The 72,089-nt window shown below is 42.7% G+C and overlaps 1 non-coding gene across 1 annotated transcript; it reads left to right on the forward strand.

Annotated features, from left to right (window-relative positions):
* Positions 1–45,131: 45,131 nt before the first annotated feature.
* LOC111765681 (U6 spliceosomal RNA) lies at positions 45,132–45,238 on the forward strand. Its single transcript, XR_002797961.1, has one exon. It is a non-coding gene; the product is annotated as a U6 spliceosomal RNA (small nuclear RNA).
* Positions 45,239–72,089: the final 26,851 nt, after the last annotated feature.

Genomic DNA, 72,089 nt, shown 5'->3' on the forward strand with positions numbered 1-72,089 from the left:
AATTACCAAAATCAAACAACCATTCCTGATAAAAATTTTCAGCAAACTAGGAACAGAAAACAGGAGCATCCTCAACCTGATAAAGGGTATATTACAAACATTATTCTTAATAGTGTTATATCAAACAAGGAAGTATGGCTTTACCACTTCTGGTGTTACCCAGGGCGTTAAGTCAATAAAAAAATAAAAGGCATTGGATTTGGAAAGGAAGAAGTAGCCTATTCATAGAAAAAATAATTATTTATATACAAAACTTTATGGAATCTTTATTTTAAAAATTAAGCTGCCAGATCTAGTCAGTGCAATTAGAAAGATCACCAGATATGAAGCCAATATAAGAAACAGCAAAGAATTGGAAAATGAAACTTAAAACATTTTATATACAATAACATCAAGAAATATAAAATATGTAAGAATAAACAACAAAAAATGCAAGATTTCTACTCTGAAAACATAAAATATTGCTGATGAAAAGAGAGATTTACCCTTTCCTTAAATCAGAAAACTCAATACTGTTCAGATACCAGTTCTCCCAAAAATGATTTTTAGATTAAACACAATTCCAATCGTAATACTCAAGGGCTTTTATACAGAAATGGATAAGCTGATTCTAAAATCTATACGGAAATACAAAGACAAATAACAAAAAAATCTTGAAAGAAAAACTAACCAAAGTTCAATTCTCACCCCTTATTTCAGTATCTACTCTAAAGTTTCAGTCATTCAAAGGATGTGGTATGGGCGTAAGGATAGACAGTTCAGTGGAACAGAATAGAAGGTCCAGAAATATGTCTACATATATAGAATAGATTTTCAACAAAGTTTGGCAAGGCAATTCAATGAGTAAAGGAAAAAGTTTATAACAAATAGTGCTGGAATAACTTGATATCTTATGGAAAAATAAAGAACGTTGCTCCTTACTCAATATAGTTATATCACTATTAGTTGGATTTATGAAGACTATAAATAATGCTAGAAGTAGATCCAAGGATGGATCCAAGGATGATTCTATGAATACATTTATTTTCTTGTAAGTTTTTAAAATTTGCAGTGGGTTTTTTTCTTGTTTCTTATTGTCTTCCTTTTTTTTTTTTTCTTTCAAATTCTCCATCATATTTGGACTTCCTTTCCCACTGAAACATTCCAGTACATCTTGCATCAGTTACAGGCTATGGGACAGGTTCAAGTAGGCACGAAGTGTCTCCCATTCTGGGACCTAGATTCAAAAAGCAGTACTGCTTAGAGCTTACCCTTTTTATGATAGAGGCAGGAATATTAGAAGCCTAAGCTATACACACAAGCACATCTGAACCTCTGTCCAATATGGCATATTTTCCATTTTCGCAAGCCCATCAAAATGATGGAGAAATGTGTTCCTCCATAGTGGAGAGGGATAAAAGTGAGTATTTGCTGAACAATATTATGATTTCCACATACCTTCCTCTTTCTTGGCTTTGAAGGTATATTCTTCATTTTACTGGTACTTTGGCCAAACGTATTATTCTACATTAAAAACAATCTTCTGTTAGTATTGTGAGGGCACTCATTCAGTGTTGCTGATGAGAAGTCTTGTCTTTTCTCTTGTTAGTGACCTGATTTTTTTTTCTCTGAACCATGTTTTTATCCCTGATGCTCTGAAATTTTCATCCATCCTAATTGACATTTGGGAAGCTTTTCCAATGTGAAGATTTACAGTCCTCATTCTGGGAAATTCCATTTTACTATTTTGTTGATAATTTATTGCTCCCCATTTTTTTCTGCTCCCTTTCTGAAATTCCATCCTGGGCTGATATTTTAGGTCTTACCTTTTATGTCATGTTCCATTTCTGCCTATTCTACTTTCTTGATATTATTTTCTAAACTGTCTACAGAATATTTTTATTTCAAGATACCAGTTAGAAGTCTTTTTGATTGCAAGTAAGCAAGGACCTAATTCAAAATGGTTTAAACAAAAGGGGATTGATTATCTCCTTAGCAAAAAGTCCAGAAGTGGGTGACAGAAGGGATAATTAATTTAGCTTCTTATTAGCATAGGGATTTTGGCATCTTCACTGTCACTCTTATCATTGGAGACTCTTAGTAACAAGATGGCTACAGCACCTCCCAGCACTATTTCCTCACATAACTAGAAAAAGAAAACATCTGTCTTATGTCCTTTTTTTTTCAGTGAGAAAAACTTTCCCAGAAATTCCCACAATAGTCTTTCCTTCAAGCCTCATTGGCCAACATTGCAGCACATTCTTAAACCAATCGCATGACCCAAGGAGCAGAATCACCACAAACTAATCAAGATCCACTCCTGGTGCTGGGGAGGGCCATGTCTCTCCTGAAACACCAGGCATTTGGAGAAGAGTGAACACAATCCGGACTCCATCAGAAAAGAAGGGAGGTAAATGGTTATGGCACAGGCAACTAGACTTGTCTGCCACACTTGGCAATTCTAGTCTTAATGTCAACAGCTCTTTACTGCTTTATTCCATTCTTATAATATCATTTCTTGTTTTATAAATGCAAATTATTATTTCAGGGGATTCTACTAGAGTTTTATTAGTGTTCTTTTAGATTTCCTTGTTTATTACCATTTTCTATGAGGCTTTTTTTTCTTGATTTTATCTTAATGTCTCTTTCATGATGATGGCATCCCTCACCCGTCTATTGGTCTGTAGATGAGTCTTTTTAACAGTGGCTACTAAGAGGTAGGAGCTAGGACAAGGAGCTCAGCACCTGTGGGAAGGCTTGCATCTAGCCACCTATGGCTCAGGATGATTAGGCTAGGAGTTGTGGCTATTTTTAAGGAAGATCCTTGGAAGAAAGGGTACATACATCTTTCTCTAAAGAACAATTTCACAATTTAGAAAAGAAGAATCTGCAAGTCAGGGATGTTTAGGAAGTAGTAATGCCAGGTATTCCGTATATGAACCTTCAATTAATCCCTCTATTTGTAAGCCCATGCCAGCTTTCTAACAACCCTCATGGCTAGGTACCTACAGCCCTCGCCCTTGTTCTATGCTACAGCAAACTGTTCTCTGTCCTCCAGCCTCATGTCTCCCCAAGGCAAGGAGTTTGTGGGATCTAACGGAAATGTCCACCCAGTTCCCCTTCTAGACCATGCTCTGGGTAAATGGAACCCCCGAATTCCCTGTCAAATGAGCCCCAAGACCTCTTCCAGGGACTGGGCAGGCCTCTCCCCAAGGCCTGGAAAGGTAGCCATGGGAAGGCTGTTTGTCGTGTTGTGAGGGGAGTGCCTGTGTGCCAACTGGGTTGACATGAGTGCATAGGAGACCTTTGTGGTGAAGGACAGAGGGAAGGGATGGGGGCGAAAGAGAAGGGATAGAGATCTCTAGAGGACAGAGATCTGTTTGTCCTGTTGCCTTAGGCACTGCAAATGACAGGAATAAGCTTGTTGACCTCAGTCTCCCCCATACCTAGTACTTGCAAATCCCAAGGCTCTCTGGGATTAGTAAAGCAAAGAACAGCTTCCTCAGTTGTATCACCCAGGTATTCTCTAGATCCATGCTTCTCAGACTTGAACATGCATTAAAATTTACCTAGGCTTATTAAGGGCACATTCCTGTACCTGCTGTCCTGCGGATTCAGTAGAGGTGGCATGGGGCCCATTGATTTACTTTCCTAACAAGGTCTCAAATGCTGCTGTTGCTGCTGCATCACAAAACACAAGGTGAGCAGCATTTCTTTGTAGTGGCTCCCTAAGTCTTTCTTATGTTACAAATGCCCCAACTACCTTCACAGCCACTCTCTCTTTCTCTCCTCTCCTTCCCATCCCCTCCACCCTGACCCTTTCTCCCTCTCTTGCAGAACTTAATTTAAATATTCTCTTCATTCTTGTGCTTTATACCTTTGAAAAATTTACTATCATTTTAGTGGCATCTCAAAAGGAGGAAAAGACAAGTGAATGTGCTCAATTAGTCATGTTTTTCTGAACTTTCTATAAAAGGTTTATAAAAATTGGCATTTAAAGGAGTAATTATTATTTAACTGAAAAAATAGCTTAAGTGACCTGCCTCATCCTTCTGATGGTGACAGATAAATGGAGTGTTACAGTATTATCATAAAATAATAGTTTTCAGTCTAAGATTCAATTTGACCTCTACTTGACCTAATGCACGTGGATCTTACTTTACCCAGAAGCTTCATCTGTAAAATGTCAATATCATAATTATACTTGATTCTCTTTTAATAGTATTTTGAGGTTAAATGAGAAATTATTTATGAGACATTTCCAGGACCTGCAACACAGTAATTAAGCTCTATATTTATGTAGGTCCTGGCTTTGAGTTGCCACAGACCTCACACAGCCATCGTGTAATTCACCATCTCCCTGGCACGCTGGAAAAAAGTACAATGTAATTGGAAGAGAATGAGCTCCGGAGTCAGACAAACCTCAGTTTGAATTTTATCTGAGCCACTAGATATGTAACCTTGGGCACATTTCCTCATTTGCAGAAAATGGCAATAGACAAAGGTTTAGCAACCCTATTTAAAAGTGCATGCCAATTAGAAGATAAGGGACAAAAATAGAGGGGTATAAGGGGATATTGAATATTTCCTTTTAGAGTAATAAAAATGTTTTAAAATTGAGGTGATGACAGCAAAACTCTGATGAAAATGAGAGCCACTGAGTGTATACTTTGCATTGTACAAAGCACGGGACTGTATAACACGGGGAATCCAGTGGTGGAAGATGGACCATGGTTAACAGGGCAAAGATGAGAACATTCTCTCATGAACTATAACAAATATATAATATAAGGTGTTAAAAAGTGGGTAGGTTGGGAGAAAATACTCCAAATATAAGATGTGTGCTATAGTTATTAGTAATATTTGACAATCTCTTTCATTGTTTGTAATAAATACAAGGTGTTGGTGGTGGGGAGATGTATGGGAACCTTATATGATGGTATGCATGTTTATTTTATAAATTTAAAACTTTTACTGTATTATTGTTTATGTATATCATGTGAAATATATACTTCAAGAATATTTTATTTTTTAAAAAGTGCATGCCAGTTGATAAGAAAAACTATATAACCTTTAAAGATAATACGAGTCAACAATTTACAAGAAAACAAAAATGCTGCTAATAAATGAACTCATGAAAAATATTCAACATCATGATTAATTTTTAAAATGCAGAAACTAAAAGAAGATATTAGAAAATATTTCTTTAAATGACAATACTCATTGCTGTCCAGTGGAATGGTGAAATATCTACTCTCCAAACTTGTGGCACTGAATCATGATACCACCCTTCTCTAAGATACTTTAAAAGCATGTATAGGGAAACAGACATGGCTCAGCTGATAGAGCATCCGTCTACCATATGTAGGGTCCAGGGTTCGATCCCCAGGGCCTCCTGACCCATGTGATGAGCTGGCCCATCCTCAGTGCTGCCGTGCACAAGGAGTGCCATCCCACGCATAGGGGTGCCTCACATGCAAGGAGTGCTCCCAGCAAGGAGAGCCACCCTGTGTGAAAAAAGTGCAGCCTGCCCAGGAGTGGCACAGCACACATGGAGAGCTGATGTAGCAAGATGACACAACAACAACAAGAGATGCAGGGAAGCAGATTTGTCTCAATGGATAGAGCATCTGCCTACCACATGGGAGGTCCAGGTTTCAAACCCAGGGTCTCCTGACCTGTGTGTGGTGAGTTGGCCCACAGTTGCAGTTGGCATGCAGTGCTGATGGGTGAAGAGTGCCATGCCACACAGGGGTGTCCCCATGCAGGGGAGCCCCATGCGCAAAGAGTGTACCCCATAAAGAAAGCCACCCCATGCAAAAAAAAGAGCAGCCTGCCCAGGAGTGGCCCTGCACACATGGAGAGCTGACACAGCAAGATGATGTAACAAAGAGACACTGTTTCCTAGTGCTGCTGACAAGAATACAAGCGGACACAGAAGAACACACAGCAAATGGACAGAGAGAGCAGACAACTTGGGAGGGGGGGAGGGGAGAAAAAAATAAAAAATAAATCTTAAAAAAAAAAAAAAAGATATGCAGTTTCCCAGTGCCCCTGGATAATGCAAGGGGATGCAGAAGAAGACACAGCAAATGGATACAGAGAGCAGACAGGGCGGGGGGAGAGGAGAGAATTAAATAAAATAAATCTTTAAAAAAAAAAAAGCATATATCCCAGGTCCTCAAAAATGCTCATACTTTTTGGTTCAGCAATTCTTACTTTGGATATATATAAAATGGAAAAATATTCCATATGAAAAAAATTATGCATAAAGATGTGGCTATTCTGCCAATAATTTGCTTTTAAATTCTTCTGCAGAGACAATGTGATAGGTATACATTCATTTTTACTACCCCCTCTGGGCAGATAGATAATATTTTATGATTCCTAAATAGGAATACATATTCCAGGGGGAGTAATGCCTAAAAGTCTGTGTAATCTCCCTACCATCATCCAACAGCTACTTATTAAACAACAAAAAATAATTTCTAATCACCTTTATGTAATCACTAAACTTTCTAAGTATTTGCAGTTGTTCCCTCTGAAGTGTGGATTACACAGACTTTTAGGCATTATGGTATGTGAGCCTACTCAAGAATTTTCTGGAAACCCAGTTGTCCTTTGTTACCTACTCTAATCCAGTCTCAGGGAAAAGCGAGTTTCCTGTGGACCTGAGTTCCATAAAGTTGGTCCAGGTGAGGTAGTGGAAGGAGTGGATGGCGACCTCTGATGGTGCCTGATTAGAGACCTTGGTTCCCTATGATCAGATAGAGCTCCTCCTTGTCCTTATAAGTGGCCAACACATCATTGGTCCTACAAAGCGAGTAAACCCATTTGGCATTTGGGGCAAGTGAGTATTACTTCAGTTGCAGAATCAGTTTTTCCGCCTCTTGTTCTGAAACCCTCCCTTGTTGGAATGGAAGGCAAGCCCAGAAGCCTGTGTAATTTACAGCAATGCTAGAACTCAAAGACAAAGTATAGGGTACAGATGATCCAAGCAATGGAACCATGGATTTCCACTCAGAAAGAACCCAGAAGAAACATGAGCTGTGGGAAATAGAGAACATCAGCTGTGGGAAATAGAGAACATCAGCTGCTTGACACAGTCTTAAGTACAGAACCTTGAGGGTGGGCTTTTGAGTCACAGAATCCCAGTAAGGAGATTCTTTTAATAATGTCTACATCTTTGGGCCAGAAAGTTGGCCCACTGAAGCAGAACCTTGTCTAGAAACACTACTAGCATTAAAACACCCTTTGGCAGACAGTGTGCTGAAAAATGTGCACACATGATCTCATCTAAACCTCACAATAACCCTATCTGGCAGGCATTTTTATATCCCTAGCTCATGACTTAGAAAGATTACATATTTTGCCTGAGATTATACACCTGGCACATGGCAGAGTTCAGATGTGAAGTCAGGTCCATCAGGCTCCAACGCCCAGTCCTTAGTAAATGGAAGTAAACTGGATAGCAGAATTTTGGTCCCAATAATTGCACAGGGGATGCTTTTCCCTCCTACTGGCCAGTATGTGTGTGTAGTGGGGGGAAGAAGGAAAGCTCTAAGGTAGTAACCATGGCACCAAAGGCCAAAACCTGACCCTGGAATCACATTTTTCAGTGCATGGCAGGCACAGCCACAAAAGCAGCTCTGGGCTGGTAACCAAGGGCTGCTTCCCCATCCAGGCCCACCGGAAGCATGGGTCTGCTGCCGAGGAAAGGAGGTATGGCCAGGTTTCAAGCCTTGTTTCCAGGCTTTGTAAATTTCAGAGACTGGGTCACTAACTTCTGGCTTCTCCACACTAGACCAGGCTCTAGACAGTGGCTTTCTCACTTACAGACCAAGAGCAGCTATTTGGAAAATAGATCCTAGGCTCGACACCCCTCAGACCCTTTTTTCTGTTTTTTGTTTGTTTGTTTGTTTTTGCAGGTACTTGGGCCAGAGATTGAAACCAGGACCTCATGTGTGGGAAGCCAGCGCTCAACACTGAGCTACACCAGCTCGCAGGAGTTTATTTATTCATCTGTTTGCTTGTTTTATCTTTTGTGGTTTTTTTTCCCCAAATTCTACTCAATTTATTCATTTTTTAAAAAATATTACATTCAAAAAATATGAGGTCCCCGTTCACCCCCACCACCCCCACCCCACCACTTCCCCCACCCCACCACTTCCCCCACAGTAACACTCTCCCCCATCATCATGACACATCCATTGCATCTGGTGAGTACAGCTCTGGGCATTGCTGCACCCCATGGCCTGTGGTCCACACCATAGCCCACACTCTCCCACATTCCATCCAGTGGGCCATGGGAGGACCTACAATGTCCGGCAATTGTCCCTGGAGCACCACCCAGGACAACTCCAAGTCCCGAAAATGCCTCCACATCTCATCTCTTCCTCCCATTCCCCGCACCCAGCAGCCACCATGGCCACTTTTTCCACACCAATGCCACATTTTCTCGGTTATTAACCACAATAGTTCATGAATAGGATATCATTAAGTCCACTCTAATCCTTACTGCATTCCTCCTTCCTGTGGACCTTGGCTTGGTTGTGTCCATTCCACATCTATGTCAAGAGGGGGTTTAGATTCCACATGGATACTGGATGCAATCCTCCTGCTTTCAGTTGTAGGCATTCTAGGCTCCATGGTGCGGTGGTTGACCTTCTTCAACTCCATGTTAGCTGAGTGGGGTAAGTCCAATAAATCAGAGTGTAGGAGCTGAAGTCTGTTGAGACTCAGGGCCGGGCTATCATATTGTCAGTCCAGAGATTCAAATCCCCTAGATTTATCTTAAGCCCCAACACCAACTACAATTCCAGTAAAGTACCATGAAAGGCTTGTGAAAAAAGATCTCATCTGAGTCCAGCTCCATCACGCAGAAACACCAGCTCCAAAGAAGGGCCAACTGGCATGGCAGTGAACCCCATCTGCCATGACCATAGAACCTGTGGGTCTCTTTAGCCCTCAAAAGGACCAATACCTGGGGTTGTATCTACTATATCTGTCTCTGAGACTCTGCTCAGGTGTGCATAAGGGCAATCCTTCTGACAACCTCCAGACTCTTTTTTAGAGACTCATAGCCATATGAACTCATTTGTCCTTTCCATTTCCCCCTTACTTTAGGTCAAACAGCATTTTTAACTCCTGTTATTATATGTAGACAGGGATATTCTGCTGGTCCACATTGAACCTTTAATTCAAGGTCATTTTCTAGTTACGTCATCAGCTGGTACTTGGTAGTGATCCCTCGGTGCCAGGGAGGCTCATCCCAGGGTGTCATGACCCACAGTGGGGGGAAGGCATTGCATTTACATGCTGAGTTTGGCTTCGAGACTGGCCACATTTGAGTAACACGGAGGCTGTCAGGAGGGAACTCTTAGTCACAGTGCTGCTCTAGGTCTTGTTCTTATTTCAGGTGTATAGGCTCACAAGCATAGTCATTAGTATCAGGGGTTCACTGTTGGACCCTCATTCCTTCCTGGTCCTTACCGTTTTACCTGGGGGACTGCCACTGCTCCCCTAGGGACCACGACAGAGCCCCCCTGGCCAGGAACCCAGTACCCCCCAGTTGTTGTTTTTAATTGTTTCCACTATGAGTATATCCAAACATTTCCATGCACCCTGGACACATGCCCTGTATAACTCCCTGTCAGCCGTATATGGCCTGTCAATAACATGCCATACCAGTATTCCTCCGCTGCCATTGTTGATCACTCTGTGATCCAAAACTTCCTGAAAAGTGAAGTCCAATATAATGTCAGGTTCCCTTACTAGTAAAATGGAATATAGCGATGAGTTTAAATGTTAGATATAGAATACATATTGATTTGGAAAAATTCTACATCCTATCTTTTTCTTTACTTTTTTCCTAATTATTGAGCTTCTCTTCACAAGAGCCTTAGATCACAGTAATTCATACATACAATATACATTATAAAACCTTTTCCCTTTCACAGCGATAATCTTTTAACTTATTCATATCATATTTACTGAAACTGATGTACAGATATTGAGACAATAGCTTTCAAACAAGGTGACATTTGTGTTTACATTGTGATTTATACTTTAGGCTATACAGTTTTCTAAATTTTTAGTTATCCTATGTTTTACATTATGGTTTACATTATTAGTCTGTCGTCCCCTATATGTTTTTGGTGTAATATTACATGTTTTATATCCATCCTTGTGTACTCTTGTGAAACACTTCTTTTGCCCTCACATTTACTTTGATTCCATCTATTCAATATCTATTTCCCCCTCCCCTTGGGGCCCACAGTGACAGTCAATCTTCATTTCTTGAGGAGCCGTGTTCAGAGATACTTGCAACAGTGTTGAGGGCTTGACTTGCTCAACTGCCCTAATGCCCTGGGAGCCACCCTTTCTCTTGAGAGATACAGTTCCCTCTATTTGATGGCATTAGTCCTCCCCAGGATATTAGTCTACCTTCACTCTCATTATATGGTTCTCTACCCAATGGTATAACCCACTCTGGCAAAATGAGCATTCAGATATTCCCTAGGAGTCTGTCCTGCGTCAGATTATCCCCTTTGAGTATCTTAAACAGGTAACTTTCCTAATTATATTTTGAAAAGGTTTTCTCAGCATTTTACTTTCAACCAACACTTGACAATCTCCTATGTTCTTATGTTGCCCCACCCTCCCCCCAATTTCTTGGGCAATATTACCCATCCACCCATCCCTAGCCCCCTCAAACCCGCAAAGCCCCACCCAAAGGTAACCCTATGCCCCCATTTTATCTCTTCCTTGTGCACATACTTGCCGCCAGCTTACTGAACCCAGACGTCCCATGTGGGAAGCAGGTGCTCAACTGCTTGAGCCACATCCGCTCCCTGCTGCATTTTTCTATTACCTGGTGGTCTGTATTGTCTTATATAGCCCCGAGGGCCATCAGGTGTGCACTGTAATTCAGAAGAACTTCTAAATTGTATAAAGGTGGCCCGTTTCACTGCTTCTCAGACACACAGGAAGTAGGAAAATACCCTGCCTTAGTTCTCCCATCTTAAGGGGAACATACATTTCATCATCCAAACAAGGACACATCCTAAAGGGAAAAAGGGGAGTATAATAATCATTATTATGCTAAGAAAATAGGCATAAACCCAAACTGTCCCCAGGCAAACTAGGCAGTAAGGTCCCCCTATTCATAAATGCAGATCCAGGAATTTCCATGGGCGACTACATTTACTCAAAGAAATGGGCCCCTGAATCTCTATAGGTAAGAGCAGTGGAAGGCGGGGCTCCGTTTCAGAGCACAGCATCCAGGAGACCAGAGGAAGCTGCTCCAGCCTCCCCTCTGCTAACTGCCAGCAGTGGACTGGGCATTGTTGGTTTTAGTCCTGCGGATCACTTTCCCACAGTGCAAGACCTGAGGACATGCCACACTCCAAACCCACACAATCCAGCATCTAGTAACACGTGCCCATGCTGTTTCTCTTAGGAGGCAATGCCCAGCCCACCTGGGGACAATACCAGCATCCAGGAAGCATTTGGAAATGATCAGGGACATTTTTATTGTCATGATGATGAAACTGGTATTACCATTTCATGTTGGATGGAAGGCAATGAGGCTAAATGCCCTAAACAACACAGAAGGGTTCCACACAAACTACCCCTGGTATCTAAACCAGTGCACACAAATGTGGAATCTTTCATGTAAGCTATTTTTTTTTAGGTACCAGGACCAGGGATTGAACCTGGGACCTTGTATGTGGGAAGCTTGCCCTCCCCGCAAACTTCTTCTCACCCCAGGAAAACAGTGGGCCAAGATTAGAATTTTAAGTCCTGGGTTTGAGTCCAGATGCCCGAATTTGCATGACCTTGGCCATTTAGTTAACTTTCCTGAGCCTCATTTTCTACATCTAAAAAACATAGAGGAGATAATAGTCACTCTCCCTACCTAACTCAAAGGATTTGTGGTTCCCACAGAGCATTATTTGTAAAAATGCTTTGCAAATGGAAATTTCTGTACATTGGTCAGCTGTCACCAGCATTAGCAAATGCATTACCATCCAGTGACATAAGAAATCGTACTCCAGTGACATGCCTCGGCCTTTTCTACTGTGTTTCACAAGAGAGGAAGAAAGAGACAGCCAGTTGCAGCTTAGATTTACTCCCCTACACTTCCTCACACCTACGATTTGCTCTCATTACAAATGTAGGACCACAGAGGACACGTTTAAAACAAGAAGTCTATGTTACTGTCCACCCACCGCCTGGCACTTGTCTCTGTAAAAAGGCCCACTTGGTTTCTTCCCCCGCCCCTCACCTATCTCTTCACTTCTTTGCTCCGGGGAACATGGCCTTGGGGAGCCCACGATTTTATTCCTAATTGCATAGAAGTGTTGTAAACCCCACAGAGCACATAAAATTCTAATCTATTTTAGTCCCCATTAATTTCCCACTCCTTTTCATTTATAACTTGCTCTCCTTTCTCTGTAATGCTCCCTTTTCATTTGTAAATTCCCTCTTTATCCCTTTCCACCCCCTGGTAGGCATTAGTTCCATCTCTGGTGAGGTTTTCTGCATGTTTCCCTATAAATGTTCCCAGGAGTACCAGGGCTTCTGGAGCAAGGAGCCCTGAGTCAAGGTCGGGTCTGGAGACAGCCTGGCAACCTGACCTCCAGCTCTGACCGGCTCTCTGGCCCTGTCAGTGTCTCGCTGCAAGAGCCTACAGTGTGAACAAGCTGCTTACTGACAATATTATTGCCGGCAAAATGGTACTCGAGGTACCTGCCCACTGCGAACTTGACAGGCATGTTGTATAGAGCAGTTAATTAGAAGGTGGCCTAATTCTCCTCGTCTGATTCTCCAGGACTATGCCCTGTGGCCATATTCTCTTGTGTGGTGGGTATCAATTTGCAACACATCACATTATTTAACTTTTCTAAATCAAATTAAATCTGGCCCTAAATCCTTACTTGTTACAATATTGAGAAGTTAAATCACAGTCATTACCACACCTCCCATCTGAAGGGCAATGCAGAGGTGCCAGGAACCTCACCCAGTGCCGAACATTGGGGAAGGGTTCCAGGTGTTTGGTCCACAAAAGTCACTGTTTTATGTACCTTGCCCAATCCATCATTGTGGAGGTTCAGTCTTGTATCCCAACAAGAGACATGTTCTTAATCTCAACCTTCATTCCTGGGGATGCAAATATGTGTAAACAGAATCCTTTAAAGATGTATCATCAGTTAAGGTGTGGACTCAATTGTGAATAGGATCTTCTATGATCTTATTTTGGTATGGGCATACTGAATCAGGGTAGGCCCAAATCTGTACTTCTGGAGGCCTTATAGAGGAAATTTAGATGTAGTCAGTCAATAGAAATCAGAAACCGGAAGAGACAAGAATGCAGAAGTTAGAGAGAGGAAACCAAAAGCATTATTGCCAAGTGACAGAGGACTGCCATCAGCAGACTAGTACTGACCTAGTGGAGGAAGCAGGCCAGCCAATACCTTGATATTGAAATTCTAGCCTCTGAGACCATGAGGCAATAAATTCATATTGTTTAAGCCAGTCCATCTGAGGTATTTGTCATAGCATCTCTGGCAACTAAGACAACCATGGTTTCCCAGAAGTGTCAACTCAAATCCAGCTCCCAGGTGCTCCTCAGAGCCAATCCCCTTGGGTGAACTTTCTCCAGGCTGGAGAGCCAGAGAGGTACCCAAAAGGGCATCTCCCTGCCAAGGGGACATTCTTTCTTTGTGAGGGTTGGCTATTCATTCCACTTGTACCCCCACTACCACCCAACAACCCCACATAATGATGCCTCCAACATGCTTAGAAACATTTTAGCTACTTCATTAGGTGAAGAAGGGTGTCTCTTTTGCAAAAGAGATTTTTGCAGAGGTTTGCAAGTTAAAAAACCCAGTAACAGGTTAAATTACTGCTGTGCTGTCTCATCTGAATCAAAGCTCCTCCCCTTCCCCACTCTACTCCCTTGAGCTTTTCTGATTCAGGCATGGAAGCCTGCTGTGGGGAAGAGGTTCTTCTCCATCTTCTCCCCATTTGCTATGTCCTCCAAAGCCCACATCCTAGGTGGAAGAGGAGGTGGAAGATTAGGGCGCACTTGGGTGGATCTTGCTGCAGTGTCCATCTTCTGTATTTTGCAAGCCTAAATACTAGATTTGGAGATCTCCCATGGGGGGGGGGGGGGTCTTCCATCCATACTTTTCTTCTCAATTTGGCTACTTTCTGGATTTTATGGTCCACCCCACCAATGGGGTCACCTTTATTTTCCAGGTCAGAAGTCTTTATATGGCTTGGTAAATCTACCCACATACTTGTCCCCACCAAACTCTGGACAAGCAGGCTTCCACCACAGGCTGCACCAGAGCTGTGTCAGCCAGCTTCTCTCCTGGAAGGCTTTTTTGTTTCTGCTTTGTTGTTGTTGTTCTTACTGTTCTCTCTCTTGAGCCAGGCACCAGTCCCCAGGAATTCCCAAACTCCAGGAAGCATGTGTTAAATTCTCCTCAGTAGTTCTCTTGAGACTTGACCCCATTCCTCCACTTTGTTTCTCTCTTTAAAGAAGTCATAACTATAAAAGTCTTAAAATCTCACTCTCCCCTCAAATATAATCTTATCTTCTTCTGTCAAAGCAGCAGGTAGCATATCCTGTATAAGCCATGAACCACCTATTGTTCTCAAGTTTAGGGCCTCAAAGTCAAGAAGAGTCTTATTTTAATATTCTATTACAAATTTATAGTATAATGCCAGGCAGCAATAAGTGTAATAACAAAAAAATACACTAGTATAAGGGAACAAGCATGACTGTAACAGATAATATTAGAGCAAAGATGTGGAAAGGTGGGGGACTCCATAAGCAGGTGTCTAGTGGAAGAACATTCCAGGAGGAGAGGACGGCAAGGTCAAGGCTCTGGGCCAGGCATGGGTTTGGCGTGTTTCAGGAGGCCAGAGTGGCTTGTACAGAAGGAACAAGGTAAGGAGGTAGTCAAGGCGGTGGGGATGGTAGCCATGGTTCAGAGGGTAGAGGTATTGTAGGCCATGGCAAAGAGCGTGGATGTAATTCTAATGAGATGAGAGGCACCTGGCAGGTTTGGAGCAGAAGCATGACATGAACTGTCTGAGGCACTGAAGGATAAGATTGGCCTCTGTGTGGGAAACAGACCATTGAGGAACAGGAGTGGAAGCTCAGTGAGAAGATCCAGGTACGAGCAATAGCCAGGACTATGGAAAGAAGCAGCCATGTTGGGGAATATTTTGAAAACTGGAGCAGCAAGATGTGCTCATAGAAGGCATCCAGGTGGTGTGAGGGAGAGAGGTTTTTAAAAGGAAGATTTTGAATTGCCCCTGTAGGCTCACGTGGGACAGACAATGTCCTCAGGACAAATTGAGTCTTCATTAAGAATTTAACCCAAATTTTCAGAATCCCAAAGATGTTTGATTACAGAATCTTTTTTCAGGGGTCATCTCTTGGCTGCTATTTTGCTGCAGCCATTTGCAAAGCGCTTAATGTACAATTGTCATCTCTTAAATGGGGAGGATTACAAGAAAAGACATATCAAACAGATTTTTCAAAGTATAGTCCAAGGACCACTGCTATAGCCAGAGTGAATTATAAGGACAGCCTAGTTCTTATTGATTTATGACTGGATCTAAAACTATAAACAATAAGAAGTTGTTTGAAGGGGAGTCTTAACAACATTTCAGTTGAATAGTAATATATGTCTGTACATATATGGGTATTTATATAAGTATATATATGTACATATACATATATTACATATATACGTATGTAGTTGATTAGAGATTGTTATGATTGAATCACGTTCCCCGCAAAGACCTATTTAAGTCCTAACTCCTGGTACTGTGGCTGTGAACCCATTTGTAAAGAGGATCTTTGATGATATTATTAGTTAAAGTGAGGCCACACTGAATCAGGATGGGCTTTAATCCAATACGGCTGGAGTCCTTGTAAGCAGAGAAAATTGGGCACAGGAGTGATAGGAAAAAGAAGGAGACAGATGGCCGCGTGATGGAGGCAGAGATTGAGTTATGGATTGCCCGAAAGCCACCACGTGGACGCTACAGGCTTCAGAGAAAGCATGGCCTGCTGCCACCTCGATTTTGGACTTCTGCCTCCAAAACTGGGAGCTAGTAAATTCCTGCTGTTTAAGCCAATCAGTCTATGGTATTTGTTATAGCAGCCCTGACAAATTAAGACACAGTTGTCTATTTTTTCTTTGGTAGAGATGTATTAGTTTTCATTTGCTACTGGAAACTCCCTTTTTTCTCCTGAAATCTATATGCTCCAGTGCAAGGTATGCAAACTATAAATGACCTCCAGGGTCAGGCAGGTAAGAGCCATAAGGAAGGGCTAGATGTAAGGCCCTCAAGTGATGGGTGCTCTGGAGAACAGCAAAATTCATGTCCACAGAAAGTCATTCCAATTAAGAAAAGGGCGAGAATTTAAAACGGTGCTGACAAAACAAAACACAATGTTTACAAAACCCCTCCTCACGTTGTCTCTCCTGAATAAATGAAATCCTATTTTCTCTTAGAACCTAAGTCTTCTAAATGCTACACTTCTCCTGATCAGTTAAAAACAGATGTTAAAAAAAAAACAAACAAAAAAACAGATGTTGAAGTATAACCAAACCAGCAGAAACAACGACAACAAAAAACAAGAAGCATTCCTTGGCTTGCTTACCAAGGTCATTGCACATAGCTACCACCTCTGAGTACTTTATCTGTACTTACCTTACATGCTGTCACTTCTTTATTATGCATTTACAACTTGATTATCCACTAACAACAAAAGAAAATTCTTAAAGAGGTAACATATTTTACTTTTCCTTTTGAGCTCTTTAAAAATCTAAATAGAATAAAAATGTTTCCAAGACTTGCAAAACTAGGGTTTCTTCACCCTTATATTTTAGATAGTCCTTAATATTTCCAAAATGTTTGCATATATTGTATCAGGTAGGATATGTGACATTATGCTGCAGTAATAAACAACTCCAAACTCTCAGAAGCCCAACAAAATAAAGGTTCTTATTTTTGCTCATGTCCAACATGGGTAAACGGGAGACCTCTGCTCGTTGTAATCACTTAGGGACAGAGGCCACCAAGAACAAGAATTCATTTCAATATGAACTTCTGCAGTCACTACTGCAATGAGAAGGGCATGTGGCAAATTCATCACTGGTCCTTCGAGTGTCACTGGAAGTGACACAAGTCACTGTCACTCACATTTCATTGGCCAAAGCATTTTCATATGGCTACACTTAATGGTAAAGCAAGCAGGGAATGCAAACCTACCATGCACCAGAAGGAGGAGAGCCAGAAATATTTGTTGAGCTGCACTAATGGACTGCAACATATATATTATCACATTAAGTACTCAATACGGGTAGGCCTGGAAATCCTTCAATTTCACATAGGAAGATATTAAGACTCAAAGAGATTTAGTGATACTTCCAATGTAATCTAGCTAGTTAGTGGAGAGCTGAAAACAACTCTGTTTTCCTAATTCTCAGTTTTATGTCTTTCCATCACAGCATGCTCTCAACCCTTGGCTGTGTTAGCTAGACAATTTTTTTCAACTAATTTATTTATTTATACCCTCTTGGTTTCAAAGAATATTTGAATGACATTATGTGATAGTTGTGCCATGGCCTTATTTAATTATATACACATAGAGCTTCTGGCTGTGATTATATTGCAGAAAACACAGGTTTTGTAATCATTTAAAATTTTTTCATTTATTTTAATGACCTATTAAAATAATGATATGGTTGATTCAATCAACTAAACTGTTGAAGATTGTTGAAAATAATGATTCCCTTGAAGGAAAAAAAGTCAATTTGGAGGTCATCTGTGGTTGTTAAGGCAGACGCCTTCAAATACAGTGTGCTACAACTTAACACCCCTTGTACGGAGAGCTGAAGGGAGAAAAGCATCATCGAACGCTTCTATGTGCCTTTGAGAATTTGAACAACATTCTAAATTTCCATCAATACTGAGATGTCACGACATGAAAGAGAACCTTCTGGCCAGTAAAATGAAATGATTCACTTAATTCTGGGGCACTGTGAGAATTTTTCACCTTTGATAAAAATGAAATAAATCTTGGATGACAACAAAAAAGCTGTAATCCCAGCCATAGGTAATAGTTGAGCTAATTCTATAAGCAATGAAGGCAATGTTTTCGCTCATCTCTCATCATGTATCTTTTGTAAAGTTCAGAATTAATAAATTCCTTAGGCAATTGGTACACCAGTCTTTATTTAACAGATACATTTACATAACAATAAACCCTTTCCCAGGGTGTGTGTGTGTGTGTGTGTGTGATGTGGTGTGTTAGCTAGTGGGCGCACATATGTCTGCATTTCTAGGACCCATGGGATGAAATTACAGTGAAAAATTTAGAGGCAGTCTATTTTTCTCAACTTGCCCAAAACTGGCTTAACGCTTCTTCATTTTAATAGGAATCAAATGAAGGATGCTGACTCATTAGGAGGCTGAATTGAGAGGTGTGAATTCCTAACTGATGGCTACGCATAGCTACGGGTTATTATTTCAAAAAGGTGAGAAAATGATTTTACCTAATGTTTAAAGAATTACATTTTAAGTTTAAAACTGGAAGAGGTGTTTACAAGGGCTTTGGAAATTGAGAAATATTTCTCAATATGTTATCATACCACTGCCAAGGACATATTTTATTCAAAAGCATTACAGAAGGCAAAAAGTATATATATACTTCTAATTTAATTTTCACCACTATAGTGAGTATAATGATAGTACCTTCTCATAAGTTTGTAGGTCTGCCACATAATAATGACTCAACAAATGTTGGTTGCTGTCATCATCATCATCATCATTATTATATTAATATACTAATGGTTTTCAAACCCTTTTTTTGTTTTTAGCCATAAAATTCCCTATTCACATTATATCTTAAATGGACCCTGAGCCCCTCCAGCTCTCCCAACTCCAATGCCCCCTTCTCAACCGCCCAAGGGCTCTATAGAGCACATTTCAAAAGTCATCACTTTATATTGTCTTTCATTTGTCTCTAGTGTGAGCAAATTTCACAACTACACAACCCCTTCCCCACACGCATGCACAGAAGTGGTTATTTGGCAAACATAAGAAGCATATTTCATCTATCTCTAATAATAATAACTGTCATTTATCCATTTGCACAAAACTGTACATGTATTACCTCTAATTCTCATTTCAACTTTGCATAATGGGTGTTATCATCTGTATTTCATAAACGTAGAAAGAAAACACAAAAAGGTAACATAACTAACAAGTAAGTGGAAAAGTTAGGATTAGAACCTGCGTTTGCCTTTCTCCAAAGCTTACACGCTTTCCACTTTACTACAGGTTTCTCAAACTAGATATCCTTGAAAGTTTGTAATAATCCAAAAAAATTTAACGTAAGGTTCTTTTGGATCATCCCAATGACCACCCTCTAGTTGAGTACCACCCGGAGATTTCAGTGCTCCCATTGCTTTTGTTTGCAATTACATTGTTGCCAAGTAGTGCTACTTTAATGGCTCCTACTAATGAGAAAATGAACAGAGGTGGACTGAATGGTAAATGATGCGTTTGTTCCAAATGAAGGCCAAATAACATCACAGCAGGCCATACAAAGCAGATCAGATAGAAGCAAGCCAATCATATTTAAGGGAGCTTTTATTACGTTTTACAAACTTGGTTAGACTCCTTTACAAATTTATAAATTTAATATATTCAATTTCCTCTTTAAACACTTCAATTACCTGATTAAAAATTTTTCTTATACTGAGGTAATTATTACAAGTGTAATAAATTGCACCTTTAAATACAGTGAAACTTAAGTTCTCTTAAATAATTAACCCTATATATGAAATTAGTAAGGTTTCAATCTAAAACTACAGAACTAATTCAATTACTTAATTGGACATTTTAAATTGATGTTACAAAGCTGAATTGTTATTTTAATGCATCATTACATGTATCTAAATATTATTGTTATCTAAAATTCCAAATTTTCCAGATTCCTGAAACAAAAACATTTATACTATGGTTCTGATCTCCTAAATATTTCAATACTTAATTCTAAATCTTCCAAGTTTTGAAAGATGCTTGTACAGTAAAGAAACAATTCTGTTACGCGTGCACTTTGGGGGCATGCCATCTGCGCCAGTCGAGGTTGCACGGTAACTCCAGGTTTCAGCTGGAATGGCGACTGGATACTTGATAGCAACTCTGGTGGGGCATGTGTCGCTCCATTAACCACAGCTCTACCAAAACCCTCCAATGGGTGCCCTCGTAGACATTTAGTCCACATCTCCGAGATCAAGTTATATATTATCTGACTACTCCATTTACCCCAGAACACTGCATTCCCAGATCTGCTAAATTAGATTTTGCTTCTGTTTCTTAAGGTACGTGAATATATTTTCCGGATAATTCTAAATACCTCAGGATCTGTCAAAATCTTGCATTTTTTTCATATACTTCCTAACTCTTAGAGCCGAATTTTAGATATCTCTCATGACTAACTAGTCAATCACAACGTTTAAGGTCATTCCTCTGGTACAACATATTTAAAAGACTCATAGAAACTAATTTGGAGATACAGCTAGTTATTTTCAATTATTGTTGTTTGTTTGGACTCCTTTGTTCAATTATAACTTATGCAGAACTATGAACAAATGAGCAGACAAAAGCCTCAGAGTCTATCCCTTTAAGGCAATGTGGACCTTTGGGCTTGAGATCACAGGAGAGGCTGCTTCAATTCTTAATTTTTGGACTTGGTCATTAGCCATGAACTGTCACATCACCCTGGGTACCAGTAAGAAGGGAGGAGCATATGTCCAGATGGCCTAGAGGCATTGGTAGCAGTAAATTATGGTCCTGGTGCTCAGGGTGATTATTGATCCACGCGTGAAATCCAGGTAAGGTCTAGTGGTAAAAGGTAACAGATGAGAAATTGTAGGAGACTGCTAGCTGTTATTCACTCTCCATGTAGTCCTCTTCTTTCTGGACACATAATTAGACTACATCTCCCAGACTTCTTTGCAATTAGAAATGCAGCCATGTGACTGAGTTCTAGTGAGTAGACTGTGAATAGAAGTGATCTGTCCCATTTCGAGGCCTGCCTCATAAAATTCTCACTCTCTCTTCTGTGCTCTTTCCCTTTATGATGAGCAGGAATGGAAAACTACAAGATAATCTTCCATCTGCTTGAGGCCCTGAATCATTGGACTAATGAAGAATATCCACAAACCCATTCTCCTATCTGTACAGTTACCCATCAAAAAATAAACTTGTACTGTGTTTGAGCCATATATATTTGGGGACTTATTCTTCCTGGCAACTAGCTCCCCTTAACTAATAATAGAGATCAATGGGGTCACTGCCTCCATATAATCTTACACTCTAACTTCCATGAATAGTCTCATTCATTATTAACCTCTCAAGTAGGAGACATCCACTGACCACGTCCACTCAGAGTGATGCATGCTTGAGGCTAACAGTGAAACCTAGTAGATCAATGTAAAACCTATCAAGTTTTCTCAAGTTCTCTGATTCCCTTGGGTCAAACATGACCCGTGTCTGTTCCCAGTGCCCTGCTATTAGTTAGACTGGAGGGATGTGGCAGAGGGGTGAAGTCTCTCTATTACTTAGGTAATGAGGCTCTTCTTGATTGTGACAGGTGATTTCAGGGGTTCCAGACCAGACAGCTATGCAGATAGTAGCCAGTTTCTTCACAACGCAAGTGTGGTTTCTCCCACTGATCACACGGTTGTTCAATAAGTCCCCAGAGTATACTTCTTCCTGGAAGTAGCTCATACTGGGGATAGGTTTCACTAGGAATTAGGAATTAGCATTAGAGCTAAAAGGCCTTTGGCTCACAGAGCAGGGCTGGCCTTTGCCACTAGAGCTATCCTATCATAGAAAGGGTCACCAGGAAATATCCTGGAACTGTGCATATGCAGACAACTGCATTCTCTGTTACAGCATTTCCTCCCTCTGCCTGCGCCCACACTTTCCCCACCCTGACTAATTTCTAGTGCCTTTTAATATTCAGGTCAAACAATTTACTCTGGGAAGCTTCTATGATCCCTCAGAATGAGCTAGCTTCCCCTTTCTGTGTTTTCCCAAAGTACCTTGGGCATATGTCCTAGTTTTCTAGGATCCTATAACAAAGTAACCAAAGCTGGAGGCTTACGACAACATAAATTTGTTGTTTCATGGTTTTGGAGGTTAAAGTCTGAGACCTGTAAGAGAATTCTTCCTTGTCTCTCCCTAGCCTCTGGTGGCTGGCCAGCAGCTCTTGGGATTTAGTCTCTGCATCACTTGTCACATGGAGCTCTCCCTATATCTATCTGTGTGTCTAATTCTCCCCTTCTTATAAAGACACCAGCCATATTGGATTAGAGTCCATGGAAGTTTGGCCTCATCTTAACTAATAACATCTTCAAAGACCCCGTTTCCAAATAAGGTCAAATGCACAGAGTTAGGACTTGAACATATCTTTTGAGGGATATAATTCAACCCATAACAGTATATTTCAAAGTATTGCCCAGTTCTGCACTTATATATGGTATTACCTCTCCTGCCAGGCTGTGACTTGGGGTCAGTAGCTGCTCCTCTAACTTTCTTCTTTATTTTCTAGGATCAAGACAGAATATGACAGACATTAAAGGGTTAAATGTGTAACAAGCTGTTTGATATGCAAAGAAAAAGATACAAAGAAATTTTAATAAAAACACAACACTACCAGGATTTGGACTCATTACCTCTGCAATGTAAGGAAGACACAAGGTAATGTGAATTCACAGGTGTTAATTAGCCAACAGAGGGCTCCTCAATTGCTCCCCGACTACCATAGAAACCTAGAGAAATAGAAAAATTCAAAGAGCATTCTCTGGCTCCTAGGAAGGACTGCATGTATGCACAATGTCATGCAAATCGGGATTAATTTCTGCTTGTTTTTCTGCTTCCACCAAATTTATTGAAGAAAACAGATCTTTCTCAGTATCACTCTATCACTGTAAATTCCTGCATCATCAAAACATGCTCAGATCAAGATGGTGCTTCCCATTTGATGAATAACAGAACAGATTCTCTTTGCAAAAATAATAAATGGCTATTCCCTTGGGCAGCATTAATTTTGAGATATCCCCATTGCTCTGTCAAGTAGCAGTTATTTGGGTAATAGGACCATGGGTAAGATATTATTTTGAACTCAAGCAGTTACTCTGACATGGTTTCCTGATCCCTTCCAGAGAACTGAGCATTAACCATTATAGTGTTTTGCATGAAGGTAATTTAAAAATATATCCCTGCAGCCACAATTAATTAAACCATATTCACAATTAAACATAAAGAACACTTTTGGGGATATACCCACAAAGCATCAAATAGTCAGTCTAATGTTTCCCCCAATGCATCAGTCTATTTTCATGGTGAACTGTGAACAGAAGCACAGTTAAATTGGCTAAGAACTGCCTCATGTGGAGGGGAAAAAAAAAAAGAAGCCTCAGGAAGCAGATTTGGATCAACTGATAGAGCATCCGCCTACCACATGGAGGGTCCACGGTTCAAACCCAGGGCCTCCTGATCCATGTGGTGAGCTGGTCCATGCTCAGTGCTGATGCACGCGAGGAGTGCCATGCCACATAGGGGTGTCTTCCATGTAGAGGAACCCCGCGCACAAGGAGTGCACCCTGCAAGGACAGCTGCCCCGCACAAAAAAAGTGCAGCCTGCCCAAGTGTGGTGACACACACATGGAGAGCTGACTCAGCAAAATGACGCAAAAAAAGAGACACAGATTCCCGGTGCCACTGGACGGGGGGGGGGGGGGGGGGGGGGGGGACGGGAGAGAAATAAATAAATAAATCTTTAAAATAAAGGAACCTGGATTTCATCTGTTTGGTCTAGTTACTTTTGGTGTTATTCTTGACTATATCAGATTAATCATGTATTAGGTTCAACCATATGAAACTGCTGATATTAAATCATTTTGACTCACAGAACTGGCAATTTCATATAGATCACCCTAATAATAACAGTTCTTAAATGGTACCCCCAATACCAGCATCATGGTACTTCAACTAAAAGAATGAGGTGGGCAATCCTACCCACTTCTTCATTCATTCAGTAATGAAGCAGTTACTGAGTGGTTTGTGCATAAAAGGCACAATAGCAAGCTGAGGCTACAAAGTACACTGATAAACCATATGGAGAGAAAGAGGAGGAAAACAACGCATTCAGCATGTGGGCCATCCATGTGGCTGTGGTTCTATTGCTTCAGTGCTGTCTCTTGCTTTTAAAGAAATAATCTTTGAATTCCTATTGCTTGACATCCAGCTGTTATCATGAAACCAGGAATAAAAATACAATTAGAGCTTAATGAAAATGAATTGCACCCTTCTCATGTGCATTCTCTTAAGTGCTGGAGTAGATATAGGGGTGAAACAAGCAGATATCCTATACTCAAGGATATTTTTAGTGACAAATATTTTTAAGGCACCTGCAAGGGCCAAGATCTGATCTAAATGTCTGGGGATACATCGGTATTCAAAATAGAACAGTCTTATGGAACTTACAGTCCAGCAGAGGTAGACAAACGAACAACAAACATAATAAAGAAGTAATAAATAAAAGTGAAAAAAAAAAGGAATTAGGGGATCAGGACTCTAGTGGCAGTTGCTATTTTTAAAAGGGTGGCTCAAGAGGGCGTCACTGAGAGGGTGAGAGCTGAGCTCAGGCTCAAGGCAAGCCAAGGTCCAGCCGACCACTCCCTGGCGATGAGCTCTCCCAGCAGAGGGAACAGCCAGTGCAAAACCCTTAAGAGTGAGCGCTTCCTGGAATGTTCAGGGAGCAGGAGGGAGGACAGGAAGCTGGAATTTACAGGGGATAGTTCAGTCCCTATTAATAAGAAAGCACCCAGATTGGTGTTAGCGTCAACCATTCAACAAAGGCAACCAGGTACACACATATACGTGTAACTATAAAAGGGTAGAAAACTGCTTTAAAGTTAACAAAATGACAGCCTAACTGCAGAGCTGTTCAATCACTGGGTGGCTTCTATAAACACACAGAAGCCACAAGAACTCAGCATACAGCAGGGGTTCTTAACAAGGGGTCTATGAACTTGAACTGAAATTCAAAAAAACATTATTCTTGTGGGGACATGTTCGTGTAGGTGTGATATGTTTATTAAATAATACGCAGTATAGTGTGGACTTAGTAAGGGGTCCGTGGTTTTCACCTGACTGGCAAAGGGGTCTGTGGAACAAAACAGGTTAAGAACCCCTGGCATACAGGGTCTGGGGCAACAACTACAGAAAGTCATCTGGGAAAAGGGCAGAGCCGCACCGAACAAGAGACAATTTGATGAAATCAAATGCCAGGGAAAGGAAGAATAAGGGGAAAGTGGGGTTTTGGCAAAGGTTTTAATCTGTGGAGTGATTGTAAAGAAAACGAGGTGAAAAGAAGCCATTTTAGAGATGCACAGGTCTGTCAACTTAAGAATGAGAGCCATCGGTAGAAGATTGAGTTTTATGATTTTCAGGTGTAAACTGACCCAAGCCAAGCAGCTGCTGTATATCAGTCAGAGGACAGGGGGCTGGCCAGTTGTCCAGCAAAAGGGCAGTGGCAATTTTGCCTTTCCCCTCAACCCTAGATCTGTCTTTTTTACATTCCTCCCGGAGGGCTCACTGAATGCCACCAATTATCAGCAACTCCCCTGCCCTCAGGAAGGACAATTCTCCTGGGCACCAATGTGCCCCATCAAGTGAAGAACTTCTCAAAGGAAACTCTACAGTCTCTTTTGGCAGCCCAGCCCTGTGGGCCTTTGCAACTCATCAGTGTGTCTATGTAAGAGTGAACTAACCTTGTACCTGGAAGAAGGTATGTAAGTATGATCGGAAGAGCAGATACTTACTCCCCTCCCACCACCACCCCACACACAACTCCACCCCCAGAAAGAGGAGCTGGGGAGGAAGGCCTTGACACACGTGTAATCACGTACTCACAGAGGGTAACGTCAAAGATGCCAGTGTGGTTGTACACCTAGGGAAGCCACCACTTAGGATTCTACCTCTTTCTTGGGGACTTGGGGGAAATGAAAAAAGGAACAAGATACACTGCTCTGCATGACGACGCGAAGTCCTGACTCTGTTGTGGAAGAGGTGGCCTTGCCAATTTTAGAGGCAGTTGGGGAAATGGTTTGAGTCAGTGCAGCAACATTTTCCAAAGGATGGTCCTGAGATTGCATCAGAATTGCCTGGAATATTTGTTATAATTCAGATTCCTAGGCCCTGCCCAGACCTCCAGAACTAAAATGCATTGGTTAAGAGCCCAGGAATTTAAATTTTAATAATTTCCTCAATTGCTTCTAACACATGTATCATTTGTAAATTTTAGTAATTTGGGGATTGGCATTGGTCATTGGGAAATGTGTGCATGTGTGTACATGTGTGTACCTGTTTGATCCAATAGTTAGCCTCTATGCAACTGGAAGAACGCTGAGGCAGTTGAGCAACTCACACGGAGGAGCCCCTGCCTCTTCCCATCACTGGTGTGCACCCAGTGCCCCGCCTGATATTTTAGGCATGATTCTATAATGGAAATGCAGAACTGGAAAAAGGTCTGGTCCCCAGGAATGATGAACCTCAGGGCAGAACTGCTCCTATAAGATTTCCTAAATGCTGGTATGGATATCAGCATAGTGGAAGTTAAAAGAAGGTTGCCTTGTAGAGAAGAGAAAAAGTAACACCAAGGGCACAAGATTAAGAAATGATGGGAAGCAGATGTGGCTCAACTGATAGAGCATCTGCCTACCATATAGGAAGTCCAGAGTTCAAACCCAGGGCCTCCTGGCCTGTGTGGTGAGCTGGCCTATGCACAGTGCTGCTGTGTGCAAGGAGTACCTTGCCACGCAGGGGCACCCCCCACATAGGGAAGCCCCATGCACAAGGAGTGCACCCCACAAGGAGAGCCTCCCTGCATGAAAAAAAAAAAGCACAGCCCGCCTAGGAGTGGCGCTACAGACACACAGAAAGCTGGCACAGCAAGATGATGCAACAAAAAGAGACACAGATTCCCAGTGCTGCCGAGGATGCAAGCGGACACAGAAGAACATACAGTGAAAGGACACAAGAGAGCAGATGGGGGAAGGGGGAGAGAAATAAATAAAAAATAAAATCTTAAAAAAAATGCTTAGCTGTGAGTGGGCATCTATGAATATTTTAGTATCTGGAGTGTTTAGCTCATAGATTTAGTCACGTTTAAAGTTTTTCTGCTATTACAGGAACTCAACTCTTCAGTCAAGCATGCTGTAGCTATGAAGTCTGGGGAGAGTTGCAGTGGAGAAGGAAGGGGGCAGTAAAAAGGCATGGTCACCCTCATACCCACCCGGCCCTCCCACATGCTATGGAGAGAGATAGCACGTGCCCAGGAGTTCTGGATAGCAGACGTACCAAAGTGAAGGGTGGCCTGCCTTGTGCCCATGAAGAGGGGACCATCAGGCAAGAAGTAGCAACTCCTCACCCATCACTTAGGCAGAGAGCAGTGGTTTTCAAATTTTTATGACCATGCCGACAGTATGAAATACTTTGTATATTGAGTCCCAGTACACCTATATGTATAATAAAGTAAAAGTCTCATGAAATAGCACTTACACATACTCTATGCAAACACAGAATCAGTATCTGATATCTTAGGCACCATTGTATTAGAAACTCAGACATGGAAAAAAGTCTTCCTACCAGGAAGGATACAATTCCCAAGCCCAGAACTGCCCCTGGTGTTTTCTATTGATATATTGTATTTCAATTAGCTAATTAGTAACTTTTTAAAATTAGCTTAATTTTAAATTTATTTCATTAAGAAAATGCTGAACTTGACTCACCTAATTAATTTCCCAAGTATGAAAAACACTGCCAGAGGAAGGAGACCCTTAAAGAAGGAGGAAAAACTACCCGTACTTCCCTTTCACTTACAAATGGCTGTTGGTAGATGGATTCATTTCATTGAAAAAGAAAGGTGGCTGACTGGGGGATGGGGGTTGAAGATTGGGGAGGGGGGCAGAACTCTCATCCTTCCTGCTGCAACTCAGTGCTGGCACCTTCTTACAAAGTCTTCTCAAGTCCCTTCCAGCTGAATTGCCTGTGCTCCCCTTCCCACTTCACGTACCTGACTTCTACCTCTCCCACAGCATTTACATAGTTTTAAATTGTTCCTATCTTTGCCTCCTTCACTAAGTTGTAAACTCCCAGAACAGCCTTACATAGTTCTGGTACTGGGCACTTAATGTTTGCATGTTGACAATATTTGTTGTCAATTTGTTTGTTTGTTGGCACATTTTCTGAATTGATTTTGAGTAGAACCTGTGTCATATATGCCAAAAATGTGGGCGTGTTACCGAGGACAGTAGCATTCTAGGATGGGCTGCTGGTGCGCCTTGATCCTTGGCTTTTCTCTCAGGTGGCAATGCACAGGGCAGCCTCTCCTGGCTTCTCTTTTATTTTCCAGGGGGTTCCACTGACTTTCAAGTTCTGGCTGCTCCCTCTGGCTTTTTTTCTGTCTGACTTTCACTCTGTTTATAAAGGACTCAAATAATGCAGATTAAAGCACAACCTTATTCATTTGGACCTCACTTTACTGAAGTAACATCTTGAAGAGATCTTACAGTGGGTCCACATTCACAGGAATGAAGTAAGTTTAAGAATATGTTTCTCTGTGGTGCATGGCACCAAGCCTCCACAGCATACTTAATATAAAAATTTGTGTTTTTTTCACATGATCCCTGCATATCTATGGAACTCCATTTCCAGCAGTTGCCTACATTATATCTGATACCTCAGTGGTACCAAACTACCAATTCAATCCTGACCTGACCATTCTGTTAAACCGGGATAAATATATTCTTTCCTCTGTTAGCAATGCTCATTTCTCCCCTTCTAATACACCCTTGTTCTCCAGGTTGAATGGATTTCCAGGGCTCAGTGTTCCAGTTATTCCTTTGAGAAATGTAGCAGTTTGAAGCTTTTGTGGGCCTCATAAAATTCATTCCTGTGCATGTAAACCTATTGTTTAAATTACTTCAGTTAAGAGCCTTTGATTGTTTTGTGTGATCCAGAGAGAGTTTTAATCCTCTTACTGGATCCCTCTATAAATGGAGAGATAAACAGCTACAGACACAGAAAAAAGCTACAGATACAGAGAGGAACCCAGAGGCTGAGAGGAAGTCACTTTAGCCAGAAGCTGAAGGCAATGAGGCCAAGAGAGGAGAGACGAGTGGACATTGCCACGTGCCTGCCCACATGATGCCTTGATTTGGACACTTTCACAGCCTCAGAACTGTAAGCTTTTAACCTTATAAATCCTCACTGTCAAAACAAACCCATTTCTGGTATATTGCTCCCAGCAGCTTTTAGCAAACTAAAGCAAGAAGCCATTCCCAATCCTCCAGCCAAGGCAGTGATGATCAATCCACCTGTCACACTGTATCACAATTGTTTATTGGCTATTTCTCCTACTAGAATAAAAGAAATGTGTATATATAAATGTGTGTGTGTATATATATACATATAGCAAAACTGGATGTTGAGTTTATGCTTAAAGACAAACTCCATGCATTCCCCAATTGATAATCCAAAGAAAGAAAGGCATGTACCCCCTTAATTACTATTGGGGGGTAGATCTGATTTAGGAAATAGAAGAAACTAATTTTAATATGCAAATGTATGACAGTTTTTAATGATTAGGCCAGACTAGTTGCCAGGATTCCTCTGGTTTGGAGGGACGGATAGGGGGCTCGGTCACATGCATGTACATGGGATCTACTTAGTGAAATTTTCTGAATTTTTGTTGAGCGTTAGGAAGTTCTGGCCCTGCTTTCCTACAACTGCAAAAGGCCTTGCTGGGGTTGAAGTTACTGCTGGTGGGTTGGCCCAAAGTTAGAAGACTTCTGAGATTTGTTTACTTGAGCTGCAAGAGCTTCCCCAAGTGGAGCTGCCCTGAATGGCTAAAGGTCCAGCATGGGGAAGGGAGGCGCAGTGAAGCGGGGAAGGTAGTGATGCCTCTTAACATCATGTGCGAAGTGCTGGTCACAGCCGGGGCACAAGAAATGTTCTTGAAGGAATGAAGGAATGATACCTCCATGGAATTTTAGGACAGACTTTGTTATTTGAGAATGCTCATTACTCATTCTATGGCAGTAACATCTAAGAACTGCTTTCTAAGCATATTTGCTGGAAGACTGGCTGGAAAGGCAGGAGAGAGATAAAACCAGAGAGGAGTTCCTGTCCTCAGAGGCCAAAACAAAGTCAGATGGAGGGTTGATGCTCTCTGTGCCATGCAAATAGCTCTGCTTTGTGCTATTTAAGTACAGTGATCAGTTCCAGAGAATCTTATCCACTTAATTTAATTTTTTAAAGCTCTCTCCCTATATTAATTAGCTGATAGAACCCTTATGGTGCGATGTGTGTTTAGTGCCATTGTAGAATGCACATTGTCATGGAAATCTGTTTTGTGGGACTTGTTAGCACAGATATTATTTAGCTAAATAGCTCTTAATGATTCCTTCAGAGCCTGGTGCATCTGTTGGGTAATTTGTTTTATAGTTGGGGACTTTAAAAATTCTATTTTTTAACTTACTCAGCCCAAGTGACCTGTGTACCAGGTTAATAGAGTATAGTTCTGTTCAGAAGAGATTTAAAAGAATAGTTGATTTATTCTGGAGTAAGGAAAATCCGCAGAGAGCAGTATTATATTTATTTCATTTTGAAGTCATTAAAAAGTGTATTATTTTTTTTCCCAGATAAATTGCTTTAAGGGAAAAGAAGTTTGAATTACATCAAGTACCTGGCTCTTTTGAAAATAACCTGTTGAATTCAAACATCTGTGAGTTGATGTGAACTTATTTTCACAAATCAGTTTGTACCCCTTAGATCTGGTAGACTCTGGTTCTGCAAGGTCCATCCAGTGAGTTCTATTGTAGTCAAGCAGGCTTGACTAAAAGATCAAGGGTTTCAATTTGCTACAGGCGATGCCATAGTAGTCATTTAAGAACTCCCCAGCGTCTCAGGGCTGGGACTGCCGTGGCGACAGCTCTGTGATGTCAGCAGCAGCATTCTCATCGGGCAATTCATTTTGCTTGTGAAATGCAAATATTCAAATGATGACAGATGGGGCTGGGAGAGAATGTTTCTTTAATAATTCTATGATTCTATCAAATGTTCTGGTCTTAGGGAAAGGAAAGACTTGAATATGGTGTATGTTGAAGTCCAGGGTGGTCAAGAGAATGTTTCTGTTCAGAATTCTTTATCTTGCATGCTAAAAGATGAAATTTAAATCTCTCAGAAAATGAATCCAGAAAGCACGTTTGATGACATAAAACCCATCAATAGCTCCTGAGTTGGCCTCAGAGCATCCATCTCAAGTACGGTCTGCTCAGTTTTCTGGAAGGAAACCAGATCTGTGCATTTGGAAGCACTTTTGTCCAGGACTTTTTGGACTCCACAGCCATTTTCCATTTGTCCTTGGTTCAGACAGAGAAATATGTAGGCTGTTGACTTCAATGGAGTGGTGAGCAGCCCAGGAAAGGAGAAGTTGACTCAAATTCCCACTGATGGTCCATGAACTTCGAGAAGTGATTCAAGGTCTCCTGTCTAAATTTACTCATTTCCAAAATGAGTTTAATACTATCTAAATCACAGTGCTGTGGTGAAGATTATGAATGATAATATATATAAAAAAATGCTTACTGAAGTGCTGCATGTGTTGTGAATGCTGAGAACTATTAACAGGGTCTTACCCAACCTGTGAGAATATGCAGGACTTAAAGGGTGATAATAAAAAAGCAAGGGTTTTGTAGTTACTGCTAAACTTTCTTCCATAAAAGGAATAAGTAAATACCTTCATCTACTCTCTCTGGAACAGGGGTTGGCAAGCCTTTTCTGTAAAGACCCAGATAGTAAATATTTTGGGTTTGCAGCCATACACCTCTGTTGCAACTACTCATCTATTTGTCATTGTAGCATGGAAACAGCCATAGACAGAAGCAAATGGGTGTGTTTGTGTTCCAATAAAACTTTATTTACAAAAACAGGCAGCTGGCTGGACTCAGTTCATGAACAGAAATGTGCCAACCCCTGCTCTAGAATAGAAATAATTGTTTGATGAAGAACAATAATCAAAACCACATTTATGATCTTCTCCATCCCTTTTCCCACCCCTTAATCCACACATTAGAATGTTTTGGTTGATTACATAGCCTAAATTTTCAATATATTATAGACAATAAAACTGTATAGGCTAGGTATGATCAGCTATCTAGATAAGAGAAAATAAAAATAAGTATTTGGTTAAAAACACATTTTGCCCGGGAAAACTAGATTGTCTGCATAAAAGAGAATTTACACAATCAACCATTGATTCTACTCTCTTTCTGATGAGCATTTTCTAAAAGTCCCAGAAAACTTACAAGGCATAGTGAGAATTGGGAATTTTAACATCAAAACAACAACAACAACAACAACAAAGGAACACAATGGTTATGATTTAATTAGACTAATTAAGCTTTTGAGTAAATTCAGCTTTTTCCTTTTCAAATTTAGAATTCCGATAATTTATGATGTTGCAATGGAAACCTGATCAAGTGCCCTCCCAGGGATTTCTCTTCTCCCTTGAGCTCTTGAGAAAAAGACACGTAACGCACCACACATGATTTTGCTTCGTCCCTCTGACTTCCCTCGCCGGCTTCATCTTCTACCACCACCTCCCCGGGCACCCCCAGGCTCTTTGAGCCTCAGCCACACTGTTGCTTTTTCACTTCCACCAAGGCTTCAGGTTCACCAGCGTCTAACCCACCTCCCCCCACGCGCCTGGGCCCGCCTTGTCAACCACCACACACGGGCAGTCGGGCTAGTTGGCAGTCGGGCTAGTTAACTTCTGCTCATCATTGAAGCTTCGGTTCAAAACTTACTTCCTCAGGGAGACTTTCCTGAGCCCCAGTCAATTGTCACAAAAACTGTCTCTATCCTTGAAGCTCTTACTGCAGTTTGTCATTATACATTCATTAGGGTGATGGTATAATTAATGTCTGTCTCACCCTCTGGGCTAGCAGCCCCCCAAAGAGCAGGAAATGTGCCTGTGCTTGAATGTCCCAGGGCTAATTTCAGAGTGTGGTGTGAAAGCAGGGTCACAATAAATAGAGATAATGGAGTGGGATCCGGAGGATAAAGAACTAAAACTAGACCAAAAGGGTATTATTGCTCATACTGCAAACAAAACATTACCTTAAAAAAAAAAAAAAAACCAACAGGTTTTCTTGTTTGTTGTTCTTAATGGATGATCTAGATACAAGTCAGCAAATTTTTTCTATAAAGGGGCAGATAGAAAATATTTGACGTTTGTAGACCATAGCATTTCTGTCTCAGCTACTCAACTTGGTCACCGTAGTACGAAAGCAGCCAGAAAGAGTATAGAAACAAATAGGAGGGACTGGGTTCCTATAAAACCAAGGTTTCTCACCTCCATTTTTACCTTTTGGCTCAAGAATTCTTCATGGGAAGGGGCTAAGTACATTGCAGGATGAGTAGCAGTATACCTGGTCTCTACCCCCTAAATACCAGTTGTGACAATCAAAAATCTTTCCATACATTGCCAAACATTCCCTGGGGAGCAAAATTGCCCCACTTGAAAGCACTGCAATAAAACTTCACTTACAAAACCACATGGCAAGCTGGAATTGGCCTGTGAGCCTTACTTTGCCAGACCCTGATCTAGAAGAAAGGAAAGTGAGAAAATTCTGGAGGAGCTATTTTTGTTTGTTTTTGTTTTTGAAGATTTATTTTTCTTTATTTCTCTCCCCTTCCCACTCCTTGTTGTCTGCTCTCTGTGTCCACTTGCATTATCAGGCAGCATTGGAAATCTGCATCTCTTTTTTGTTGCGTCATCTTGCTGCGTCAGCTCTTGGTGTGTGGGGCGCCACTCCTGGGCGGGCTGTGCTTTTCTCACACGGGGCGGCTCTCCTTGTGCATGGGGCACCCCTACACGGGGGCACCCCTGCATGGCAGGGCACTCCTTGCACATGGCAGCACTACGCGTGGGCTAGCTTACCACACAGATCAGGAGGCCCTGGGGATCGAACCCTGGACCCTCTGTATGGTAGAATGACACTCTTATCAGTTGAGCCACGTCCACTTCCTTGGAGGAGTTATTAACTTCCTCTATTTGACTTCTTGGGTACTCTCCATGGGATAAGAGGCCTTTGAATGTGTTCTTTCTTAGAAGTAAGTAAACCTTTGGGATATGATTGATAAATCCTCAGGGCAAGGCAGAGCTGCTACTGGTTATAGACTATAAAATTTACCTGCTCAAGTAAAGAATGCTATCCTGATGTTTGTACATCAGCTCCCCCTCCCATTTGGAACCTCATAACCCCTTTGATTATTTTTGTTAGCTTTTTAAAAACCAGCTTTCAGCAAAGCATGCTTTGCAAGCTGAGGTACAGCTGAAAGACAGTAAAGAATGGGGTGCTGATTCGGGTTTCAGGCTGGAGCTCATGGGCGAAGTCTGGGTTCAGTCTCTGAGAGCTGCCGTGTGACCTTGGGGACCCTTCCACATTCTATTTGTTTCCTTGTTGGACCTCAGTCACACAGACGTGGAGTTACCATCCTTGGTGTCTGATACCCTTTCATCGCCAGCCTTTGCATGGCCCACGTTAGGCTACATGTTTGTTTAGGTAATAAACATCTCTGCCCCAGACCCACCCAATACAAGAGCTGGAACACAGTCACTACGTGCCACTAAACGTTCCTCCCCACCCTGTCCCTCTGCCACCCCTCATTTGAGGGAACCATTATCCGGAATCTTATCTTCATCCTCCAACTTTCCAGGACCTCAGTTTCCTCATCTTTAAGGTGGGAGAGTTCACGGTTAGCGAACTGACTGCCAGCATTGTAAATCTCTAAATGTGTGATTCTAATGCAGGCTTAATTTTCCCTGACAATCCTCAGAAAGTGTGCCACACATATATTTTACTCCTCTAAACAGGAGCGAAAACCTAGGCAAAGCAGTTTTGTGAGACACAAAGAAAATAGAGAGCTCTCAACCCCGACAGAGACAGCGCCTTTTGAGTTATCTTGTGGCCTTTACAATATGCTAAGGCCATGAAGATGCGCTGTATCAAAAAATGTTTTTCCTCTGATAGCCACATCGATTTTCTAAAAATATTAAGGTTTTCCCCCTTCCTTGGCCATTTCTCTCTTTTAACGTTAAAAAGAGTTGTATCATTTATACAGCTCGGTTGATGAGAACTCAATTTATTTGCCCCCGGGGCGGCAATACTGCTATGGTAAACTTCAACACAGCGTGTAATGTATGGTCTAATTTAGAATTCCTCAAAATGCCGATTTATCTGATTTTTGCCAGAGCGGGGTGATAAGGCAGTCGTGCCCCCGTGCATCTCGACATCTCTATACGCTTGGAATTGAACCTCAGGGAAGGCAGGCGCTCAGGCCGGCACGCTGGGTGTGAACAAGGAGCCGACGCTGAGGCGTGTGTGAAAGAGACAATACCAAAGAGAAGGACGCATTTGGGAAAAAAATCAGCCCCTTGTGTGGGATGAGTACTGTTGATGGCAATTTGCATCGCTATTGATTTTAATGTGGGAGAAATTTAATTCTCGAGTTCTCCCTGACACCTTTGGTGAGATTCTAGCGACCTCCAGTGGAGAAACTACAGAACTGCTCTCATTGCCCCTGAACAGAGGGACAGCACTTCCTTTACCACATCCATCCCTTTTTTTCAAACTGAATATTTTGCACTCCCTTTACTATTTTGAAATGAATCTACTTTACCAGTATTCCTAAGTGCAAAATAACTGTTAAAAACCCCAATTGGAATATAAATGAAAAATACAAGGAAATAAATATGTATTTATTTTCACTATTTACACATATAAATCAGTATTTAAATATATAAATGTGCAGGCCCAAGTATGCTTGAAGACAATTAAATATTTTTAGGCTTATTTCTAGACATAGAATCACCACAAATGGCAGCCATAAATGCAATAGGTGGAAATGTACTATATTGGCATCTCAAATGCCATTAGCATCTTTGCTATAGGTTACATGAATATTCGAAATAGATTTTTTTTTAAGTTTTAGTAAAATTCTGAACAAAACAAAGAATTTTTTCCCCAGGATTGATATAGTAGGTGCATTCCTAGGTAATTTAAGATACACTAAAATTCTGCAAAATGACCTTTGTGTTTTTAATGTTAAAATGGAGGTAGGGTCTATGCTCCTCAGTTAATCATAAATAAGCTTTTCACCTGTTCTGGTAGAACTTTCCAAAGCAGGAGGAGATGTGACAATTCTTTGATGTGCCAAACTGTTCACTGTATTTTAGAACATTTGACAATTTTAGGCACACCCACCAAATACCAACAGGTATTGTGACCAACATGACCAACAGTCATGTGATGATCAAAAATGTTCTCACAAACACAATGGAGCAGTATTCATTCGTAAAAAGGAATGACATGCCAATACATGCTACAGCGTGGATCAACCATGAAGGCATCATGTTGAGTGAAATTAGTCAGTCACAAAAGGAGACATACTGTGTGAGCCTACTTATACGAAAGAATAAGCAAATTCATAGAGACAGAAAATGTCTTACAGGTTACCAGAGGCCAGGAGCAGGAGGAACAGGAAGAGTCCTTGAAAATGGGTATAGTTTCTGTCTGAGGTGATGAAAAAGTGAAAGCAATGGGCGCTGGTAATAGCAGCCCAAGATTGTGACAAGAATTAATACTTCAGAATTGTACCAGTGACAGTGGTAATATTGAGAAACTTTGGGTATGTATGTTACTCTGAGAAAAAATTAGCAAATGGCCCCTGGGGAAGGGGCTGTCCCTGTTGAGAACCTGCCCTGAACTTCCCCTGACCGCTGAGGACATTGTCGCAGGAGAATCTTCCGCCTAGGGCTTTCTCTGGGGTGTGGAAATGTGGAGCCCTGATTCTTTCTTTCTGCTTTGGGGCATTCTTGAAACACTGGACAGTCTCCCAGAGGCGGGAGGGAGGGGAGAGGAGAGGAGGATTCGAGTAAACAACGAAGCAAGTCAGGTCCCAGGTCTGTGGGACTCCAGGGCACAGCCACAAGTCAGCGTAGGGAAAGCAGAACTCCAGGTTCTGAATCCTGGTCTGCTTTAACGCCTTCAAAGTCCTTCGACGTCTTAAACTTTTAGAATGAAATCCCGACTTTGCTCCCCATTTTTTTCTTCCAATAGAAAGACTTGAGCTTTCAGAAATTTGTCTTTGCATTATTACTTTAGAAATTAAATGCCAAGAACTTGACTCACTGTGTTGCTCCCTCCCCACACCCGAAGCAGTAAGCTTTAGCTGCCCAATCTGATTATAACGTGGCAGAGCTACTTCTGAAAAAGAATTACTTCTTCAGAATATATTTCCACTACAAAATCTAAGCAAGATTTTTTGGTCAAGATTTTTTTGAGTTCCTCATTCAGTCTTTATGTTTTTGAATGATTTTCACCTAGGTTTTATCCTATCTAGAGAAATGTCTACACAATCCTATAGGAAAATAGGACGCTTCATACTTAAACTTGGCAGAAATGAACAGATCGCTATATCTTCTTTAAACTTCCAAGAAGAAAGAGTATGCCACAGTTCGCAGGCTTATATGACCACAGAACTTCTTTTTAATGGTGCCAGAAACGATGTTTACCTCAGGGCTGTGTGCCCAAAAGGTGGTACTTTTTACAGAAATAGATACCTTTTTACGGAAATAGATACTTTTTACAGAAACAAAGATGAGCTTTGAATTCGTCCTTTGTTCATTAAACATCAGGAGCACGGAGAGGTTTAAGGCTGCCGTGTAAGTAAGTCTCCAAATCAGTACCTAGAAAAACAGACTTACCCACTCACCCGGTTTGCACCGCCTCACCCTCACTTCCCGAGTCCTGAAACCCACGGAGGCGGCCCTTGCTGCCTCTTCCATTAAAATTTCCAATGCCTTTCCGACTTCTCACAAATCCTGAGATTGTCAGTTCCAAGTGACTTCAGCAATCAGATTTCATATTTTAAAGCATTTTAACTTCTGAAAGACATGCTCGGGAAGCACAAGACTGTCCCTCTACACTTAATACACTTAAAATGGAAAAGAAAAATAAAGCCGAGGAAATTATGGCTGAGAGGATTGTGATATGTGGTTTCTTCCCATGAAGGACTTTGTGGCCAACCCTGATGGAGCTTCCCACATCCTCCAGCCTGAGTTCCTGCCTTTCTTTCAGGCCCAGTTTCATCGTATTTATGCCTCAGAAAATGAAAAATATAAAGTAAAATAAAGAACAGTTTTAAGATCCTTCCTAGTTACCTTTTGGAAAGATTGAGTTGCTCCTTTAGCCTTAAAAAAAGACAACACTTTCTTTATCTATGTAGAGAAAGGTCTCTGCATAAATTAGTGGGGGAAAAAAATCCATATTCTAATCTTATACAAACCTGGAAAATGTTTCCATATCAATGCACTTTTCTTCTTAATGAGTGTAGCTTCAGGACACATGTGCCCAGAGACTTTGCTTGACCCAAAGCCATACAGATCTGCCCCCATCCCGCTCCCCAGGTATCACCAGTCCTTCTCCTAAGTCCCCCGCCAATTCAGATGGCGAAGGCTGGGGAGCAAGAGGGGGCGAGGACAGTGGCCTGTGACCAGCACTTTTACGCAGGACCACACTTCAGAGTCTTGCCTGTGGGGTCCGTTGGGTACGAGTTGGGAGCAGTTAGTCGGAGGTTCTCCAGCAGGGGCGACTTCCCCGTGGGATGCTGGGCCACATCTGGAGATATTTTTGGTTGTCCCATTGTGGGGGTTGCCACCGGCACCCAGTGGACAATGTGCAGGACAGCCCCCATAGCAGAGAATTCTCTGGCCCAAATGTCAGTAGTGCCAAGGTTGAGAAACTCTGGGTTAGACCAAGAAACATGTTCTTATTTTCTATGTGAGAAAAAAGGAATTGATTCCTTTTCTTCCATTTCTGGCCTAATTTTGTGTTCTCGTCACTGACCCCACGAGGGGCTGCCAACCATTATTTAACAACCATATTAAGAGTTTCTGCTGGGCCTTGGAGAACTGCAGACACAAGCAGTCTGAGCAGAGATCGGGGTTCCCTAGTCTCCTGAACCATGCACACTTGGGTCCTGACAAGGGCCGCCCCTCAGCTGTCTTTGCAGATCCTCTTTGAAGGAGAGTGGAGGCAGGAGGTGGCGGCCTGCTTGCCTTTGCAATGCTCTCGGAAAACTGTCAGGGGAGTGGCTGGCACCGTGCCAGCTGGCCCTTCTGTCCCGCAGGAGGGGTGGGAGAAGAGCCACATTCCGAGGCAAACGCTGTCCTGGGGTCCTGGGAGGGGCATGGCCCACGGGCTCCGCGGGGGAAATGCCGGCAGTCACACTGTGCTCAGCAGAACTTAAGGGTCACCGCCGTGATTGGGGGCCGCGCCCTTCAACCAGGATGTCCTGATTTCTAACTCTTCTGCATGTTGGACTTTCAGGGCAGGTTTGGTTTGAAGAAATAGTTCTGAAAGTATCAAACAAGACGGAAGAGCTTCACCGTAAGATCCATGCTCCCGCCCCCGAGCTTCTTCTTGTGATCCTCCTCCCAGCCTGCAGGCCGTGGGTTTTCTGGACACCACGAGGAGGTCGGGGTGCAGATGGCAGCGCTGGGAAAGGCTAGGGTGAGGGAGCAGGCAGGCCACTGGCCGCCTGGTCTGCCCCGTTCGCCACCCCTTGGCCAGCAGGCATCTTGCCCTTCTCTCAGCAGCCCTGCGTGTCTTCCTTGCTGTAGGGACTGTGGCTGCAGAGGTAGAGAGGCGCTGCTGTCCTTGGGTGTCCTCCTGCCAGCACCTGCTGCCTCTGCAGGGGTGGGGTAAGAGTGGGGCCGGGCCTCCGCGGCTCCCATCTGCAGGGTGCACTCACATCACCAGGAACATCTGTCCCAGCCGTAGGACATTTAAGCTGGTTATTTTGTTTACACAACCCCAAGCAACCATCCTGATGTAGGACTTCACAAAAAAGAATGATGGGGTGGGGCAGGGAGGGGACAGGCAGGGCTGACAGAACCTAAATGGAGCACGGGAGACAGCCTTGAGCAGGCGGTGTCAGCCTTTTGATCTCCTAAGCCACACGTTAGTTGACCTGTGGTACTGCTGGAGGCTTCCTGAGGCGAGGAATGAGCAGGCCTTATTCTTCAACAAGACAGCCCTTTATGGATGCAGAAAGTATAGTGAGTTAACAATAGCAACTGGAAAAGACACAGACACTAACGCTCAACTCCAGCATGCCTGGCGTAAGTAAAACACGAATGAACAACGGTTTTTACCAGCAGTTATAATTTTGGGGGGGCATTAATATTGTTATCATCATCATCTTTCTAGTGCAGTGCTTCTCAACCCTGGCTGCATATGAAATACAAAGAGCAATTTTAAAAACTAGCAAGCAGAAATGATGCCAGAGCCCCATGCCAGAAAAAATGAATGAAAAATCTCAGAGAGTGGGGTCCCGGAATTAGAAATGTTAAAAAAACCAAAAAACAAAACTCCCCTAGGAGATTCTACTGTGCCCCCTCGGTTGAGAACCACCGTTCTACCTGCGGATATAAACAGGCCAGGAGAGAGCATTTCAGCAGCATTATTGCCCGGGGCAGGGGACAGGATTCCTTCCCCACCCCCCCACCCCCGCCCCCTTTGTGGCTCTCCTTACACGCTTCTCAAACCTGGCTGCACATTAGAATCACCTGGGGAGTTTTAAAAACTATCAATGCCCAATCTCGACCCCAATCCAATTAAATCAGAATCTCTGGGGGCAAGACTTGGCATCAGCATTTTTTAAAAGCCCCCTGGACAATTCTAATATGTGGCCAGGATTTCACACCGCTGCTCTGGTGCAGGAGTTCTCAACCTTGGCTGCACATTGGCATCACCTGGGAGTTTTAAAAAATACCCACACCCAAAGATTCTGCTTTAATTGATCTGGCATGGGAGCTGGGCATTAGGGATGGTTAAAGTACTCCAGGTAATAACAGCCTGCAGTCAAGGTTGAGAACCACTGGGTCTGTAGGAGGGGGAGCAGAAAATAAAAGAAGGAAAGAAAAAGAATTCCGGTGGAGCATGACCAGAAAAAGCGGAGGAGGGCTGCACTACTTTAAGACTGAACTCACTTCTTCATGGCCCTGGGGAACAATAAAAGCGATGTCACTTTAAGTCTGGCTGAGCCTGTGTTCTCGGCAAGGCTGACGTCCATCCTTGAGGCTCCTTCCCGCTCCCCTGGAGGGTGAAGGACCCCAGAGACATGTCCAGTTCATTAGGGCGGCCCGAGCCTCTTCCCCACCCGTGGCTCCTGCTTACCTCACTCCTTCTTCATTCTCAGATTCCAAGTTCTCCCTGGGGTGGCACAGTGCCCCCCAAAACCTGTTTCCAAACCTCCCTGGAGGTGGCCATGTGGCAGCTCTGGCCAGTAAAGGGTGCGTGGAGTTGTTGGGAAGCTTCCTTTTCTTGTTTTAAGTCCTGACCCTGAGGGCTTCTCTCTTCCTCCTCCCTGCCGAGAATGCAGACACGAGGCTAGAGTGAGGCCAGCTTGGAGCAGTCAAAAGGCAAGTCACAGGCTAAGGATGGCAACGCAGAAAAACCTAAGGAACCTGAACACCGACAGTTCCATGGGTTCTCTGCATGAGCCCGGTTGCTGGCCTCGTGACTTCATATCGAAGCAAACAGTAAGCCTGTGTTGGAGTAAGATGCTGCAATCAAATTTCTCTTCATGCAGCTGAGCAGTGTCCCCAAAAAGAAAGTGCATTGAACGTGGTCCATTCCCAACTCTGCCTTTACTCCCCATGGCATGTTGCCACTGGTGAGTGCGGGGTTTCCCCTCTGCCTAGTCAGGGAGCGTGCTGCCGCAGTGTTCCCTCACAGTGGGTAGTTCTCGTCTCTGAAGGACTCAGGCTCTTTTTATCATTCTAGCCCACGATTCTCAGTGTGTCAGCGACATCATAATGATGCAAAATGGCTGCTGAAGCTCCATACAACACAAGTTCTCACATAGAAGTGTTTCAAATTGGGTAGGAAGAGGGCGACTCTCACTATTTATCAGGAAAAAAAGTTTCCAGCAGACTTCCTCTCAGGTCCCATGAACTATCACTGGGTCACCTATGCAGTCTTAAATCAGTTGTTAGCAAGGAGCATGGGATTGCCATGTTGGGCTTAGACAAACCATAGAGACACCAACATGAGCATATTGTTGCTCCAAATCTGAGCCAAGCTGAGGTTCTTTTAGCAACAAAAACAAGGGAAATGGCTATTTGGTGGGCAAGCAACAGCGCCTGACACCAGGAGCTAATCTGGCAACAAAAAGAAGAAGGAGCATTAGAGGCAGAGAGAACAGCAAGTGTTAAAGCAAGGGCACATGAAACAACACGTGTGTGCAGGGAGCAGGGAGCAGTAAACTAACTTCCAATATCACTAGGACATAAAGTCATAAAAAATAAAGTGAAATAAAATAAAATCCCCAAAGAGGGGATTAGAGGTTTGGCCGAAGACACGGCATAGACATACTGGTTGGACATGGCAGTAAGGGTTCTTCACTGGTTATTATGCAGTTCCAGTCCATTGTTCTTGTGAGAAAAGCAAAGAATCCCTCAGGACGCTGGCATTTTGTATTTGGGACAGCAACAACTTCCAAGATGATGCAAACATGCCTTATCCACTCAACAGGTTCTATCTGACCCATGGCTCATTGATTAGGGCCCCAGTCTGTCCAATTACACTCAGCTCCTGTTCCTCTTGGTCCTCCTTATTCTCCTGGCATCTCTTCTCAGTCTTGGCTAGACCCCCTTAAAAACAAAGTTAGAAGGAAGTGGACTTGGCTCAATGGATAGGGCGTCCGCCTACCACATGGGAGGTCCACGGTTCAAATCCTGGGCCTCCTCAACCCGTGTGCAGCTGGCCCATGCACAGTGCTGATGCGCACAAGGAGTGCCCTGCCACGCAGGGGTGTCCCCCACATAGGGGAGCCCAATGAACAAGGTGTGCGCCCTGTAAGGAGAGCCACAAAAAAAAAAGTACAGCCTGACCAAGAATGACGCTGCACCCACCGAGAGCTGACGCAGCAAGATGACGCAACAAAAAGAAACACAGATTCCCAGTGCTGCTGATAAGGATAGAAGCAGTCACAGAAGAACACACAGCAAATTGGACACAGAGAGCAGACAGACAACTGGAGGGGGGGTAAGGGGAGAAAAATAAATAAAAAATAAATCTTTAAAAAAAAAAGCAAAGTTAGAAAAATAATTTTTTCCCTCATAATCACTCATCTGCCACAGTTGCATCTGAATTACTTCTAAATAAATAATCCAAAATAAAAAGATGCTTGGCTGAAAGGTCAGACCTGCAGTGTTTTTTGTATGTGTTTTTTTTGTGTGTGTTTTTTTTCATGTACCGGGGGTCGGGGACTGACCTGGACCTTGTGTGCGGGAAGCCGGGGCCCCACCTCCTCGGCTTCTCTTAGTTGGTTTTCTAGTCTGTTTTGCTTGTTTTGTTTTTGTTTCTTGAGGAGGCACCAGGAACCGAACCCAAGACCTCCCAGGTAGGAGGCAGGCACTCAACTGTTAGAGCCACATCCGCTTCCCTGCAATGTTTTTATGACAATGAAAAATTAAAAAGAAGAGCAATGCTGGATTATGGTGAACTGAATAGGTACAAGTATGGAATGAAATAATAGGTTGCTGTTAACTATAAACTTATAACTATTAAAAGCATAGAAAGATATCTATGGAGCAAAACATGATCATGAGAAGGATGAAGATGGTCAAGCCTTCTCCATTTACTACCACAACCACATGGAGGAAGGAAGTGGAAGAGGTCAACACTCAGATTCACATTTTTTTATGCAGAGAGGTTCCTATGGCAACAAGGGCCCCATTCGAATTATGGAATCCGATCCGCAAGATTAGCTCCTTGTGGTAGGAGAAGAGTGAGAAAGGAAAGGGGACAGTCTAAGAGAAGCAGCTAAAGTGACTGATCACAAGGAGAGAACTCACTTTTCAACTTTCATTTTCTTTTGTCTTGAATATTAATAATATAAAGCAATATTAGAATTTCAAAGTATTTCTGAGAATTCATCTTTGTTGATCTTATGAGCAAGACTTAAAGAATCCATACCTAGTATTCTAGAATGGAGAGCCTCCATGAAAGTTTGGAAAATTCTAGGGCCAGTAGAAATTATTAACAGAATAGGCTCACTTCAGAAAGCCCCTTTCTGAATGACTATTTGAATCTCTACAGCAACCTCAATGATCTAGACACCTGGGCAGAAGAAAGCTGTCACCACCAATTCTACAACTTTCATATGTCCTTGGATCCAAAATACCTTAGGTTATAAGATGCATCCCACTGCCAGAGAGGTTAATGTTAAAAAAAATGTACATCTTAAAAATGTACTACTATTTACTGAGAATCTATTATGTGTCAGACATTTTATATATATTATTCCTATTATATACCACCTTTGTATATGGTGTGTTTTGTTATTTTCATTTTACACATGAGGAAATTAAAGTGCTGAGAAGTTAAGGAACTAGTATAACAAGCCAAACAGCTAGTAAGTGATGGGGTGAGGATTCCCCTGATGCCAATGAGGTTGTTTCCATTATGCCATACTGCTTTCAAAAATTTTGCAAATAATTACCTCATGGGGTAAAAAACAACCACACAGAGTTAGAGTTGTACAAAGTCAGAGATGCCCTTATAACAAATATCCAGGTGCTGCAACCCAGCTGGACAGCCTGGGCCATCAGAGGCCCCTCAAGATCACCACTTTGCAACTGCTGTGAATTAAAGAATCTAGGCAGCAATTAGTAAGAAGAAAGATAACAAGACAAAATGTATCATCTGGTGGGAATACCCTAAAACCAACTCTGACACAGACTTTTTTTTTTTTTTTTTTGGCTTTACAATGGGGATTTTTTAACTCATACAGTCACAGATCCAAAGCTGAGGAAAATGTCCCAGTCAAGGCATCAGGCAACATTCTCTCCCTGAAGACACAGCCCTGACAGCCCTGGACTCCTGTCAAATGGAAGGGCAGTGCTCGCTTCGGCAGCACATAGACTAAAATTGGAACGATACAGAGAAGATTAGCATGGCTCCTGTGCAAGGATGACACACAAATTTGTAAAACATTCCATATTTTTTGTATCTTTAAAAAAAAAGATAATAATAAAATTTTTTTTAAAATGGAAAGGCACATGATGGCATCTCCTTTCTCCTCTCAGTCTCATTGCTTTCTGACATAATCTTATCAACAACAGCAACAAGCTCACATCGAAATCTGGTCAAGTTTCTTGATCTAACTATTAATCTCAGGATATACAGGAGACAGAGTCACAGGTTAAACATTGCCACGGGAATCAAAAAAGAAACGCCCAGGCCATGAGAAATTTTATAAGACAAACAATGTAGTTTCTTCATAAATTAATCACAAGTCAAAAAGAAGATATAGAGAGGGAACCTACTGAAAGAGATTTGAGACATAGCAATTAATCACAATGCATGGACCTTATTTGGATCCCAATTCAAAACAAACTGTAAAATATATCCCAGGACAATAAGAGAAATATGAACATTAATTGGATATTTGATGACATTAAAGAATTATTGTTCATTTTAGGTGTGATTGTGGTATTATATTTAGAAGTAGATAGTAAAACATTTATATACAGAATTATATCATTTGTTTCAAAATAATCTAGGAGTAGGGGATGGTACAGGACATAGGAGGGGATATGAAATGAAATAAGATTGGCTGTGAGTTGATCACATCAGGGTTCTTTATACTATTCACCTTACTTTTATATGCTATAACTTAAAAGTTTTGTTTTTTTTAAGAGGCCCCATTTAAAATATGTAACTTGGATTTCCCTAACAACTGCTTCCAAAATCCTGACTCCTTTCTCTAATTACTGTTGATCCTTGACTTCTTTCCCCCTACTCTGATCTCTGTCACCTCAGGACGCCCAGTGTTTGACCCTGGCTACAGCCATCATTCTGCCCCTTGGATCTCAAGAACCTCTCACCAAGCCTGCCGAGAGATTTTGAGAGTTCCTGAAAGTCCAGTAAAGAGTGATAAGCACTATTGGGCAGGAAGCTTCCCACCTCACTACCTGCCAGGGGCCTCAAGGACGCAGTGGTATCCATCCACGTCCAACATGGCCAACCTTCTCACCCAGGACCTGAGCTAGAATCAAACTGCCCATAGCTAGGAGTGCTTAATGAAGTGATTCATACAACTGCCTCATTTGGTCAGCCCACGTTTACTCCAGAAGGAAGGCTCACCCCAGAGCAGGAATCTAGAACATCACAGCATGTGAGATAGGCTGGGCAGCCCCCACATCCCTGTGCAGTTCCTTGGTCTCACGGGCACACTGGCAGGAGTATTAGGGGCAGATAACCAAGCCTATTCCAGGGTAGGGACCTGCTCTTAGTCAATATGGCAGATACTTCTCAAGACTGCTCTGCCAAAAGTTTCAGAACCGTGGCCAAGTAAAGGCTCACTAGATCACCAATGAGGAGGACCTGGCAGATCTAACTCAGTCTCAGAATTCCTGACGCATGACTGTGCCCTTGACTCTGGGGATCCAGGTTGGGAGGTACTTCTTTGAGAGGGCTGACATGTCACCAGGGATTTCTGAGAGTTTAACCAACTGGATCTTTGGGAGCAGTTTTGTGCTACCCTAACCTACCCCGGTGTTGATATAAACAACACATCAGTGCTCCTTCATATGCTACCATTGACCCAGGAGTCCCAGCCCCTGTTCACAGGCGACCAGATTCGTGTGAACCAGAAACCTACTGCTCAGCCTGGGACTGGAGCCAGAGAGCCCTTGAGGGAGACACTTGCCTACAATCCAAATGCTCCAGTGTCACTGAAGGGTTTATGGTACAGTTGGAAGGAGAAGCTGCCCATCATTTTCTATGACTCACACCAACTTCTGACACTGCTTTAGTTACAAAGCCATGGTAGAGATTCTTTTAGGGAGCTCCTTATATCAGTTAAGATTGAGTTCATTTTGTGTGATCTATGTATCTTTAAAAAAAAAAAGATTAAAAAATATAAAATGAGGAGAGAAAAAAAAAAGATTGAGTTCATCAGTGAGCAGGGTTTCTCGCCCTCTGCAAGATAGACATTTCGGATAGGTTAATTCTTTGTTGAGAAGGCACTGGAGGGTGTTCAGTAGCTTCCCTGACCTCTGTCCACTAGATGCCGGTAGCACCTTCCCAGGGTGGCACCAAAAATGTCTCCAGGCATTGCCAAATATCCTCAGAATGGGGGCATGAGAGCAGTGGCAAAATAGCCCCTGAATGAAAACCACTGAGTTGTGTGTGACAAAAAACTAACAAACAAACAAAAACAACCCTGAAATAATAGTAGATAAAGTAAGGCATAAACTTTCTCTCTCATGCAAACTAAAAGTAAGTATTCCAGATAGTATGATGGTTCGATGATCATCAGGATCAGGCTCCTCCTTGTTGCCTCCCTACCAGCAACAAGTAGACTCCTCTTCATGGTCCAACATGGCTACTCCAGCTCCAACCATCATGTACAGCTTCCAGTCATGAGGAAAGAGAAAGAGTGAAAAAGGCTATGCCCTCTACCGTTAAAGACACTTCCCAGAAGAGGCACACAACACATCCCATGGGCCAGAATTAGTCATAAAACATGCCTGATTACAAGAAAAGCTGGAAAATGTAGTCTCTTTGCTGGATGCCCATGAACCCAGCTAGACTTTGGAGATTGTTACCATGTAGAAAGGATAAACAGGTATTAGGGACAGTTAGGCTGTCTCTACTGCACCATTATAATCAATAGCCATATCCGATTATCCACCTACTACTTCAGTTCCACCTGGCTGTGCTGAAACCAGGAATATAAGTGCACAGAGCCCCTTTCCCTTTCTGCCATCAGTATCCACCTGGCCTTCAGCCAGCTGGTGATGCACTGTTCCCCTCTGATGGGCCTGCCGTGCCTGCCTTTAAGGGACTTTCTCTCTTTTGTTACACAATTAATGCCAGTTCACTTTGAAAATACAGATAAAACAAAAGACTGATATACCAATCCCCCAAATTCACACCCTCTGAGATGGTCATTTTGAAGCTTTAGTATATATCTATAGTAAGAGATAATGTACTGAGCAGCCACCAAGGGTCACACACCGTGTCAGTGGCTTCCGTGTGTCACCGATTAAACCCTTACAACGAGCCTGTCATGTGAGGCTAATATGGAAGTACAGAGAAGGGACACTGCTAACACCACTAGAAAATAGCCAGTGTTGAGCCTAGAGAAGTTGGCACCAAAGCTCTCTCTCTCAACCCCTTCATTCCACATTCATGCATCTACATTCATCAGTCTACACACTGGCACACACACACACACTTTTGTACAATGGGGTCCCTACACACAGGCACACACACACACACACTTTTGTACAATGGGGTCCTCCTCCAGCATTATTGTGTAAGCCTTTCCTTCTCACATATCATGAACATGTCTCCACATCTCTATCTTTTCTTTCAAAACAGTAGGGCTACTGGTTGAGAGCCTGACCATGAAGACAAACTCATGTTGGGGTTCCAGCTTAGCCGGAGTCTAAGCGAGGTGACTATCATCTCAAAGCTTGAATTTCCTCATCCATAAAGTGGAAACAATATTAGGGTCTAATCATGAGGCTGTTAGGAAAATTGTATTGTGACCATTAAATATGACTTTATGGAATAATAATAATGGATAATATTTATTAAGTAGCTGTCATGCACCATGAAAAGCACGTCAATATGTTAGCTGTTATTATTTTTCTATAAAGTTATGTTTAATGGGGATAGTATATTATTCTACAGAGAGCATCTTTGCCCTCTAGTATGCACTCCCACACCTTATGTGCTTGTATTGTCCAGCTATACTAGATCCGATATCCTCAAGGCTGCCAAGGAAACCATCAGTAATTTCCCTTAAACTCAAAGGGGCAACTGCAAAAATGTCAGCAGATCAGTGGATCAAAGGCCCTTGCTGGGCAGCAACCAGCAAATAAATCATGTTCACGTTTCTTTATTTAGGTTGCTGCCTTGAGCTGTGCCCGCCTTCAGTCAAGGATCAAATCTGAAGTGGTATCCACAACTGCCAAATAGGCAGGTTTGTGGACCCTCCTTTCTTAGTCCACTTCTCACACACCCTGCCACCCTGTCAGGCGGGATTCAACTCCCATGATTTTGGTATGGAGAACCCAGAAGTTATACATTTGACAGCCTATGACCTTGGCCTTCTTTTTCTCTTCTCTATTTCTCAAAGTCTGTAATGTGGTAACAAAGCTTTTATAAGGGAAAAATGTCTGAGGAAAGAGTTGCAAATGGCTGGAAGTTAGCCAGCTTTGGTGTTTGGCACAGCTGGGGAAAGACCAGGAAAGCCCTGAGCCTTTGAATGGAAGAGGAAGGAGTTTAGGATCATAAAAAGACAGAGATTGCAGAAAAAGGCAGTCCTGCTGCATGGATTTGCCTGGAGGTCCTTCCTGCCCCTTGCTCTCAGCTGATTTGTCTTTTTGTTGTGAAATTGTTGAGACCAGCTGCAGTTTTATATTTGACCACTAGATGGAGACTTTTCCTTTTAGACTGGAAACGTTTGCCATTTTCAGGGAAGGTATCAATAGACTAGGAAGAAATGTCTCCCTGGCATTACATGGTCCTTCCTGAGAAGTTAGTAGGGCCTGAGCTCCATGCTGCCTTCCCTTAAAACAGCTGAAGTAAGTTGTTTGGGCTTGATTTAAATATCAAATCTAGCTCTCTTGTGGTTATGATGGATGCAGGATGACCGAATACCTGAAAGTAACTTGTTTCTCTCTCTGTTGCTAGGATACAAAGAATTGTGTGTAAATCAGAAGGTAATGAAATGCAACTCTCTCTTTGGGCCAAATTCCACTTTTGGTGGTCAAGAATATCCTGTTGAAGCAATGAAGTATGAAAACCAGTTTCAACCAGTTGGCCGGACCTGCGCAGAAGTGGCCCCTTGCTGTCCTCACTTCAACTTGCTTAATTAACATAGTAAAATTCCCACCCAGGGGTGGAGTTATCCGCCCCTTTCTTGATCATGCAATGTTTGTACAAGCATGATTTCCTGAACATACTAATCATGCAATTATATAACCAGCTATGTGTGTTCATCCATATGCATGAAAACTAATGCATAATCAAAGCAAATGCTAAGTAGTAACTTGGGTATTTCAATAAGAGTGAAACTGCCGCAGAGGGAGTCAGGTCTGAGTCACTTTGGACTGGCCTTGACTCTTTACCTCTGGAGACGTAATAAAGGTGAGTTTGCCTAACTCTTGCGTTGAAGTTTTCTTTATGCCATCTCTGGTTATCCCTAATGGCCTTGCTTTGAGGCCTAACAGTTACACATAACAAACTCTGTCTTGTCCACACCTTAATTAGTCAATTGATACAGTGCAGAAGACATTCTTATGTGTATGCTTTTTTCTAGTTTAGATACTTGTTTTCCACATATTTTAAGCTGCTAATTCCAGCGTTTGACATTTTTAAAGTATCATGATTAAAAGTTTAAGCCACTTTTTATTACTATTTTTGGGTATTTTTCTTAGATTTATCTCTGGAAACACATCATTAAAAATCCTGACAGTGATATTTTGGGATATGCTATGATCTTAACATTTCTTGTAAAAATTATCTTTTTTTCTAAGAATGTTAGATACTTTGAGAGCCATGAATGATTTCTGACATCCTCATCAGAGATTAAGTGATTGAATAAAACCAGTTGTTATCTTAATGAACGTCAGAGAGGCTGGATATTCCACGCTTGTTTGTTGATTTTTTCATTTATTCAACCAATCTATAAATTGAAAGGAACTTTGTCAGAGTCTTCCCACATTGCCACCCACAACAATGCTTCTCATATGACATTAAGAGCCTGCCCCCACTGAAAGATTTCCGCACTGACCTTTCAAGTGCCTAGCATTAGGCTCTCTCCTAGAAAGGAAGTCTGAGGAGAAAATGTTTTAGGGGAGTCTTGGAGAGGAGTAGACATTTGTCAGAGCAGCCTTGGCCCTAGCTTTATCCAGAAGAAAGAGTTTTGCTTAAGAATAAATTATACAATGATTGACCTGACAGTTTTGGTCATTATTTTGAGCTTTACTGAAAATTGAGTAGACCTGAGCCAATATTTCCACAAAAGCAGTCACCGATCAAGATTGCAGTGAGTTCTGTGGTTGCCCCTTGCCTGGCACTCCTCTTCTAATTCCCGCCCCTCCCACCCATACCCTGCTGTAAGACCGGCTGGCTTTGGCAGGCTCCAGGGCAATTGCCAGGGTACGTGTCTACATCCCCACGGGTCATGAGCTCCTTGAAAGGATCATGTCTTATTAGTAAATCACTCATCAAATGTTTGTAAGTGCAAAGTTTTCAGCAGACACTGTGCTGGGAACAGGGTGACAAAGATGAGTAACACTGGCTTGGTCCTTGTCTTCGGTAAATTACAGTTCACTGTCTTAAGTGCTATCACGGGAAAACGCCAAGTGCTGGGATTCACCAGAGGGTCTCTCGCAGTGGTCTTGAGTGGTTGAGGTGGTTTCCTGGAGGCAACGAAGATGTGTAGGAGGTATTCTGGTGTTTTGCTACATATTTAAGCCAGGATCTGACCCAATCCTGGCACAACATTTAGTGCCTGCTGAAGGGGCGACAGGATGAAGGGGGGAGGGGCGAGAAACTGGTGGAGGGAGGAGAAAAGCTGTAGATTGAGGCCCGTTTGTCCCCAGGCTCACTCCCAAGCAGATCCCTGAGGACCCTACTAACTGCTCCCAAGCACCCGCCCTAGAGAGAGCAGCCCGTGGGGGGCTGTCGTCCAATCTCCCTGTGGCCAGCTCTCTGCGCCACCAACCTGCACCCTGTGTAACTGCTTATGATTTTTTTAAAGTTTCCTCCCTCTTTTCCACCCTTCCTTTTAACCCCAACAGCGTCAGCGAAAACTTGCCAGAAACGGGTCCTGCCAGGCAGCTGCGAGAGGGGACTCCGGGTCACCAGAGCGCATCCGGCCCGCGCCTCTCTCCGCAGAAGCCCCGCGCGCGCCCCCGCGTGCGCCGGCACCGGGTGAAGCGCTGTCACGACTCGGTGGCCGAGGTGATTAATTAGCGGCGTGGCCGTGCGGGGGACGCGTGCTGGCCTGCACATCTGCCCTGTGACAGCAGGGGTCAGTATGCGGCGGCACTGCCTTCCCTCTCACTCCCTCCAAAGCTTAATTGGCTGTGACGCGCGGGCCAGCTGTTCTGAGAGGTGGAGCGCGGCGGGCGTTTTCGGGGACGCAGGCCGGGGACAGGTCGACGCGCCTGAGGATCGTGCCCGCCGCCGCCGCCCGCCGCGCCACCGCCTCTTTGTTCCAAGACTGGGGCGGCCTGCGCGGCTTTGGGCTTTAATGTCCTGCTCTGTCTCTTCGTCGGCAAAGCCAGGAGGCTGGGCACTACGAAAAGGGAGAGGTTTCAGGGTTCCTTAAAGGGGCATCAAGAAGTACCCTTGTCCCCCAACAACCGGAAACCTCAACGCCATTGGCCGAAATCGTTCTTTCTTACTGTCTTGTGAAATAAATGCTATCAGATTTATGCCTGCTAAAGAAAAGAGGTGTGGCTGTGAGTGGGGGTTGGGGGCACAGAAGGGTAATTTTGGAAGCTTGGGGAATGGAGAGGGGCAAGATGTGAGGTTTGGGAGGGGATGTGGCCTCAGCACAGGAGGGAGAGAGAGGAGAGAGCCAGGAGAAGGGGCACAGGCATGGCACTGGCGAAAGTGCGATGGGCTTGGCTCAGTTTGTGGGGCAAATACAATTCAAGGGGGAACACATTTTTTAAAGAGTTTTGCAAGACTGTTTTAGAATGCCTTCCTGCTTGGCAGCAGAAGTGTCATGAACCCCATTCTGATAGAGATTTTCTAACAAAATGGTCAATGCATCTGCCTGAATTGAGGGGTAAGAAGCGAGGGAAAGGGCCTGGTAATTATTCGGCCTGCCAGGGACAGGGCTAAGCACTTCTGTACCCCTTGGGGAGGCAGATGCAGGCTCTTGGGTCTCTCTGGATCCTGCTACTCAGAGTGGAGCTTGGTGGTCAATTTGGATGATTGGTTCATTTGTTTCATTCAGCAACCTGTACAGAACCCCAGCTCTGTGCTGGGAACCGTGATAGGCACAGAGACACAGGGGCTAGGCTGGAAATGAGAGAGCAGAGGTGGTAGGAGGGACGAGTCCAAGGTTCAGAGCAGGGAGCAGGAGCCGGAGGTCAGGTTAGCGGAGGCTTCCTGAAGAAGGAACTCCGGAGCTGGGTCTTGAAGGCGGAGCAGGCATTCATCAGTCCCTGGCAGGGCTGCGACAGAGGGAAACATCTAGGCTTATGCCTGGGGCGGGCACAGATCGCTTGAGGACCACCGCAGCAATCTAGTCCCTTCTTCTCCGTCTGGGAGAGCCCAGGGAATGCCAAGAAGCAGAAGAGCCAGCTGGGCAGACATGGGCATTACCTCTTTAATTACATGGGCCAAACCTTAAAGCAGTCCTCCTTCCAGAGGGCTGGGGGGCTGCCTGCGCCCACAGGCGGGAAGATGAGGAGGGTGGAGAAGGCCGGGCAGGAACGCCTTCCTTAGGAGGGCGGGGCCACAGGGCGGCCCGGGTAGCAGCCAGGGCCTCTGGCCCCAAGGCGGCGGCCGCGTGCTGTCAGCAGCTTGAGCAGCCTGTAATTGCCGCTGAAAGCTCCTGCCTCACACCTCAGCTTCTCATTAGCCCCCCGCCAGGCTGCCAGGCGGACAGATGAGGAAGTGCTGCTGCGTCCTCACGCCAGCCCTCCCCGCCTCCTGGACCACCGTCCTGCCCCTAGCACCCCTCCTCCTCTAAACACCTGGACGGTCACCTGTGCCCACCTTCCTGGTCTTCCAGCCCTTATGCCAGGGAATGTATAATCTAGGGGTGAGAAAAGGAGGAAGTCAACTTCCTTCATAGCCCCCTTGCATCCAAACATTCTGATGTTGTCCCTGCTAAATGTGAAGGGACCCTCCTCCACCCAGCCCTCTGGCTCCTGAGCGGCCGATGCACCTTTCTCTGGAATGAGCGTGGGCTGTTGCTCACCTCTCTCTGCCAGCTCCTGTTTGAACCACAGAGGATGGGGATGGGCAAAACAACTTGATATCTGCTTACGGTCTACCTTGGGAGGAGGGATATCAGAACATGTGAAGGCAGATAGCACAAGGGTGCAAGGGAAGTCTTGATGCTGAAAGGAGTGAATTCAATGGAAAGGAAAATCACCCGGTCCTAGAAGGCCTGAAAAGACTTGATGGAGGAGGACGAGCTTGGCAAATGTCACTGAGCCTACTGGGTGCTAATGGCTAGAGCTACAAAAACTAATCCCTGATCCTTTGTTCCCTGACTCCAGGGAGGTCGCCATCAATCCAACCGGGGAGACAGACACAGAGGAGGGCCCAGAAAGGTGAAGACTGATGCCTGGGACATTCCAGGCAGAGTGCACAGTGGGAGGAAAGGCAGCCTTGTGGGGGAGGATGAGCATCCAGGAGAGCTGGAGGAGTGGGGAGAGGAGCAGGGCAGGCTGGGATCCGCTGGGACGGGAGGGTCTGCTCCAGCTGCAGAGGCCGGCAGGGCCCGGAGCAGCTCTGAGAGGGTGTTCCCTGTCTGCCCTTCTGGGGTACTGTGGGCAGCAGCCTCCACCCTGGGCTTCTCCGGGGGCCTCAGAACTCCTCAGGGCCAGAGCGGGCATCACTTCTACTCCCCCTCAGCCTCTCTTCCTCCCATGAGGCCATCACAGTGACTTTACTGCAGCTCACTTGATCATGCAAGAAGTTTTAGCTTAGCTGCCTCTTGGGTGCTCTTTATACCAAGTTTGTGGCCATACTGTTTGTCTTAAGGTCTTTGAGTACAGAAGGAGCCAAGAGGCATTTGAAAAGTTGGGGGAAAAGAATCAGTCTAATTTACCTCTGCTTTACTGATTTCCAATCCCCACACTGCTTCCATGGACCCCACCTCCCAGAGCAAGACTGAATTTTTATTTAATTAGCTAAGCAGTCCTTTTGGCATCAGGTGGGCATTGCCTTCTTGAGTCCTTGGATCAGGACCCTTTTGGCTTTTCTCTCTTCTGCCCAGTGCATTCAGTAAACGTGCTAGAGAAATGGCATGGCTTTCTCTGAACCTCAAGGTCACCCAGTGGAAGTATGAGGACAGCCAGTCAAAGTAGAATCAACTGAGGCTTTGTGAGAGATAAGTCCTACAGAGGCTCGGGTGGAATGGGATCTTGCACCACCTGTTCAGTGCCCCCACCTGCCATGCAGAGCGTTGCTGAGCTGCTAGAGGCAGCAGTCTGCTTTGCTTTATCTTTGGCTTCTCTGCAATCTTGCTTCCTCTCAGAATTTGGTATTTTGTTTGCTCTCATGGGCTTGAATGGCAGCTTTCCCTAGAATGTGTTCAGTGGAAATCTAGACCCATGGCCTACTTAACTTAAAAAGTAAAAGAAAATAAGCAGTTGGAAGGACTCTGGTTTGGTCACCATATCTGCTTTGGAAATGTGGCCTACTGCATTCCCCTCTTGGAGATTCACCACACACATTAACCTATTCAAGATTCCGAGAAGTCCTGCAACTAGGAAAATCCCTTTAGTTTTATTTATTGTAGCTGCCCAAGTGTATTTTGACCCCAGAAACCCTCTTTTTTTATGCACCTACTAACGATTAATGGAACCTTTGTTTTGTAGAATGCGGTCGGGTAAATGTTGTCCAGCCTAAAGGATCAACAAAGATAGTTTGAGTGCTGCCTTTTATCCGGCTGCTATTGTAGATGTAAAGCCTTCCTAAATCAAAGGAGTAATTCTTTTATGACAACCAATGGCTAACAGATGGCAGCCCCACTGGTACGTTGAAATCCCATCACGGGGTGATCTCCTACTCCATGCAGCCAACCAACACAGAAAGCTCTGCAAACCATGGGTTATATAGAGACACTGGCATCTCTTTAAAAATCAAAATCATGCCAGTTTTGTGACAGAAGGCAGAAATTTGAAGCCTATTCCCTCAAATAGATGAGTGTTTATCTCTCACATGATTTATTCAGGAACACAAAAAGGCCATGTGAACACAGAGAAAGAGAAATCAAACAGAGAAGGGTGGAAGGGTCACCCTCCTCTCAATCAAAATTTGATCTCATACACATAACATTTTAGCAAAAACTAGCACTGTGCATGGCACAGGAGGTAGTAAATAAACAGCGTACATTAGCTCTTTCCCATTTCATGTCTGAAAATAGAATAAGTGAAATTAATTTGCAGCAAGAGATACTTATTGTATGGTGCCTACTGTACACCTAATGCTCTTGTACCAAGAAAGAAAAAAAAAGAGTGTAGGGGAATAAGGAATCAATCTGGCCTTAAAGGAGTTAGTAGGTTTGAAGGAGAGATTAAGATGTAGCCTCTGAAACTACAACCATAGAATCACATGGCATTTAAAGCAGAAGGCTCCTCAGAGGCCATCCAGTCCAAGCCTATTATGTTGACGCACAAAGAAATTGAAGCTCAAGGAGATTGAGAGACACAGGGAAGGCCACCAGCCTTCCTGGTAACAGAGCTGAGGCTAACACATTGGTTTTCTGACCCACATGGAGTCTCCTCCACCTCCTCCATGAAGAGTGTGAACCTGACCACAAACAGTTGCTATGGGAGCTCAAAGGAAAGGCCCTTGGAAAAGGAGACATTTGGGCTGAATCTTTAAAAATGTGTAGCATTCTGACAGGTTGAGGGAGGCATGGAGGATGGCAGGAATCCAAGGAGTATGGAAGAGCATTAACAAAATTTAGAACTGAAAAAGTAGTCGAAATCTTGGTCAGATACTTGGTAGGGGGAGGGATTTTTATAAAGGAAAAAAACCCTGAAATGTAGATAGAGTCAAGATCCTGGAGGCCCCACATGGTCAGATCAGGGGCTAGGTCAGGTCAGCCGTCACACAGTCTGAGCTGCATAACGGAGCCATTGCAACATCCAGACAAAAGCAAGCTATGCTGATGAAGGATGAGAGCAGCATAGCAGGGAACAGAGGGATAAGATGCTGGATGTAGGAGAGGGAAAACTGTTAGGGCACACAGAGGAAGCATGTCTAAATGGTGGTCACAAAAGAACTCTGTCTAGATGGTGATCATAGAGGAAGCATGTCTAGATGGTGATCAAGGAAGAAGCATGTCTAGATGGTGATCAAGGAAGAAGCATGTCTAGATGGTGAACACAGAGGAAGCATGTCTAGGTGGTGATAGCAGAGGAAACAAGTCTAATGGTGATCACAGAGGAAGCATGTTTAGATGGTGACTAGGGGACTATTTCTGGAGTAGGGACTAGGGATGTTGAAGTCTCCTTTCCATCAAACCATTTGGTAGCAGGTTAAGCATCACAATCCATCTCTTCAATGTAGCCCTAGTCTTGTGTGTGGTGAGAAATGAAATTGAGGGGAAGAGTTACAAACTCTAAAAACTCTTTTAGCCCTTGCAGTGATATGAACTTTGGGGAGAAAAGCACCACCCACAGGCCATGCAATTATCAGAGTATGAAAAGGAACCTTGCAAGTTGACCTCACTCTGGTCATGAGGCAACATGGTGATGAATGTAGAGTCTTTTCTCTTTAATTCAAACAGGCATCCATATATAGTTTTAAGCTGCTGGAAAATGCTTCACAGTGGAACATCTCCCTCTCTCTCTCTCTTTCTCTCTCTCTCTCTCTCTCTCCCCCTCCTCTCTCTCCCCGCCCTCCACTCTCCCCCCACATCCAGGTTTTCATCTGACTGCCAGCAAACCTGTGAAAACACCTCCGTCCCCTTGAACACTGATTTGAGAGGGGAAGGAGAACTGAAGGACCCAGCCTCGGGTCAAAGCATAAAGTCGATGAGCCCTTTCTCACAAAACAAAAGACGTGAAAGGAGAGGGAAACAAATGTGGGGGAAAGGGAGAAGGAAAGAGACAAGTAGAAAAAGAGGAGAGGGATTCAGGATAGACTCACTGTGCTAATTGACATGCTGCCCAGCTCTAGGAAGCACATTAACGTGCCGGTTGTTTGTGTGCATAAAGAAATCACGTGTGCACATCACAGTAGCAATTAAAACCTCTCAGTCAGAGGCTATAGAGAGATTAGTTGTCACTTTGTGTTAAAGGAATCCTCACCTTATTCCCTAGAAGGGGACAGGCTGCCTGCCGTCCTGTCATCTGTTCCTATGCTAAAGCGAACCTCAGCCGGAATGCCTCACTGGCAGATTCTGTGCAGCAAGCCCTTTGCAACTAGGACTGTTCTGTCTGCTAAATAAGAGAAAATATCATCACATCCACGCGCTGCAAGATTCCAACCCTGCACCCCAATAAGCACCTAGATTTGCTTCAACTGAGACCCAAAATACTGCTTAGAAATTCATTTTCCTGTCTTTCTATTCAGGGAGGGGTGTCAGAAAGTTCAAGAAGCAACTAGGAAGGATGGCCAATGGGGCAATAAGAGAGAGATGGAAAGAAACTTGGCCTGGGATTGAGGAGTTAAAGTTCCTGGTCCTTAGGTTTTCCAGCAGTATGAAACTGTGGGTGAGCCCCTTAACTTCTGAATCTATCACCCAAGGACACCTCCTGGTTCTAAACCAGCTGTATTTTTACTGTTTTAAACATTCGAATATATTATGGGGTCAATACATTAAATCAAGGGCAATGAAGTCCTTTGAGAGTTTTTATTACCAAAAAATCTGTTGGTTCATATAATCGGTCAACCAAGTGAAAAAGAAAACCCAGTCAAACCAGCTTTTTTACTGAAGTGACTGCTCTTTTGATTGAATTGATAGGCCAATTAGTTGGTCACTAGACAAAGGGATTCACACAGACTGTCTGAGAAGTCCTTGGACACTTGTTCTCAAATCACTCACAGACTCTACCTGGGGTAATTTACTTTTTAGGTCACTGGAAGCAAATTCTCCCTTCTATTGTATTTATGCCATGCCTTGACCTCAGAGATACTTAGAGACAAAGATGTGTCTGGTATACCAATAAAAAAGTAAACAGACAACCCTGACAAAGGACTTGTATCCAGAATATTTAAAGAAATCGTACAACTCAATAATGAAGGACAAATAACCCAATTAAAACAATAGCAAAGGATCTAAATAGACATTTATCCTAAGAAGATAGACAAATAGTTAGTAAGCGTAAGAGGTGTTCAACATCATAAGCCACCATGGAAATGCAAATCAAAACCACAATGAGATACTGCTTCACATCCACTAGGATGGCTGTAATCAAAAAGAGCCAACACATGCGCAGTGCTGATGCGCGCAAGGAGTGCCGTGCCACGCAAGGGTGTCCCCCGCGTGGGGGAGCCCCACGCGCAAGGAGTGCGCCCATGAGGAAAGCCGCCCAGCGTGAAAAGAAAGTGCAGCCTGCCCAGGAATGGCGCCACCCACACTTCCCGTGCCGCTGACGACAACAGAAGCAGACAAAGAAACAAGACACAGCAAATAGACACCAAGAACAGACAACCAGGGGAGGGGGGGAAATTAAATAAATAAATAAATCTTTAAAAAAAAAAAAAAAAAAAAAAAAAAGGATAGCCAACAGGCACTGACAAGTGGTGGAGAAATTGAAACCCTTATACATTGCTAGTAAGAATGAAAAGTCTGGCTATTCCTTAAAAGGAAAAACAGTGACAATATGATCCAGCAATTCCATTCCTAGGTATATACCTAAGAGAATTGAAAATATGTCCGCACAAAAACTTGTACAAAAATGTTCATAGCGCCATTACTCATAATAAAGTAGAAACAACCTAAATGTCCATCAACTGATGAATGGATAAGTAAATACAGTAGATCCACACAATTGAATATTATTTAGTAATTAAAAAGAAAGAAGTACTGATATTTATTACAATATGGATGAACCTTGAAAACATGCTAAGTGAAAGGAGTCAGTCACAAAAGGCCACATATTGTATAATTCCAATTATATGAATTGTCCAGAATAGATAATCTATAGAGACAAAAGGTAACTTAATGTCTGCCTATGGCTGGGGTTGTGGACTAGGGAGAATGGGGTGTTACTGTCAATGACTACGGGGCTTTTTTTGAGGAGGAGATGTGATGGTTAGACACATGTGTCAACTTGCCAGTAATGGTGCCCAGTTGTTGGGTCAAGCAAGTACTGGCCTAATTTTACTGTGAGGACATTTCCCGGACTTAAATTATCAGTGAGTTGATTGCATCTATGGCTGGTTACAGCTACAATCAACTGAGGAGATTGCCTTCAGCAACAAGACCTGCCTCATCTAATCAGTTGGATGAGGCCTTAAAAGGAGAAATGATTTCAGCAGTCAAAGAGAGTATTCCCATCTCTATTTCAGATAGCCACCGTCTTGTCAGGAACTCACTGGAAACTCTCATCAGAGTTCCTGGCTTGCAACCTGCCCTAAAGAATTGGATCTGTGCATCGCCATGGTTACATGAGACAATTTTATAAAATCTCATACTATTTACAGGTATCTCTTATTGGTTATGTTTCCCTAGAGAATCCTGACTAATACAGAGAGTGATGGAATTATCTAAAATTTATTATGATGATGGTTGCACAATTCTCTGAAAATACTAAAAACCATTAAATTATACACGTTAAGCAGGTGAATTGTTTAAAATGTTAATTGTATTTAATAAAGCTTCCATTTAAAAGGAAAGAAATCAACTTGTTTTCTTCATCTTCCCATCTTTCAGGGCCAAAATCAGTTCCTTGCCCTCCAAAAATGTTAGTCGATGGAAACTGAATTGCTGCTGACAATCATGAAAATGAAGATTTTGCTTCCATTAAATTCAAATTTTTCTTTCAGGAAGCATGTGAATTTGGCTACACCTTATAGAAAAATGAAAAGGCCACTTGAATTACTGAGATGTCAGGTTGCATGACACTAAGTTTCCATTCATGTGGTCCAATACAAATGGAAGATGGGCAATGGTGGAGATGTAGCCTCACCTGGTTCATCTGCTTCATGATGGGAAGGTTGACTCTGGTACCATGGAATAATCAAGACTAGTTTTATTTTTTCCTTAAGAGTCCTATTCCCGACTCATTACCTATAAAATTATGAGCTCCCCACAATCAAAGATTTGATCCTAAGATGTACATGTTCAGAAATTACTTCCCATCAGCTGACCTAGAGTTGATTCCACCTAGCAGCTATGTGGCCCTATAATTAAGTCTGGCCAATGGAATGTGAGTAGAAGTGATGTATGTCATTCTGGATACCCTGTCATGAGCCACCCAATTACCATTGGGTTGTTATATGACAGAAAAATAGATTTCTAATATAATTTAAGTTACTGTGTTTTAGGGTTCCTTTATTATAGCAACTTGACCTGTACCTTACCTAAAATAGACTGCCAAGTATGTGCAAGATTGATGAATAAACAAAATGCTAATTTGTCATTCCCACTGCCTACTATATCTTTCCCTAAATAGGAATATTTAAAGAACGTCCATTTCCTAGTCAGGATCAAAGACCACTGGAAAGAGAATTAGATATTATTAAGTTATCAAATATTATTAAAACTGTTATGAGGGATTATTAAGGTTGTTAGTTGGCTGGCTAATCTAAAACAAGTTGGTAAAATTGGAGAGTCATTAAAGAGTGATACAAACCAAGTCAATGTTTATTTTTAATATGTGTGGGTGAATTCTTAGAAGTCCTCTTGAGAGAAAGGGGTGGGTTCTTCATTCTGCTCTGGATGATTGGGACTCTGGGAGCCAAAGGGGTGCTAATGCAAAGTACCAGAAATCTGTTGGCTTTTACAAAAGGTATATATTTGGGGTAAAAGCTTACAGTTTCAAGGCCCTAAAGAGTCCAACTCAAAGTGGATTTCTCACCTTAAGTCATTTGCCACACACTGAAGCAAGATGGTGGGTGTAGCAGTTTGATATTATTGATGAATTCCAAACAGAAATATTGGATTATGTTTGTAAGCTGATCTTTTCCTCTGGGCATATTAGATTATATTGGATTCAGAGGTTTACTTGATTAAGTAATCAGGTAAACCTCTTGTGCCAGTAGGGCACTGAGTCCCCACCCACCAAGACTGTTGATAGCCAGCATGCCTTCTTCATGTTCTCTTTCCTTCCATGCTGACTTTGGATACAATTGAAGATGATGTCATCACAAGATAGTGGAGGCCTGGATGCCACTTACTGAAAACCTCCTAGAAAAACCACCCAAACCAGGAATACCACATTGTTTTGTATGAACTAGAAAAAAAACTTTATTTTTGTTAAGCTGCTGGTTTGGGGATTGCTTTGCTATAGTGGTTAACCTACTCTAATACTGGATACACAAGACTGGGGATTATAAGTTTCTCATTTATTATAAGAGACTGAGCCCATTATTACTGTCTGATTCCATTGCTATGTAGCTTTATTAGACAATTTTGGAGTTTGTGGAAACTCTCCTCAGGGAATTTTAAAAAACCTTTGCAAAACAAATTCTCACTAAAGACTAGGAACAATTCCAAAATCAGTGCATTTTGATAAAATCAGGTATGTCTGATTTCTGAGAAAGTATATCACCAGGCCAAATGTGACATGGCACCCAGAGCCATAAGCAATGAAAGTTTACTCATAAATGAATGCTGTAGAAGGGGCAGGGAATTGGTTCTTGAGAATGCAGGTCCATGAACTGACTATCTAGTGTTATGCTTTCTGACCTGCTTTAGCTTACTTTAGATTCACAAACTAGAAGATGATAACCCTATAGATATAGAAAACAGAAATGATAATTTTGCAAAACAACACTTATGACTGTTTTCTACCTGATTTGCTTTTATAAAACACTGGTTGCAAATTGATAAACTGTTTTCATGACCCATGAATGAATGAGAATGTGTATTAGTCAGCCAAAGGGGTGCTGGTGCAAAATACCAGAAGTCTATTGGTTTTTATAAAGGGTATTTATTTGGGGTAGAAGCTTACAGTTACCAGGCCATAAAGCATAAGTTACTTCCCTCACCAAAGTCTGTTGCCATGTGTTGGGGCAAGATGGCTGCCGACATCAACCAAGAGTTCAGGTTTCCTGGGTTCCTCTCTTCCCAGGACTTGTTTCTCTCTGGGCTCAGCTGCTCTGCTCTCTCCACAAGGCCAGCTGTAGACTATCAGACAAACAGCTCTGGCTTTTTCCCTCTGGCTCAATTCTCCATGGGCTCAGCTGCTCTGCTTCTCCGTGTACTTACTTCCCTGGGCTCCAACATTAAAATTCCAGCTAATTCCTGTAGCCTACGGGTGTGGCCCAATCAAAGCCCCAATCATTATTTAATCAAGTCAAAGTAAAACCTCTGAATCTAATACACTCTAATACACCCAAAAGAAAAGGCCAGTTTACAAAAATAATCCAATATTTCTTCTTGGAATTTATCTATAATATCCAACTGCTACAGAAGTGTCCGTTTGAAAACTCTCCTACTGAGCCTGTGTGGCCCCTTCCCTTTAAGCTCCTTGCTTTCTTTGTGTGCTCTCTCCTTAAATAAATCCTGCACTCAAGAAAGGACAGGGTTTCAGATATTTCCAACACTTAGGCAATTTGAGTCAAATCCTTACTTTCACAAGGAATATTTGAATTTTTTGCCTTAGAACTGAAAGAATCTTAAAACCCTTTCTCTTTTAACAGATCAGCTCAAAAACTTCAGCTCTTGGTAGAGCTGGTTACTGAGATGCAGGACCAGTGGTCAGGTCTCAAATGTGGAGTTGTTCTAATTATTATTCTCCCACTTCTCTAAATGAAGGCCTGTGTCTGCTCCTAATCAATTTCAAGATTAATGAGGATGTGAAGAAAGAGTTTTGCCGAGGCAGGGTATGGGGTACGTGGAATTGCACTTTTAGGTCGCTTCTTACATCTAGGCCACCCAGCAGGCAAATGTGGAATGGGTGGGTGGGATGGCAGGCCAGTTTCCTTTAGATGCGCACAGCCTTCTGATTTCAGAGGCCACACCTTGGCTCAGCAGGGGGCGCTGTTGGACATCAGTTGTCTGAAGCAGCACCTGGAATTAAGACCCAGCTAGTGCGGAAGGTAGGCCAGGGCAGGGACAGGCAAGCTCTGCCCGGCGACCCCGCACTCTGGCCACAGAAGTTGCGTCTCTATGGACTGGCAGAGGCAGACCCCATGACTGACAGCAATAAAGACAGAGCATCTGGTGCCCCATTAATAATCACAGGCTCCAGGGAATTCGTCCTCCAGCAGATGAGGGCAAACAGTGCAGGCTGTCAGGCTATGCTGGGAACACCCTTCAGGCACCCTGGAGGCTCGACTCTCCATCCCTCATCTTTTCAACTTGTTTCTCTAGGTGCCTGTGACATTTATTCCCTGACCTCAGGCTGACATCTCATAAAGGCAAAATTATCCCAACCCAGTACCTTCCAGGCCATAGGACTTAATCCATGTAAATCATTACTGTAAATGACAACAGCCATCGTGGGCAGAGCTCAGAGGAGCCTAGATCCCTCATCTTATCCCTGCCCTATTTGTCACAAATAAATACATTATGTTTCTCTCTTTCATCCACTCAATCCCTTTTGTTAATGGTAGACACATCTTTTATAGACAATATTCCACAAGACAGAAAGAACCATTGCCAATAGTTAGAATAAAGTGAGAAAAGTCAGTGACAGCCATGTGCTTTTTACAGGGTACTTGTGAAAAAGCAAATTCAAGCACCAATGGCCAGGCAGATGTCTCCACCTGAACAACCAATATGTAATATTCAAGGAGAATATAACAAGGTACCCTCCTTGGTTTGAACTTCACAGGAACAAAATCTGAAAGTGGCAGGTTCATAGAAACGAAAGTCCTAGTCCTTGGGAAGACTGAGGAGTATGAATTGCCCAAGAATGTACTCATGAGGCTGGGTGGCATATGCTAAGGAGCCTGGGATTTGGAGTCAGAAACTCTGGCTGACACTCATGCTCTTCCTCTCACTAGCTGTGAACCTTGAATAAGACAAAATGCCTTATTTTTTACTTGGGCGAAAGGGTATAGTACCCCCTACCCCCATTTTCTTCACAGGATTATGAGGATAAGATCAAATAAGTAAATAAAAGCAGCCTACACATAAACCCTGAAAGCAAAGTATATATCTGCAGATGCATATATATAGTCACACGTGGGTATGCATGTGCAAAGCACTTCTAATAGTGTCATTATGAAGTCTTCTTCAGCAATGCTTTTGGGAGCCTCGGTCTGCCCTACTTCCCCAGGGATAGTCACCACAAGGCTATGAAATAAATGCAAGCTGCAGACATGCAGAACCATTTGTAGGACCTGGATACGTGTGAAGCAAAGGGAACCACTTGGTAAAGTGTGAGTTTGAGTGAGGCGGGGAATGGGAGGTAAGGAGAGTGAGTAAGGAGATGTTCCATAAGAAGGCTTGTCCTGATAAATGGAATGTATGCGGTACAGTAGGGGCCTGCCTGGAATCACATCTGTGAACTAGAATGAAAAAGGCTGTGTTTTCACTGGAGACATCAATTCTTCTTCTCCGGGTGGGTAAAGGCTATGGAGATGGAGTGTCCTGGCCTCCTCAGGTGCATCTGCATTCCTGAATCCCCAGGTGCCCACTGGCGGTCATGATGGTCACACATAGGGGGCTTCAACAGGTGTCCAGGGAAGACTCTTTTATTAGAGAAGTTGTAGGTTTACAGAAAACTTGTGCATAAAACACAGAGTTCCCACGTACCACCCTATTATAAACACCCTACATTAGTGTGGAGTCGTTTGTTACAGTTCATGAAAGAACACTCATAGAATGGAATCCTTAACTATAGTCCATTGTTTATCATTGGGTTCATTGTTTAGGTTGTACAATTCTATGTTTTTTTGGTCTGGTTCTTGAAAGTTTTTATTCTAATAACATAGTTACAACCTAAAATGTCCCCCTTTTAGCCATATTCGAATATGTAATTCAGTGTTGTTAATTATGTTCACAATGACGTTACTTATAAAAGAGAAAAAAGTAAATCAGGCCAGCTTATTCTAACCTGAAGGTTGAAGATGAAGTAACTACAAAGCTCATGAGCAAATCACATGGATCTGAGCACACACGCATCTTCTGTGATGCATCTACCTGGGTATCTGCCTAACAGTAGTCCTCAGCACACTTTGCCTACCCATTGTCCATCTCTTCCACGATAGGCAGAGTTTGAAGAGGGTAAGGACACTGTCTATCGTTACATTCCCCACAGCAAGCAATCTGCCTAGCTTAATAAATAGTAGCAAAATCAATAAGTGAAGAGGATGACCACTCTCACGGTCTCCTAAAAGAGAATTTGTTAAGGCATTACAGATGTCATTACTTTATTTTCCATGAGAAAAACTGAATAAATTGCAGAGGTGGTTTGGACAATTCCTTATTGTGGTGCCTATAAAAGTAGAGTAGATACTGAAAATGGTGTGAGTGGCATCTTGTTAGAAAGAAGTAGCCTAGGTATGATCTACATCAGAATCAGTTATGAGGCTTTAGAAACTACAGATTCCTGGGCCCAGGGCCTAGAGACTTCTTATTTAGTAGATCTGGAGTGTGGCAATTCTAATGCATCTCCAGGCTTAGTTATTCATAGATTAGAGGACCTTCATCAATTTTAGGGAAGTTCAGACTTGACCTAAATGGCCTTCACTGTCTAGATTTAAGTCAGAAAAGCCTTCCTGGTTAGAACTCAAGATGAGAAGAAGGTGTTGAGTAATTGGCTATTCCTTCTGGTTTTAAACACTTGAGCTTAGAAAGTGGCTGTGAGCCTCTGAAGGAATCATGAATTCAATCTTTCCCTGAGGCTCTTAGATGAATAGTCCTGCCTCAGGGCCTTCACACTCACTGTTCTCTATGCTCTCAATGCTTTTCCCCAGATAGGTGCATGGCTAACCCCCTTGGCTCCCTCAAGTTTTTGTTCAACTCTCACTTCAACAATGAGGCCGGGAAGCAGATTAGGCCCAATGGACAACGAGGCCGACCCTGACAGATTACAAACTGCAACCTCCACACAAACTCCCAATGCCTTTTACTCTGCTTTATTTTCTACCATAACTTTTATCTCCTTCAAGCATATTATGTAATTTATATATCTGTTAAGTTGGCTGTTGATTGTTTTCTGATCTCTGGTAAATATGAGTGCCTAGATGCCAGGGACTAGAACAATACATGGCACACAGGTGTAGAACAATAAATAACCATAGAATGAGTGAATACACTTTATTGAGTGCTTCCTTTAACAAGGGCATTTTATTTAATTCTTGTCAGAGCCCAAAGAGATAGGTAGTTTTATGCCTAGTTTACAAACAAGAGAACTGAGTCTTAGAGATGTTAGGGAAGCAGCTCTGAGCCATCAGATTCTCGAGCCTATACTCTTAACCATAATGATAGAGGTGGAGTGGGAGAGAGGATGGATGGAACAACATGTAAAAAGGGACTAGAGATAGGAAAGCTCAAGACAGTTTCTGACAAATTAAGGACTAGGAAGGTCTGACTTATTTCATATGTCACAGAACCCTCAGCTCTCAGGTTTCCAGGTTTCTTAAGATGTCGTAAGAAGACATCTGGTCAACTTCTCGTCAAGTACTTGAATCCCTTCTTCAGCATCCCCCTCAAAAGCTTGTCCATTCTCTATTAGATTCTTTCCAGGAGCAGAGTGTCAAAGCAGCTGACTCCATTGTTGCACAGCTCTATTCGGAACCCATTCTGTATTGAGTGGGTAGTAGACAAAATAATGGCCCCAAATATGTTCTCATCCTAATCCCCAGATTCTATGAATATATTAATTTACATGGTATGTTAGTCAGCCAAAGGAGTGCTGATGCAAAATACTAGAAACTGGTTGATTTTTTAAAGGGTATTCATTTGGAGTAGGAGCTTACAGATACCAGGCCTTAAAGCATAAGTTACTTCCTCACCAAAGTCTATTTGGAGCAAGATGGCTGACGACATCTGCGAGGGTTCAGGCTTCCTGGGTTCCTATGTTCCTGGGGCTTGCTTTTCACTGGTTTCAAGGTTCCTTTCTTCCTAGGGCTGGCTTCTCTTTCCGCTGTGAGCTTAATTCCCAGGGCTTCAGTTTAAGTCTTCAGCATCAAACTCCAACATCAAAACTCCATCAGAAACCCTTAACTCTGTTCTTTGCCATGCCTTTTATCTATGAGTCCCCACCCCTTGGTGGGTGGGAACTTAATGCCCTCATCATAACTCAATCAAGCCCAGGTATAGATTAGATTACAAACATAATCCAATATTTCTTTTTAGAATTCATCAATAATATCAAACTGCTACACATGGCAAAAGGGACTTTGCTGATGCCATCCAATTGAAGGATCTTGAGATGGGGAGATTATTTTGGATTATCAGGGTTGTCGCAGTCTAGTCACGTGGTCCTTCATAACAGAGAATCTTTCCCAAGAGAGGGAAATGTGTCAACTGATGATGGTCAGAGAGAATGCAACTTTGCTAGCTTTGAGATGGAGGAAGCCACAAGCCAAGGAATATGGGTGAACTTTAGAAGCTGAAAAAGGCAAGGAAATGGATTCTTCTCTAGTGCCACCAGAAAGGAAGGCAGACTTGCTGATACTTTGATTTTAGCTCAGTGAGACCAATGCCAGATGTCTAATCTAAGGTAACAAATTTGGGTTGTTTAAGCCACTAAATTTGTGGTAATTTGTTACAGTAGCAATAGAAATCAAATGCATAGTGGAAATCAACTTCCCTGTAACTTTTCTCCATTGGGTCTAGATCTACCTCTGGAGTAATGAAAACTCCTCTGCTTTCTAGTTCCGCATGGCAGACATTCAACTAATTGAAGACAGATTTTAAATCCTTCCCAAATCTTTCTTTCTTTCTTTTTTGTGCTAGTTAAATATCTTCAGTCTCTCTCACATGACTGTTTTCCAGACTCCTCATCATTGTAACTTTATTATTTTATTGTCATTATCTCAGCCCCAAAAAGGTGTGATGCCCTAAACAGCAACCATACTCTGGAGTAGAATAGAGAGGAGCCAGCTTTTTAAAATGTCCCTGAATTCTAATGCTTCTCCTAGAGCACAGTTTTGCAACCAAACCCAACACCATGCTATGGTGTAAACAGAGCCCTGCACAGGAGGAGATGATCCCCTTCTATAGCATGTCATTTTAGGGAGTACAAAGAGCAGGGCTTTGGAATCAAACCAACCTGAATTTGAACTCTGACATTTCCACTTCCTAGTTATCTGATCTTGAGGAAATTAATTAGCCTTTCTTTGCCTTGTACTCATAATTCATCTGAAAAAAAAAATGAGGTTAACAGGTTATGAAAAAAATAAAATGAGACAATATATTTGGAAATATTTTGCAAAAGGAAGGCATTAAAATATGTTGGCTTCCCTTTTTCCTTATTCTAAACACTATATTTTCATTCATGCAGGTCAATTTTGAATTAACTTTCTGGACAAGCCTACCACATCCCAAGCTCATACCAACTTTAAAAATCACTTAGAAGCCTTATGTCTTTTTAAAGGTATGCCTTTCAAGCTACCTTTACCCTATTCTGAACTGGAGCAGTCATTGATTTATGATATTTTCATCTTTTATGCACCAGGTTCACCAATATCTTTTGGGATTCTATTCCTGTCATCCAACATATTAGTTAGCATACCCATCTTCAAATCATTCAAGTTTATCAAATGTTGCCTAAAATTGTGTTGAACCATAACTGTAACATAACCCTAAGAAAAAAGGAGATGAGCCTCTTTTGGCAACTCATGTCCTCAATACATTCATGTTAGGCCTGAGAGATCACTGCTTCCTTGCCAAAGTACTCACAAGTTATTTTTTCAATGATCCATTGATCTCAGGATTCTACAAAAATTAGGGAGGATCTTTCCAGCCAGCACGTATGCCAGTCCTCTCCTGCTCTGAAAGCAGACCATTCCTCCCAGGAGATGTGCATGCATTTAGAGCACCTAGTTTCTCCCTTATAGCCTCTCTCCCTCTCTTGTTCTTAAAGCCCTTCTCTCAGTGTTGGTGCTGAACTTTTCATTCTCCTTTTACAAAGCAGACATAAACAGTTAAAAATTGGGGCATTCTGTTTTCTCTTTCATCTATTACCATTCCAACACTGACTTCAAGCAGGGCACCCGCCCTTTCATTATTTTCTTCATACTTATAACTTAAATTTTAAAAAAACAAAACAAATTATCTTTTGTTATCTGATGCCTTCTGGCTTACTTACAAATTCCCCACCAGAAGTCACATTGCTTATTTGCACCTTTCTCTATGCCTCTTTTATGTCTGAACTTGCCGATAGGTTCCTGGGACCACTTCAAGCTACTAAATATACTTTTCCTCTTTTTTAGTTCAGTATTGAGAAGATTTTTGAGAATTTTTGTGTAAAAGACTCCTCTTTTCTCAGCTTAAGCCTATGGAACTTTCCCTATTCTCTCTGAACATCTTTTTTCCCGAACTTTTTAAAATTAGACTCCTAAAATAGACATCTAATTCTGCCCTACACTCTTGGGTGCTATGAACAGTCAAGTGTCCAAACTATGGAGCTTGTAGTGTCGAGTTTGGCCCTAGCCATTCAGACATAACCTTGGACAATCTTCTCCCCATTCCCAGTGACTAGAGTAGAAGTGGAATTTCTTCCCATCCAACAGGTGAAGTGGGGAGCTCTCCTTAGCCCCAGAGCAAAGACCCTAGGGACTGAATGCTCAGACCCTAGGGACTGAATGCTCAAAAATGATGGCCCCCTCTTCCTTGCTCTTGCAGATGTCCTTTCTCTGAAGGTCAAAGGTAAGGGTCCTTGATAGGAAACCATGATCCTCTTCCTTTTCTCTTTCTTGCACATTTCTTTACTCAGATACTATCTGCAGCAGGACACTTAGTTGCAGCAAACACTGGGGCTCAGAGACTTGGGTTCTAGGAGCAGACAGACTTGAATTTAAATCCCAGTCTCTGCCTCTTTGGGGCCCAATTTTCTAACCTGTAAAATGGAATTAATGCCTTCATACAGTAGTTTTCCAACCTTTAAAACAAAAACAATGGGGTTCATGATAGAAGCTGCCACAGAGGAATATGGAAATTAAGTGAGATATTGCTTGTCAATCACTTCACCCAATGCCTAAATAATAAATGGTGATACATATTAGCTATTTTTATTCACTGGAAATATGTCTCCCCAGTGTAAAGGCACAAACTTGTGTATGGAAATTCCTTTTACTTAAAAGTCAGATCAGGCCACCTTAAGGTTCAGGCAGCCCACATCGGAGTTTTTAGCAACTAAGGTGACCAGCTGAAGAAAACAAAGAGAGGAAGAGACCACCAAGTGATAGATTCTGTGATCCATTTCTAGATTTGAACTCAAACTATATGTGAGTCTATAAAACATGAAGGTCAGCGCTTAGCTTGGCTTTTCTCTTGAAACTACTAGTTAATCCTTTAGAGATAACCAATGATCCAGTTATTTTAACTCAGTTTCCCAGTTACTCTTGATTGCATATTACAGACTCAGTGGAAAATACCTCATTTGAGTCCATTTGCACCAAGAGCAGTGGACGGTGAGGAACATTTTTTTAAAAATCTCAGCACAAGGATGGGTTTGAGAAAAGAAGAATACAGTTGAGGAGGATAGAAAACACAGCTTCCCTTTGTCCACCTGTCAGAACTGGCACCAGGTTCCTGGCAACCCTTTGGGAACCTCTGTGCCTGGGCTGAGTTAACTTGGCCCCGTCAGTTTAAGAATATTTGATTTGATTGCACAGCAAAATGCTTTTGAAAAGCTGGGCTATTATCCCTGAAATAGAAAAATTAAAAAAATTTGAAAAGCACCTTTGAAGTCAGCTATCCAAATGAAACCTGTGACATCAGAGAGATGGCAGATAAGTGGGGGACAGAACAAGGCAGCCATTGACTGCCAGGCAGGCCAGGCTGATGCCACACTTTACACCCTACCAATATAAGTCAAAGATGAAAGATGCTCCGGG

This window comes from Dasypus novemcinctus, chromosome 13 (genome assembly GCF_030445035.2).
Source record: "Dasypus novemcinctus isolate mDasNov1 chromosome 13, mDasNov1.1.hap2, whole genome shotgun sequence".
Taxonomy (NCBI): domain Eukaryota; kingdom Metazoa; phylum Chordata; class Mammalia; order Cingulata; family Dasypodidae; genus Dasypus; species Dasypus novemcinctus.